This window comes from Thalassophryne amazonica, chromosome 19, assembly GCF_902500255.1.
Source record: "Thalassophryne amazonica chromosome 19, fThaAma1.1, whole genome shotgun sequence".
NCBI classification, from domain to species: domain Eukaryota; kingdom Metazoa; phylum Chordata; class Actinopteri; order Batrachoidiformes; family Batrachoididae; genus Thalassophryne; species Thalassophryne amazonica.
In genome coordinates, this window is record NC_047121.1 from 72,469,355 (window position 1) to 72,529,536 (window position 60,182).

A 60,182-nucleotide genomic window follows, 5' to 3' on the forward strand; every position below is an offset into this window, starting at 1 on the left:
TGCACGGATACAATGAACCGCTCAGAGGAAGTAGAAGGTACGGCAGCGTATGTCTTTTGGGAACTGATGTTTTTTTTTCTTTTGTGTTGAAAAGGAACGGTAGTTTGATCAAATGCTTTTCTTTAGAGACTGTTTATCCACACTTTATTTTCCTCCCATGCCTCCTTTTCTTTGCCTGGAGAGGAAAAGGCCCAGTTGTAGACCCTGAGGACAACCAAAGCTGACAGCTGTGGATACGCTGCCTTGATCTGTCGAGGCAAATGAGAGAGGATTTCAGCCAGCCCAGACTGAAACCGGGGAAAAAAAAAAAAACAAACAAAATGGCAAGAGATCCATCTTGGATTTCATGATGAAGACACTGTGATAAAATGATGAACACAACAACAACAAGAAAACTTTATGTTATCTACACCTAGGGCCTGTACTACGAAGCGGGGTTAACTTCCTCAGATGTAACCCAGGGTCAACCTCTTAAACCGGGGTTGACAAAACCTGGTTTCCTCAAGTGGTGTTAATCGGTACTACGACACTGAATAAGATGTTGATTTGTTGAACCTGTGTTAACCTAATTGGAGTTTGTGCGCGTTCACATAAAAGGGGCACGTTGCAGCACACGTCACCATTTTTCAATGATGGCGCGGTCACCTTACTTTACCGGAGAAGAATGCACGATTATTATGCGGCGCTACGAGGAATTTAAGTTAACGTTAAGGGGGAAATTGAACACATCGTCTGCCAATAAAGCAAAACAGGCTTGTTGGCAACGTATTGCTGATCGGGTAAATGCGTACGTACAATTCAATTGTTCTCCAAATGTTACAGATGATTAACCTGTAGAATGTCTAATATGTGTAAAATAATGAACCTCTTTCATTAATTATGGCCAGATGAAACACGATTCAGAAGTGGGCATAGGCCTACTAATAAATGTTAGGTTAATCTAATGTTTCCTAAATAGGCTACCTTGACTGTATGATTGCTATTCCTAATCCTGTCAATATTTCAGATGTAATAGCAGTGCCAAACGCACCTGGCGGCAGGTGAAGATGAAATATAAAAGCATCCTTCAGAACGGTAGGTTTATATTCATAGCTTGATAAGCCCCACTTCACCTAATTAATGGACATGCATTAGACCTATTTTGATATTAGTAATTACCCGCGATTGCATAAAACCCTTCTCTGATTTGCATTGCGGATAAATGACCAGGGAAAACGACAAATGCAGCCAACAGTTTAGACAGAGCAAGTACTACCTTGCGAATCTCAGATGTTCAGCATCACCGATGGAATACATAAATTGTCCACTGGCAAAATAGGCACAAGGCACATTATCTGCTCGATCATCGGGGCATTGCTACACTGTAAAAAATGACTTGTTTTTACAGGAAAACATTGGCAGCTGTGGTTACCAGGGAATTCCTGTAAAACATACAGCAGCACAGTAGATAACATTACAGACATAATATGTATATGGATTTACAGTGAATGAACCACGGCTGACTCACATTAAAGAACTGTTAAATCTACAAACAAGAGCTCTCTTTTTTTGTACATTTAACTCCTGTATTTTTTACAGGAATTCCCTGGTAACCACAGCTGCCAGTGTTTTCCTGTAAAAACAAGTCTTTTTTTTACAGTGTACGATGGGTGATGTTACAGACGTCTGGCCCGATCAGCTGACAAAGATAACGAATTCCCTCGGCTGAGAATCTATATCTTTCATAGAGAATATCGTCCGGGTATGTCAGCAGATTCTGGCGATCTTTAAAAACCTTCGCCCTGCGAAGAGTGCCCCTCACAATTTGTGCCCCAATATCAAACGGATCATCCAGGTAGGCCGGCATTGTCTTCGGAGTGATTGAAGGTGGATGGGCGGTACTTATAAAGGGAGTGGTTAAGCGAAAACATCAAGCTAACCGAGAACATAACCTGCTCGGAGCAGGTTTGCCGCATGGCGTAAGTTGCTGTGGCAGCATGCCTCGGTGGAAACCTATCCACCTTTCATAGTACGGGTTAGCCAGGAAGTTACTCCACACATCATCAATTTACTCCCGAAGTTACCCTGTTAAGCCAGTAACCCCGCTTCGTAGTACAGGCCCCTGATCAGGCAGAGTTTGGCTTTCAGCTTGTATACTGAAAACAAATTAAACGTGTCAGTCTGTAGCAAAGCATTGACTATTTGATACCTTAATAAATGTACTTTGGTTCAAGATACAAATATCAGGTTTTGTGTTTATATTAATGAAGACAGACTCTTTTTAGTGGAATACTTACAGTAGTGTTCAGAATAATAGTAGTGCTATGTGACTAAAAAGATTAATCCAGGTTTTGAGTATATTTCTTATTGTTACATGGGAAACAAGGTACCAGTAGATTCAGTAGATTCTCCCAAATCCAACAAGACCAAGCATTCATGATATGCACACTCTTAAGGCTATGAAATTGGGCTATTAGTAAAAAAAAAAAAAAAGTAGAAAAGGGGGTGTTCACAATAATAGTAGCATCTGCTGTTGATGCTACAAACTCAAAACTATTATGTTCAAACTGCTTTTTTATCAATCCTGTGAATCACTAAACTAGTATTTAGTTGTATAACCACAGTTTTTCATGATTTCTTCACATCTGCAAGGTATTAATTTTGTTGTTTTGGAACCAAGATTTTGCTGGTTTACTAGTGTGCTTGGGGTCATTGTCTTGTTGAAACACCCATTTCAAGGGCATGTCCTCTTCAGTATGAGGCAACATGACCTCTTCAAGTATTTTGACATATCCAAACTGATCCATGATACCTGGTATGTGATATATAGGCCCAACACCATAGTAGGAGAAACATGCCCATATCATGATGCTTGCACCACCATGCTTCACTGTCTTCACTGTGAACTGTGGCTTGAATTCAGAGTTTGGGGGTCGTGTCACAAACTGTCTACAGCCCTTGGACCCAAAAAGAACAATTTTACTCTCATCAGCAAAATATTCCTCCATTTCTCTTTAGGCCAGTTGATGCTTTCTTTGGCAAATTGTAACCTCTTCTGCACATGTCTTTTATTTAACAGAGGGACTTTGTGGGGGATTCTTGTAAATAAATTAGCTTCACACAGGCGTCTTCTAACTGTCACAGCACTTACAGGTAACTCCAGACTATCTTTGATCATCCTGGAGCTGATCAATGGGTGAGCCTTTGCCATTCTGGTTATTCTTCTATCCATTTTGATGGTTGTTTTCCATTTTCTTCCACGCGTCTCTGTTTTTTTTTTTTTTTTTTTTTTGTCCATTTTAAAGCATTGGAGATCATTGTAGATGAACAACCTATAATTTTTTGCACCTGTGTATAATTTTTCCCCTCTCCAATCAACTTTTTAATCAAACTACGCTGTTCTTCTGAACAATGTCTTGAACGTCCCATTTTCCTCAGGCTTTCAAAGAGAAAAGCATGTTCAACAGGTGCTGGCTTCATCCTTAAATAGGGGACACCTGATTCACACCTGTTTGTTCCACAAAATTGACAAACTCACTGACTGAATGCCACACTACTATTATTGTGAACACCCCCTTTTCTACTTATTTTTTTTTACTAATAGCCCAATTTCATAGCCTTAAGAGTGTGCATATCATGAATGCTTGGTGTTGTTGGATTTGTGAGAATCTACTGAATCTACTGGTACCTTGTTCCTCATGTAACAATAAGAAATATACTCAAAACCTGGATTAATCTTTTTAGTCACATAGCACTACTATTATTCTGAACACTACTGTATTTTATGATTGACCATATTATACATGATAATATACAACCCCTGGCAAAAATTATGGAATCACCAGCCTCGGAGGATGTTCATTCAGTTGTTTAATTTTGTAGAAAAAAAAGCAGATCACAGACATGACACAAAACTAAAGTCGTTTCAAATGGCAACTTTCTGGCTTTAAGAAACACTATAAGAAATCAGGAAAAAAAATTGTGGCAGTCAGTAACGGTTACTTTTTTAGACCAAGCAGAGGGAAAATAAATATGGAATCACTCAGTTCTGAGGAATAAATGATGGAATCATGAAAAACAAAAGAACGCTCCAACACATCACTAGTATTTTGTTGCACCACCTCTGGATTTTATAACAGCTTGCAGTCTCTGAGGCATGGACTTAATGAGTGACAAACAGTACTCTTCATCAATCTGGCTCCAACTTTCTCTGATTGCTGTTGCCAGATCAGCTTTGCAGACCAAACGGTCCGCCCCTAAAAATCGGTCCGACATTTTGCGTCATTTTGGACCACAGCAGCACGTCTGAGACGGAGTCTCTTTGCCCAAAGCAATTAAACGGATTATTGGGATAATTAACCATCAGATAATAAAGGTAAACCCTCTTAAATCATTCTAAAGTCAGTTTTAAGTGAAACGAAATTGTTTTAAGCAGAAACTCGGCAAAATTCCGTGACCCTTTGAAATGACCAACACGCAGTGCTGAATTTATACGGAAATGATTGTTGTACAAAAGCTTCAGACATCTGTTGCTGAGATAGATGATCACTAGAGTGCAGTTTGAAGCAGAAATGAGGTGTTAATCCGTGAACCACATCATCGGGGAGGGACAGATTTTTAGGGGGACTGTTTGGCCTGCTGGAGGTCATTTGTCATTTTTTATTGCTCTGGCAGGACTCATCCTGTTCCTCTTTGCACAAAGGAGCAGATACCGTCCTGCTGATGAGTTAAGAACTTTCTACGACCCTGCCCAGCTCTCCCAGAGTAAGACAGTGCCTGTCTCCTGGAATCTCCAGTGTCACTGACCCTAGTCAAATGCAAAATGAGTGAAAAATCAGTCAAACAATGAGGACAGAAAAAGTGTCAGTGGCCTCCACCTGCAAAACCATTCCTGCTTTGGGTGTCATCTCATTGGTGCTCCTCTAGTGCATCTGTTGTGAATTTTATTACCACCAAAGCAGCTGAAACGGATCCCCCCCACTACTTATCTGACCAGATCAATATCCCAGATGTTGAACTATCTTAATGCTATACTCTGATTAAAAAGTGTTCCTTTAATTATTTTTGAGCAGGGTGTGTATATATATATATATATATAGAGAGAGAGAGAGAGAGAGAGAGAGAGAGAGAGAGAGAGAGAGAGAGAGAGAGAGAGAGAGAGAGAGAGAGAGAGAGAGAAGTTTCATCAAGCTATAAATGTGAAAATATGCAGCTGTAACTCTTTTATAGTCACTGAACAACTCTTGAAAATGTGATGCTTCCAGTGTGAATAATCATCAAATCATTCAGTAAAACCCTCGTGTTCTGTCCATGTGGGCATCGCCGTCATTACAAAGACACCAGTAACTCTTCTCCCCTAACCCACTGGTCCTCCTCACTGTAGGGGGGTCACGATTTCAGGTTTTTCCTTTAATTTGTTACCATACATATTATGTAGTCATGTGTACACACAGATTGGATTTTCTATGACTGATCATCAGAACAGTGCCTGAGAGATGTTGGTAGGAATCCAGGATCTATAATAACTGTTTCCTCCTGTAGCCTGTTCAGATATACTGAATAGACAGAGAGAGAGAGGAAAATAGAATTAACAAAAAAATTGTGACCAAGAACTGAATGGTTTCACCACTAAAATTTCACTGTGACACTCAGTCTGTATTCACAGATTTCTTTTCTGTACTTTTAGCTGGTCTTCACAATTTCTGCAAATCAAATCAAATCAAATCAATCAATCAGTCAATCAAAAGCAACAACATACATAAAATTTTTTTAAAGTAAATGTAATACATGTATAGAAGTAACAAATGTACGTACGAGGGCTGTCAATAAAGTATAGGTCCTTTAGGTCCTGAGAGACTGGCGCTTTGTTTGATCAAAATTTTTTCTAAACCTGTGAGACACATCAAAGTGGACACGGTTCGAAAAATTAAGCTGGTTTTCGGTGAAAATTTTAACGGCTGATGAGAGATTTTGAGGTGATACTGTCGCTTTAAGGACTTCCCACGGTGCGAGACATCGCGCAGCGCTCTCAGGCGCCGTCGTCAGCCTGTTTCAAGCTGAAAACCTCCACATTTCAGACTCTATTGATCCAGGACGTCGTGAGAGAACAGATAAGTTTCAGAAGAAGTCGGTTTCAGCATTTTATCTGGATATTCCACTGTTAAAGGAGATTTTTTTAATGAAAGACGTGCAGACGGGTCCGCGCGCCGGGACGCAGCCGGTGCGGTGCGGCGGCACAGGAAAAACACCTCCGTGTTGATAACCATTTGTAAAATCCAGGCGGCTTTTGATGGCTTTCAGTGGAGTGAGTATAGGAGAAATTGTTTAACAGCTGGACATGTTCCAACTTGTCCTTAAGGCTTCCAACGGAGGTGTTTTTCCTGTGGCGGAGCGTCGCGGCAACTCACAGGTCGTAGTGAACCCCAAAGCCTCACAACACCACATGAGTGCTTGGAATGAACTTTTTTTTAGCATTTGTACTAATGGTATGTTCACAGTGCTGTGCAAATATTTTAGGCACATTAAATGTTCTTAAAACCTTTTTTAAAATATTGTAATGCTAAGTATTTATAAACAAATAAATTGCAAGACCACTTTTCACCTTTAAAACTAACAATTTGTACAATTTGCACATTTGATTTATTTATAAGCAAATATAAAAAAAAGGTAAAATGCTAGTGTAAGTTGTAAGTAAGATTCCTTGTGCAATTTATAAGAAAAACAGGATGTATATAATCAGGCTTTCTATATATATATATATATGTGTGTGTGTGTGTGTGTGTGTGTGTGTAACAGACTTTCTGATGTCTTTCCTTTATCTTTATTTCCTTTATTTACTGTGAAGCTGCACAGGGTTAATTTTGGCACTGTTGTGTTGCCGTACACGGGAGGTGAGGAGCGATGGGCTCCCATTTGTGTGTATATGTGCGTGCGTACGGGAACGCGCAATAATAAGAGCCACGCTGGTGCTGTGCTCGAACGGTCCACAGTCGTCCCGTCTCCTTTTTTAAATATTTCACGCCTGTCAAGAACCCACAGAGAAGCCGCTACGATGGTGGCAGCGGTGGCCGCTTGTGCAGGTTGTTGCATGTTTTGGCGTTTGTGCTGAATGGTTATTTTGAGTTGTGACCGTGTTAGCTTAGCTGCTTCAGTTTAGCTACCCTGTTAATGAGCGTGGTGCTTCTGTGACATGTGTTGTGGGGACGAGGACCCGTCAAAGCCTTATATGGCGTGGACCACCAGGAGCTCACTGGGTGGAGAAGTTAGAGTGGACCTGCCTGCTCCATTTGCTGGTGATGGGAGCCAGAGCTTTCACAGCTGGGTGCGGCAGCTCGAGCTTGCCGTCGGGGCGACATCTGTCGGCAGAGACTGTAATGATGAATTGGCGCGCATTCTGCCTACTCGCCTCAGTAAGTCGGCCTTTCTGCTGTGGGACAGTTTTCCTGACGTGGTGAAGAGAGATTATTCTGCTGTTAAAGATAAGCTCAGCACAGCGTTTGGGCTGAGACAGCTCTTGGACCGCTTCAGAGACAGCCTTTCTGCTCAAGTGCGTGCTCCGGGGGAGAGCCTGGAGGTGTATGCAGCTGACGTGAGCCGGCTGGTGGTGGAGGCGTTCCCAAACTACTGCAGCAATGCACAGCGAGAAGAGAAGTTTCGACGTTTCTTGGCCTGCCTAGATCCAGCGTTGAAAGCTAAGTGTCTGGAACAGGGCGCGACATACGTTGATGAGGCCCTGGCTGTGGCTGAGCGCTGTGAGAATGCCAGGGTGACCCTACAGAGAGACAGTGGGAGTTCATTCACAGGTGTTTACCTGGGTCAGAGAGCAGCTGTCCAGTCTGTGTCTGTTACGGATGGCCTTCAGAGGGCCGTGGAGAAATTAAATGAGGACATGTGTGCAATGAGAATGGAGATGAGGGAGTTGTATGGGGAAAATCAGAGACTGAGAGCCAGAGATGCCGACAGGAGAGATCGTGGCCTTCGCTCTCCATCTGGAGGGTGCTGTAGCTGTGCCTGCGGGGAGTCCGGATGTCAATCCAGAGGGTCTGAGGACAGATGCTTGGGATGCTTTCCCAGCCACCCGCTTCATGACTATCCTCATGACAGAGGCTTTTCTCCAATAGCCAGGCCATCCTGGGGCAGGAGTCCCAGTCCTGGTTGGAGGTCCCGCAGAGAGGAGGAGATGCGGTGTGCGTTTCTTCCCACAACAATCTGTGAAAGGCGGTCACCAGGGAAACGGACAGCAGCTGGGGTTGAGGCCCGGACGCCAGCCGCTCAGACTGAGGGCCCTGTACGGCATGACATGACTGAGGACGTGACTGAGGGCGCCACTACTGTGGACGGTTGTGATCGTCCCACATCCTACATCAGGAGTGTGGTGGAAAGTTGCGAGGTTCCTATTTTAGTCGACTCGGGAACTAATGTCTCATTGATCAGTGCAGATTTTCGAATGTCGGTCCCCGCTTTGAGGAACCAGCCTTTGAAAAAGAACTATGTTAGTTCTCATGCAGTTAATGGGCAAATATTGGATACGCTGGGCTCTATTGAAGTGACATTACGATTGGGCCCGACCTGCTGCCAGCATAACTTTTATGTACTGAGGGAGTCGACTCAGAGTGTTCTACTTGGGCTTGATTTTTTGACTAGGAAACGTGCATTGCTGGACATGGGGGGGGTAATGCAATTATGGGATGTCACGGTGCCCCTGCTGCGAGGTGGGGCGCTCACCCCCGACTGTTGTAACGTGACGGTGGCGAATGTTGTGACTATACCCCCCAAAAGTGAGGCCCTGGTGCCAGTGACGATTGGTTCTCTCGGTGGTGCTATGTCGCCTGCTAAGGATTTTGAAGGGTATCTGGAACCCAGTGCCCCGGAGTCGACAGGGCTAGTGGTAGCTCTCTCTGTGAATAGTGTGAAAGATGGGGTCACATTAGCACGTGTTCTCAATCCACCTGGGGGAGCTGTAGAAGTTAAGCGGGGGCTGCACCTCGGTCAGTTCCACTCGGTGGGGAGAGACGACCTGGTAGCCCTCCCCAGTATTGCTAATGTTGAGGGCGCCTCACCACCGCCAACGAGGAGCACATTCATCTTAGATGGGTCACCCATCACAATGCAGCAGAGGGAGGAGCTCTCAGAGCTCCTTCTGAGGTTTTCAGAGGTGATGCCGATGGGTCTGTCAAACTCTCCTGCCACCTTCCAGCGGATGATGGAACTTGTTCTGAGGGGTTTGCCCTGGCACATTTGCATGGTATATCTGGACGATATACTGATTTACAGCCACTCCTTCGGCGAGCATCTCCTCCACATCGAGGAGGTTCTGTCCAGGATACAGCAGGCTGGGCTGAAATTGAATCCAAGCAAATGCCATTTCACGAGGGACCATGTGGTTTTTCTGAGCCACGTGGTTTCTCGGCAGGGTCTCCAACCGGATCCCCGTAATATGGACAAGGTGAGGGCCTGGCCCACTCCACGTACCTTGACGGAAGTGAGAACATTTGTGGGCCTATGTTCGTATTACAGGAGGTTCGTGAAGGACTTCTCAAGACATGCGACTCCACTGAGTTACCTGGTGGGTAAGAATGTGCCTTTTGAGTGGACAACAGAGTGTGAGGAGGCCTTTTCCTACCTTAAGCGGGTCCTTACCTCCTCTCCAGTGGTAACACTGCCAAATTTTGCACTCCCCTTTAAAGTTTATACCGATGCCTCCAATGAGGCAGTGGGTGTGGTGTTGGCACAGGATGGGGGGGGGGGGGGGGGGGTCGAGAGGGTAGTGGCATATGCCAGTCAGGCTCTCACAAAAATGCAGAAGAGGTGGTCCACTTCTGATAGAGAACTGTGGGCGGTCGTGTGGGCCGTGCGTGAGTTCAAACACTGTGTGGGACTTTCCACTTTCTCTATCATAACTGACTATCGTTCGCTGTTGGGCATCAGGAACATGTTATGGACAGTGACCCTACGGGTCGTAGGAGTAGGTGGATTTTAGAACTGAACCCGTTTAACTGGGTCATGATTCACAAGGCTGGGGTCCGGCACAACAGCGCAGATGCACTATCACGCCGACCGGCTTCTGCCCCCCCCGAGGGGACCCAGATAAGTCAGCTGGGGAGCTCACATTGCCTCTGTGGGAGAGTCGGGCTGCTCATCACCTCCCAGGGTGTCCCATTCAGGTCTGGAGGCTGCCTGCTCCCTGTCGGGGAGCGACTCTGAGCTCCGGGCCCGGCAACAGGATGACCCAGATATTAGCACCATAGTGGGGTTGTTGGAATGGAACGCGGCAGGACTACCTCGTCGGCTACTCAGGGGGTCCTCTGCCAAACTGAAGAAACTTGGGACAGAGTTCAGCCGCCTATCGATGGTAGGTGGACTGTTGTGTCAGACTGTGCGGCCGACAGCTTCTGGGGAGGACCAAATTCAGGTGGTGGTCCTCTCATCTATGGTGCCTGAGCTCCTGCGACAGTTAGATGGGGAGCCTACTGCGGCACACTTCTCGGCGGAGCGAGTGTGGGAGACAGCCAGCCAGTCTTACTATTGGCCCTTCATGTTGAGAGACATTAAACGCTGGTGCTAGCAGTGTGAGGCCTGCCAGACCCGCCGGTGCCCTGTTCCCAGACCGAGAGCACCTATGGGGGGGTCTCAGGCGGCCTGTCCACTACAGAGGGTGGCGGCAGACATTTTGGAGTTGCCTTTGACCTCCAGGGGGAACAGATATGTTCTAGTGGTGGAGGATTACTTCTCCAAATTTGTTAATCTGTACGCCCTGCCAAATCAGACAGCGCAGACAGTGGCTCACTGCCTGTTTGAGGATTATGTGTTGGTGCATGGGGTCCCTGAAGTCCTTCACAGTGATCAGGGCCGACAGTTTGAGGCAGAGGTGATTCAGAGCCTGTGTCAGTGATTGGGCATGAAGAAAACACACACCACCGCATATAACCCCAAATCTGATGGCATGGTGGAGTGTCATAACAGGACTCTGATTGATCAGCTGGCTAAAATGCTTCTGTCGCATGGGGGTGAATGGGACTCATATGTGAAGCAAGTGGCTTTTGCCTACAACACCTCTAAGCATTCCAGTACCCAGTTCACCCCCTACTTCCTCATGCACGGGTGTGAAGCACAGGTTCCAGCTGACGTGCATGTACCATTGGGTATTCGAGACCACTGGGGTGCGGGGACGCAGGCGGAGTATGTGTCGTCTATGGCAGAGAGGTTGAAGTCCGCATTCAGCATGGCCCGGCTCAGTTTGGCAGAATCTCATGATCGGCAGAAACTGTACTATGACGAAAGTGGCTGTCACCGCGCCTATGGTGTGGGTGCACTGGTGTGGCTGAATAATCCCACTGAAAACCGAACCAAATTGGCGCCACACTGGAAAGGCCCCTATCAGATCGCTCAGGTGTTAGCTTCAGGTGGGGAAGATGCCCTGACATACCGCATTGTTAACCCTCTGGACTCGATGGAACGAGCCCAGGTTGTTCACCATGACAGACTCACGCCATACACTCTGCCGTTGCCGACGCATACGCCTCCTGCTGCTCCTCTGGCCTGCAGTCCCTTAAGGCCAGTCGCCCAGGCCCCGGATGTGAAGGGTCAGCCTCAGGCTGCGAGCGGAGATTACGAACTCTGGGGGAATTCGAGGGCATCGGTGCCCACTCAATCTCGTGGGGGGAGAGTGGTACGACCTCCGGTGCACCTCAAAGACTTCATTAGGTTTTGAGTCCAGTGCAGCGCGTTTGTTATGATTTTACGGTGATTGGTGGATGCTAATTAAATCCGACTATTCGGGAGTCTGTGATACTGTTTTGTTTTTTTTTTATTTGTTGATGTTGTTGTTTGGTTGTTATGATATATGTGCTTTGTTTACGATGCCACCAGAAACAAGGACGTTTCATGTTGGGGGGGGGCATGTGTAGCAGACTTTCTGATGTCTTTGCTTTATCTTTATTTATTTCCTTTATTTACTGTGAAGCTGCATAGGGTTAATTTTGGCACTGTTGTGTTGCCGTAGACGGGAGGTGAGGAGGATATTATATATATATATATATATATATATATATATATATATATATATATATGATAGATTGGGTATGTAAGGAGATAATTTGTTCAATTTTTCTTGAATTATTTTATTTATTTAAAAAAAAAATAGTAGGAAACATACTGTAATTTGTTCCTCTACTCTTCCAAACTTTGGCTTATTTCCACCAAGCTCTATATGTGGAGGACAGTCAACCTCAGAATAGTCCTTCAAAAGTTTGTTCTGGCAGGGGTCAAGGACATTGTTATCAAAGATGAAATTATAGATTTAAAAAAAAAAATTTAACACTGATTTGCCTCAGATTTGACACACATGGAGGTGGTTTCTGGAATTGCCCAGCAAGATCAGATTTGCCAAATCACTGGTGGCAAGATCATGTCTGTTGCATGCCAGCCTGATATTCTTGGGTTACTTTGTTGATTTCTACCAGACTTGGTGTCATTGGAGGTTGACCCAAAATGGCTCTTTAAAAAATTCATTTTCAATCTGATTTAGACCAAATGTGGCACACACTTAGGCAGATTCCAGAAATGCCCTGGCAAGAGGCAAAAAGTCAGTCACTTCGGTGAAAATCCACATCACTGGGTTCAAATGTCAGATTGACTAAAGTGATGCCTGCAGGTGTTATTAGCTAATGTTTTGAAACGTATTATTCTGCTGACTCACTGCTGAGTGGGGGAAAACATTAAAAAAGCCTCCTTTCACATTCTTGGATATCAAAAACGTTTGCACAGCACTTTTTTTTGTTTATACTGACCATTGTCAAATCACATTGTCAGTGCAAAATAATTGCACTGATACAGGATTACATCTAACACATATATAATCACACACTTGCGCTGAAAAGGAAAAATCCTCTTGAAGATGAAAAGCAGTCAGACTATCAGGTTTGTCCAATTTTTTGTACATCACAGAGTCATGTAGTTCATATTCAGGAGACAGGGATGAATTTCAACACATGCAACATTCACAATGCTTGTGAAAGTACGCAGCATTTCTTTTCGGAATGCTGCTCGAGAAAGAAAAAGTAGCAGACGTGGACTGTGTCATTCATCTGCATTGTAGTTGCAACATGAAACCGTAAAAGAGTCAATCGTTCTTTTAAAACTGAGTTTTAAGTGGCTGGGTCAAGAAGGCAATGGTCCCATCCAGCAGTGGTCCCCGCATTCTCAAGTGAAATGGGTAATGTAGTCTCTTTCGCTCCCTACAAATGAGTCTAAAGTATCTTTGCGGACGTGTTCTTTGACTCAAGGTTACGAGTAGACGGACCAGTAGATGACATTAAAAAGGATGTACGCTCCAGGAAAGACGACTCTCGAGTACTTGTCTATGGCGTGGGTGTCTATCCAGATGTTCACGTAGCTTCTGGATGCCTTCACCTGGCTTGTGATCTGCGGGTCATTCAGTGCCACCTGGGCTAACATTCTCTCCTGACGGCTGTCATTGTCCGGCAAACCACAAGTCCCCGTAGTGTTGACATCCATCGACCCATACCCGGTGATTTGGGAGTCGATTATCATCTCATCTGGGTTTCCAATACCACATGTACATGGTAACTAGGTGGGCACAGCAGATGGGAAAAAATATATATACATATATATATTAGAAATGTACACTCAAAAAACTGATGCACTGGATGAATTCAATTCAGTTATAAGCAGGATTTCCATCTAATAAATATATGCAGCCCCAACTCAAATAAAGCACATCCATGTAAGATAATTTAATTGAATTTAGTTGGGACTACATATATTTATTAGATGGAAATCCTGACCATAATTGACGTAAATTCATCCAATGAGTCATTTGTTTGTGTGATACATTAAAAAAAACAACAACAAAAAAAAACCTGACTCATTGCATTGTATTTCCATCTAATAAATATATGCAGTCCCAGCTAAATTAAATTTCATTGTCTTGCATGAATGTGCTTTATTTAAGTTGGGGCTACATATATTTATTAGATGGAAATCCCGCACATAATTGAATTGAATTCATCCAATGAGTCATTTGTTTGTGTGATACACTAAAAAAAAACTGACTCATTGCATTGGATTTTCATCTAATAAATATATGCAGTCCCAGCTAAATTAAATTACATTGTCTTACATGAATGTGCTTTATTTGACTTGGGGCTACATATATTTATTAGATGGAAATCCGCACATAACTGAATTGAATTCATCCAATGAGTCATTTGTTTGTGTGATACACTAAAAAAAAAACCTGACTCATTGGATTAGATTTCCCTCTAATAAATATACGTAGTCCCAACTAAATTAAATTACATTGTCTTGCATGAATGTGCTTTATGAATTGGGGTTATGTATATTTATTAGATGGAAGGCCTGCACATAATTGAATTGAGTTCATCCAATGAGGCATTTTACGAGTGTAGCCAAGAACCATAAACAGCAATAAATGTGTTTGCATTGTTTTAAAATCTGCTATAATTTGCCATTAAACTCTAAAATGCAGTATTTAAATATTTATCTTTTCTTTTCTTGCTCTAACTTTGGCATCAAACATTTCTGGACGGATGTTTGTGGTGGAAATGTTCCTCAGGGTACGTGAGCAAACTGGCTCCATATGCCACAGCATTTGGCAGATGAAGAATAGCAACATACAAGCTGCAGTCCCAAAAATAAATCATCATAGCCTTAGAGAGAGCCAAATTACAAAATATTTATCTGGTGTAGAAAATATAGATTAAATATTTTTATGTGAAATGAACTAAACTGTGTCTTCTATTTGAGTTGTCAATGCCTCTGTTTGCTCATATTTTGGCTGTTTGTGAGATTCTACTATTGTTTGAATTGAAATGTGCCTTTTTATATACAGTAGTTAAAATGCAATTGCAGGGTGCAATAAGAATAACACTGAACTATTGTGCATAACATCTTTGCAACACCTTTAAAACACATCTCCTTGGTAAATGTGGCCAATTTTATTTTTTGACCCTGTGCAGATTTGGCCACCTTCAAATTAAAAATAAGTAGAACTAAAATCCCTGAAATGGACGTGCTTCTGCACAGTTCAGTTTGTGAGGTATTCGTTGAAGTCAGAAAACATCCAGGAAGCAACAGGTGGTTTTTGCATATTAAACCTGACTACAGAAGATTTTTTTTTAGATGCAAATAATTAATTGTGTGCTTCTTGAGCTCTCAGTAAAGCTTAAAAATAGCAGCTTTAGATTAGATGTAAAGCCAGAATCATGTAGATATTGCTGTATGTGTGTAGCGGTGAACATTTTCAGGGATTTACCAGATTTGTACATGTGATGGATATTGTGCTAAATATCGGGCATTCTGTGTTTTGTCAATCGTAATACAGCATATTGCTACACAACAGTGTGCACAACATTGTTGGATGAGTTCTGGTGTGGTGCAAGTTATTTGTTATTCCTTTGAGTATTTGAACAAAAAGTCACTGAACAAAAGTATGTTGTTGATAATAGCCTGAGCTTTGGTGATTATGGATTAACTGTACTGCTAAAAGATCTCAAATATTAGCACTGAAAATGTGAATCCAGTTGCATCAGTGGAAAGAAACGCAAAGTAGAACTTGTCCAATTATTTTTCTGTGCATTCCTCATAACACTGTGCCACATTGCATTATGGGTAATGACAAAACACAGAATTGTTACACGGACATGGTGCATTTGACTCTTAACCGTGTTTAGCATTTTCCTGAGTTACGACCATCAGTACTCAAGTGCACCATGTCAGCATTACAATGTCCAATATAAATAGTGACACATTCAGAAATCTGGTAATCTAGAAAAACTTTTGTGACTGTGTTTTGAAGAACATATCAGCCAAAACAGATTTATTGTGGTGTTATGGGAAACCTTTGGGAGACTCTTACTTTCAGACTTTGTACTATGATAATGAACAAGCAGTAATTACCTTGGTGGCCACCAGACCTATAGGCTTCGGAAATAAAAGGGACTCAAAAAAAACAAAAAAAACAAAACCCTGAATTAAAGCTACATGTAACTTCAAAACTATTGTGTAAGAGAAGAAAGACATGCCATACAAAATTCTTCCTGAAGGACTGTGTGTGACCATGTTATTTGAGTTTTACCACATAACTGCTGTTAAAACAACCAGAAAATAGTAGTTAATGTCTCTGATTTCTTAAATTACTTTGTAGAAACAGTTTATCATATTGCCATTCACAGCATATCTCGCTTGCCCATCTTCCTTGCTTTTTTTTTTTCTTTCATGGCTAAATTCATACCAAATCCTTTCAAGAGGGTGGTGTGGAGGCATGCCTGTATTATTTGAGTTTTAACACACAATTGTGGTTAAATAATCAGAAAGTTGGTTTCCTTATTTGATTCAGTACATGTCTGTCCCTCTATCTGTGAACCACACCTGTTCCTAATCCATCAATATTTGCTAAAGATCCAGCAGGGGGCAACAACAAAGTTGCTTTTTGGATTGATCTATCCTAGTACGTTAAAGTTCACCAGATTTTAATAGTTTGTTGAACTTGAAGTCCAAGATAATAGGATTCATTGTTTTTTTTAATTATCATTTGAACTTACTGAAAAGGGTGGACACCTTCACCTGTCTACATCTCTTCACTCACTACACTTTACATGCCAAGGCTTTTCCAAAGCATCGGAATAATTTTTCATTTATTTCGGCTGTTTGTGTTTGAAACATTTTCTTTCTCAGTTGAGAGCACTGATGCAGATAACTACATCTTCCTACAAAAATGAACTTGCCTGAGATCATTTCACTGGTTCGGAAAATGTAAAAGTACCCAAGCGGAAAATAACCCATCTTATTTGTCAGAGTGAATTATAAGACACATCAAAATGACATAAAAAAAAACCTTTTTTAAGAAATGTAACTACAGACCACACAGATGGAATCTCTATGAAACAGCACTTACTCTCTCTCTCAGTTTTCTCTCCTTCCTCTCCTGCACGGTGGAGAGGTAGTTGACCGCCGCATACTCTATCACTGACAAAAAGACAAAGACAAAACTGACCCAGAGGTAAATGTCCACCGCCTTAATGTAGGAGACGCGAGGCATTGAGGCATTTACCCCGGTGATGATGGTGGACATGGTCAGCACTGTGGTGATGCCTGGAGTGGAGGACACAGCTTTTTATATACCAGTATCACAATGATAAAGACTAACACTTAAAACACACACACACATCAAAAACAGTTCTTCAGAAAACCCATGGGCGGCATCACGGAGACTTTGTCCAGTGTATATATACAGTGTGAGTAATTTATCATCGAGATATGTTTCTTTGCAAAGATTCCGGTGTTTATTTTCATTCAAAGCAGTAGTGTCTGCAAAGAAAGTTGTGTTCTTCAGACTATCCAGGGTGTCAGCAAAAGAAATAATACTGCATTCTGAAAGCGGGAAAATATGACTAAGTGTGAAAACAAGACACATTTTTGGGGCTCCTGGTGGGATTCAAACACCAGACTCCCCAGTCACAAGTCCAACACTCTACTCTACTCTCGGAAACTTATGTCCCAATTTGTCCATCTTGACACCAAAGCAACAACAATCATGGCATACTCTATCATGACTACTAAGACGATCCATACTGTTTTCCAAGCTGATCATGTGAATGCATACTTTTCGGAACTCAAACTTTTATTTGATCTTGAAGACAGCAAAAGACACAATATATAAACTAGAAGAGCAATCATCAAGTGTAAATTCCACCAAGGTAAAAAAGTCCTGGATATTTCCATTGGGATAATACTCTACTAATATAGTAACCTGTTTATTAATATCCTAATGCTGTAACAAATCCAGATCTTTATCCAGACCTGCATCAATATTCACTTGTTGGTTGCCATCAGTTTTGTATAACTGATGTGTTTCATCACCATTAGTGTTCTACTTTTTGGATAAGTGCATAAAATACCAGAAAACACCAAATCTCACTATATTAAAAAATAAATAAATAAAATTCCAGATTCCTGATCGACATAAAAAATTTAACAGGTTTTTCCGACTCAAAGTTTTGTTTTGATCATCTGAAAATATTTTTCAAATAATAATAAAGCTTAACTAAATCGAAACATATCAAAGCATCAGCCATGTAGCACAACTGTTACATGGAATTTTAAACAGGTGGATTCTCAAACAATAAAATATCTGAACTCATTTAATTAACCATGTTTTATATATTGGCATGGGTTGGGCAACTTGACCTTGACCTGTGACCATAATTGTTGGCCAATCTTAAACAAAATTATATCAGGTCTTCCCAAAATTTGGAAAAATTCAACAAAATTAAGCAAAACTGAATTGAATTGATGCACGCTAACGACTGCATAATATTACTGAATAGGTCAAGTTCAATACACTCACAGTAAATGGCTGCTTGTTGCCACTAAACAGGTGAAAATGTTATTAGAAGTATATGGTAGCATGGAGAGGATACCTAAAATTGGAAAAATGGGTGTTGACCTCAATAAATATAATTTTAATTTTTTTAAAGATTATTATTATATATAGTTAGCTGCTTACCTTGGCCTCCAGTCCATTCGGCAGGCGCTACTCCAAACTGAATCATTCGATTGCCAATGAGGTCTTACAGAATGCATTCCTATTGCCTCAGTGGCAACAAGAAGCAGGTTACTGCACCATGCAATGCAGATCAACTGCACACCGAACCTTTTTCAAGAAGACCAACTGCTTTTCTTTCACCTTCCCCACCCACATTCTTCATGTCCCGTTAGGAGATCAAATCTATCTTCTAGTTACATGGCCCTATTGAAACTATACATGGCCCCTATGAAAAGTAATAATGACAAGGATATAAAGTCACACCCACATGAGAAGACACTGTGTTACCTAGAGGAACCCTGGCGGGTACAGCTCTGCGGTCGATCCAGAATGACACCCAGGACAGCATGACCATCAGAGTGGCCGGGAAGTATGTCTGCAGCAGGAAGAAGAAGATGTGGCGCCGGAGGGTGAAGTGAATATACAAACGATTGTACCAGCCTGAGAAGGAGAAATATGTTAGTTCCTGATACACACATAGAAACGCTGAAAGTTGAAGCTCTCAGTCATTCTGGCAAGAAAAGATACAACACAAAATCCTTTTTTATGCTTCAGGAAATATGGCAGCTGCAAAAATGTGCTTAAATACAGGAGCTCCCAAACATTTTCATTCATATCTGCCTTTAAAATTTGGAATTGTAATATCATATAATCACTGCTGGTCTGCTCTGTGTCAGCCTGATCCCACCAGATCTCAGAAGCTAAGCAGTGCCACATCTAGATAGTAGTTGGATGGGAGACCACTTCGGAAAACCAGCGGCTGTGTGTGTTTCTCCAGGTGAAACTAGCGTTGCATCAGGAAGGACATCCAGCGTAAAACGTGCCAAATATCAATGTGGATCTCGCTGTATCCGCGGCTGTGGCAACCCCAAACATTAACGGGAGCAACCAAACTGACAACAACAACTGTATGTTCCCTTCTGACAAAGAATTATTGGCACAAGAGCGGTACAAATCATGTTGTGTCATTATTCTCTGACAATGCAAATATCATGAATATCGGCAGTGTTTCTGTGCAGCCTATTGTGATTTTTGCAAAAAGTTTGATTAATTTGATCAGGAGGATCTCTGGGTCATCCTGAGAATATGTGAGATCATAGTCAGCCTATACACAGGTACTGTGAGTGCTCTGTGGAGCTGGAGCAGCTGCAAAACCCCTCAATTTTTCCAAGTGAAAACTGGCATTCCTCAGGGATGTGTTATGGCTCCTACACTGATTAATGCTTGCATGGTTTGGGTGTTGGGTACGGTTGTGGAAACCAGTGGCTTAGGTGCCTTTGGTGCTGAAGAAATGTTTGCAGACCTTCACTTCACAGACAATACTATCATTTTTGTGGCGTTGATAGATACCCCGATTGTAGCATTTGAGAAGCCAACCAAGGAAATCAAAGTATCTGGGTTTGAGATTGTTCTGGATCAAGACGAAGACCCAGGCTTTCAATGACTTCTTGGACTCGGCCATAAGACATGTCTGCTTGTGATGAACGTGACAAACTATAGGAATTCACTTAATTTGGCTTTAACATCAAGAGACGTCTGGGAAGAGCTTATGGAGTCATGCGGTCACCGGACAGAGGTGTGTGGGGATGCCAGTACCTTTGTAGGACAGCAAACGTCCAAGTCTTTAGGGTCCTGGTGCTTCCTGTATTAATATGTGGTTGTGATACTTGGACACTAACCAGTGCTTTAAGGAGATGAATAGATGTCTTTGGTACTAGGTCTCTTTGGAGGATCACTGATTTCTTGCTTGATTGACTTTGCGACTTTGCGGTTAATTAGGGAGATTCACATGAGGAGTATTACTTGCATGGTGAGGGAGTGTCATCTATGACATTTTGGCCATGTGACGCATTTCTCAGTGTATGATCCCTCACATAGGTGACTCAGTATTGAGGTCCCCAGTGGCTGGAGAAGTCCAAGGGGATGCCCACATTTCACCTGGTGGTGGTAGATAGGTGGTTAGCTACTTTAGGGAGTTGGCGATGAGCTAGTTTGTGTCAGGACCCAAGATGGATCCATAGTGGTGTGCAAGTTTGCAGACCTGACCCGTTTTTCTGAGAGACTGCTTTACAGTAGTTTAAGTTGTGTCTCTTTTGTGAATTATTTGCATGCATAGGAGTGTGTAAACTTTAGTTTATGTGTTCGACGTGCTTGTTGCTGTGGGACACCTGTACTGCTGTAGAAAGCCAATTTGGTCGTAGTGTGGAACTTCTGGATGAGGAACTGTGACAGAGATATCCTGTCATCTGTGTTCAGGGACTCATTGCCTTTCTTCCAGTACAGCATCAAGTCGTCATCAGTATACGCATCTATAATGAAAATACATGAATGTACAAGCACCGTAAATGTGCAACACAACTAACCAAGACAACGGGAAGTTTGCCTGAGCTGTGCGGAATGTGTTAGTTAGTGACGCATCTGAACAAAAACAATAAAACTTGCAGTTCCTGAGAGTTTATTATGAAAGTGTCACCTTCACAGTGACTCTCTGGCCCTGTGACTCAGCAAATAATCATGGCAGGAAACATCTGAGATTATATATCAACTGTGCAAAGATGACATTTTGATATTTGAGAAGGTCGCTCAGGAGTTAAGCTTACACACAGTCCAAAATTGAAATGGTTTATGTATCAGCTCAGTAATTTGCCCTTTAGATTTCAATCATTTTTGACTTAGCCTTTCCTGTAGCAACATCTTGACAGAGGTGATACAAAAACCTTTATTTCATCACTTATAACATTAGATTTTATTCTCTACTGAGCATTTCATTAAAATCAAGACACAATCTTTTTTTTTTAGATATCTCACCGTGGCCAGTGGTGGGCACAATTTAGCTAACAGCTAACTAGCAAAGCTAACTGGTTCCTTAGCAGATTAGCTTTTCAGCTTTTAGCAGGCCAAATAGCTTCCACTAAATTACTGTGGATATGCTGTAGCAACATCTTGACAGAGGTGCTAGAAAAAAATTAATTTCATTACTTATAGCATTAGATTTTAGATTTTATTCTCTACTGAGTATTTCATTAAAATCAAGATGCAATAGTTTTGTTTATATATATATATATATATATATATATATATATATATATATATATATATATATATATATATATATATCACCGTGGCCAGTGGTGGGCACAGTTTAGCTAATCAGCTAAGTAGCAAATGGATTTATATAGCACTTTTCCATCTGCATCAGACACTCAAGGTGCTTTACAAATTAATCCCACACATTCACCCCGATGTGAGGGTGCTGCCATGCAAGGCGCCCACTACACACCGGGAGCAACTAGGGGATTAAGGACCTTGCCCAAGGGCCTTTAGTGATTTTACGGTCAGTGTGGGATTTGAACTGAGGATCCTCTAGTCTCAAGCCCAACTCTTAAGCCCCGTTTACACATAGACGGTAAGAGCTCCCGGAAGCATCCCGGAAGAGTTTTTGGCCATCTTAAGGATCACACACCGTTGTTAATGCCGGCACTAGGGGGCGTGACTTAGTTCTGGCTTTACCGGGAATCGTCGAAAAAATTATTCAACATGTTGAATAATTCCGGGAGCGCTCCAGGAGAATTCGCGTGACGACATAGACAACTCGAACAACGGCGTTTGATACTTTTTAATCGCCGTTTCATCCTGCCCCTTCCTGTAGTGCCACAGTTTATACCGCCGTAATTGGCGGCCGGCGTTGTATCCCTAATCAACGGCGTGTAAAACAGCGATAGAGCCCACATCGGCATCCTCAAGGGCGTTTTAATCGGCGACAGAGGCAGACAAAACGGCGGCGCTAGCAGACAGTACGCCGTTCTAAACGCCACCTCCCGGTTAAAATGGCATTCCAAACGGCCGATAGGCGGCGGTCAATATAAAAACGCTAGCGTGCTGCATGCAGGCCTCTCACTTGCGGGCAGCTCCAGATATTTTTGCAGAGAAGCTCTAGTATACCTCCTAAAAGAAAACTGGCAGCGGCAACGACTTACCAAGAAGTCTGGTTCAGAAGCAGAGGGTAGCCCTGTGGTGGAGACGGAGCAACACGTTGAGGAGGGGAAAAGGAAGGAGAAGAAAAGGCTGATGATCTCCCTCCCCCTGCAGTGACAGAGGCATGTATTCCTGCTGCTTCAGCCTATTATACTCTGGGGGCGGTGCCTATATGCAAAAGTTCCTGGAGTAACGCAGGATTTGCCTGGATAAATCCAGCGGTACACAGGGCATTATCAGCGGCAGCAGAACACCGCCGTTCTCACGCGCGTCTTAACCTGCAATTGTAAAGGATAGAACTGGGTATTAACCCCCGTTGCCTGATGTGTGCCGGATGCTACGGCTTCAAAATGCCACTTTATTCGGCGGATTTAGCGGCGTTTTATCTGCGTATTTGCGGTTAGTACGGTGGTCAAAACGCCGGTGAAATGCTCTGCCCCTTTCCACCACGAAAACAGCCGGAACTACCGCGAACTTCGGTCTACATACTACCCGCCGACAAAACCGTCTATGTGTAAACGGGGTTTAAACCACTAGACCATCACCTCCCCCTAAAGCTAACTGTTTCCTTAGCAGATTAGCTTTTCAGCATACTTTAAAACTATTAGCGGGCCAAATAGCTTCCACTAAATTACTGTGCTGTATGTTGAATGGAAACTACAGTTTAATTTCATTTGTTTGTTTAACTATTAATGTACATCTTGACCATGATCTGACCTTGGTATGCTAAACCTTTTTGTGAACATCTATGTTTATGCTTCAGCATATTAAAATTTCAGCTCTTTGGGTCTGTTTTCCAAAGTTTTAGAGCCTAAAAACAAAGCAAAGTTATTTTTTATTGTTTTTCTTAATGGTTAAAGGGTTATTTATGAGTTTTGTTTCTGCCTACATCCTTTCGGCTGTATAAAACTGTGAAATTGTTTGAGTTTTTTGTTTTACAAGATGTTTTTGTTAAGTGTGTGTGTGTGTGTGTGTGTGTGTGTGTGTGTGTGTGTGTGTGTGTGTGTGTGTGTGTGTGTGTGTGTGTGTGTCAAATAAACTCATTCATCATTACTAAAGTAAAAATTTGCAGCTATGTGACTATCAGTAGCTTCATCTTAATATTTTAGAGGTTTATCTTTTTAGTGTTATCACATTTATCTTTTCAGGTTGACTGATTAGCGGTTATGGAAGCTAACTGTAAGGTTAGCTGTGCCCACCCCTGATCATGGCTCACAGTGTCCATCCTTCAAAAACACCAAGTGTCATCCTCTGGAGACCTTGAATATTAGATCATACAGTGTGTTATGGTTGGTGATCCCAGAGATGGTTGACTGACTGTTTTGTAGACATAAACATTCTGTTTGTCGACTCACAACTCTCAATCTCCAGCGAGCAGGTTTGGGTGTCCAGAGGGAAGCGGCTGAGGTCCATGTTGCACATGGCGGTGACAGTGACTCTACAGGGAAAACAGCAGTGAAACCAGAAGGATTGACTACATGGTGAGAAAAATCTAAATAAGGTCAGGGTGGATTAGGGATTGGAGCTCTGTGCATCTTTGCTGTTGGTGTGATGTGACTATGTAAAGCCGATTGTTGTCTTTTGACTTGTTCCTACAGGTTATTTGGAGGCACACGGCAACTATTCGTTGCACAGTGTTTACATCAATTTTGTGTTCCTGTGTGTCTTCATTTGACCAAAAATGCTTAAATATGGATTGTTCAACATGTAACTCTGTGGCTTTAATAAAGTTTTAAAATGTGTTCTTCTTTTGTCAGTTCATATTATTGTTACTTTTTAAAAATTTTGCTCCACTTATGAAACAAGTGACGTCATGCTACATCATTTTCACAAGAACCAGTGCACAAATGGACTACCCCCCACCCCATCCATTGATTTTTAGCTTTTATCAAATTCAGAAACAGTGCAATCCTACAGTAGTTAATTCACTTATGTGTTCATGCATTTTAACACCAGAGGGGGCAACTGGAATGTTTTGAAACATTTGTTTGGACACCAAAACAAGTATTACTAATTTGCAATACTGATGCAAAGTTTTGGCACTGTCTTGAACAACATCTTCTATCTATTGTTTAATTCCAGTTTTACTTTCCTATTTTATTGTATATTTTGTCCTTAATTAATTAGTTTAATCATGTTTTTCCCTGTGGATGCTAGCTTGTTAGCTTTGTATGGGAGAAGCACTGAGCACATGATGTGTTCAGGCTGTAGACAAATGACATACGACTCCAGCCACAGCTGCAATTTTTGATAATTTATCCAGTATCCATTAATCATCCAGCAGATGGCAGACATATCTATGAGATATTGAATAAGCAAAATAAAGTTACTTTTTTGAGTTAGCTGGTGCATCAAAGTTCACTAAATGTGATGGGGTTTGTCCTCATTATATGTTGTTTCGATTTGGTGAGTTACAAGATGGCAGCATTTATTGTTTTTGAGATAACATCTACACAAGATGGCTGGGATGGACTAACTCACTCACTCACCCGCTCATAGAACTTAGACAAGCCTCAAAATCATTTTAGTCAGTCGTTCTGCATATGCCATCAAAATAGGGTCCAAGGTGTCACTTAGCAAAGCATTTCACAGTTCATTCAATATAATATTGTTTAAATGGTTCATATATATATATATATATATATATATAGTGGTATGTAAAAGTTTGGGCACCCCTGATCCGATGATTTCAATGATTTTCATTGGTTGTTTGGATCAGCAATTGCAGAAACTTCAATTCACTTCTCAGATATCAGTGTGTTCATCTGCTATATGATATATTTAACTGAAATTGCAGATCCAAACAACCAGTGATTTATAAAGGAAAATCATGGAACTCATCAGGGGTTCCCAAACTTTTACATGCAATTGTACAAATTGCAACTGACAAAATTTTATTTTTATTTTTAGTTTAGTTAGTGGTTTTTATTGAGTGGTCTAGCTTCTTTTATTTATTTAATCTTATTTGTGTGTCTTGTCTAATGTGTAAGCTGCTGGATGCCTTGCATTTCCCTCTGGAATCAATAAAGTATCTATCCATCCATCCATCCATCCATCCATCCATCCATCCATCCATCCATCCATCCATCCATCCATCCATCCATCCATCCATCCATCCATCCATCCATCCATCCATCCATCCATCCATCCATCCATCCATCCATCCATCCATCCATCCATCCATCCATCCATCCATCCATCCATCCATCCATCCATCCATCCATCCATCCATCCATCCATCCATCCATCCATCCATCCATCCATCCATCCATCCATCCATCCATCCATCCATCCATCCATCCATCCATCCATCCATCCATCCATCCATCCATCCATCCATCCATCCATCCATCCATCCATCCATCCATCCATCCATCCATCCATCCATCCATCCATCCATCCATCCATCCATCCATCCATCCATCCATCCATCCATCCATCCATCCATCCATCCATCCATCCATCCATCCATCCATCCATCCATCCATCCATCCATCCATCCATCCATCCATCCATCCATCCATCCATCCATCCATCCATCCATCTATCTATCTATCTATCTATCTATCTATCTATCTATCTATCTATCTATCTATCTATCTATCTATCTATCTATCTATCTATCTATCCATCTATCCATCCATCTATCTATCCATCTATCTATCCATCTATCCATCTATCCATCTATCTATCTATTGTATACAAAATTATATAAAATACACCAATACTAATTCTTCACCTGAGACTGTAGAGGACGTTACCATCAGGATAAACCCTCAGCATGACATTGTCAGTTGTGGTGTCGTGGATAAAGGAGCGTTTGGAGTGGACAAAGAACATGTCAGGAACCCAAATCTTCTTCACCAGGCGGCTGTCAAAGGTCATGCTCTGGTTGTTAGTGCTGGGAAATGCCAGCCGCTCATCCTTCCAGTAGTGACGCAGATAGAGTGTCATTGTAAAGTCCTGTAGAGGAACAAAACAAACTCGAGATCCGTGTCAACACCATTTAAAAGTACAATTACAATCAGATTGCTTGATGTATGTGTTACATTCATCATCATCATCATGAGCACTGAGAAATGGTTGGGCTTCTCCTGTGTTGTTTTTCTCATATCTCGTTAAAGCTGCAGTGTATCTGATTTAATGCCATCTAGTGGTGAAGCTGCTAGTTACATTATACCATCAGCAGTCATGATTTTGTTTCTCTTCACACTTTTGTTCTTTGGCTTATTACAATACATTAATTCATTGTTGCAATCTACAATTTGTACTTCATAAAAATTTTGTTTTGTTAAAGTTAAAACATTCACCACATTACTTTAAACATAATTAGTGGGAAGAGTGATGTAATTGTGTAGCTTGATGTGTATTGTTTCGTGTATAGCTAATGCGTTGTTGCACCCCTATTTTATTGTAAATTCACTGTTTCATTGAACTAACCAAAAATAAGTAAGTAATTAAGTTAATTAATTAATTAATTAATTAATAAGGCTCTTTCTGTCAGATAAAGGTCTTGAAATGCCAACCCATGGTATCCTTTTATTTTGGTGTGATTTCTGGAACACATCACGCCAATTTTATCTAAAACCCACTGGCTTCTGCTTCCCTTTTAGGATTCTTTTTTAAAACTTTAACAATTACTTAGGCTGGCATCGGATTAGGTCCTAATTATCTTGCAGATCTGGTGCCTTGTGTACAACATAACTGGCCTCCTACTGCCTGGTAAATATTGGTATATTTTGTTCACAACTGTAAATTGTGCTTGTTCAGAGAAATTCCATCTTTCCGTATGTCCTTCCTGCAAACTTTCATATCTTAACTCAAGAACTCAAAATTTCCATTTTTATACATTAATACTGGGAGATCACAGATCGGTGTGCCAAACAAATCATGCATTTTTTGGCATTTATAAATGCATTTTGTATTGAATTTTGGGTTTCAAGTATGAAATGTACCAGAAGACCTGAAATGCTCACATCGCCCACTAGATGGTGACAAAAGCTGCTCAATGTGTGGCAAACTCTTGACTGTTTATTATTTATTTGAGAAGATAACTTTTGGCGAAAATCAGATGTGCTGACAGCCAAAATCAATTTACAGTTGTCTCCCTTGCCCTTAGGGGCAATTTAAATCTAAATTAAAAATGTAGTTTCTTGCTTAAAAAAGTGTTGTGAATGCTTTTGCTGGAGCATATGTGGTGGAGATTTACAATTTTTTGTGTCATTTGTTTTGTTATTTTGTAAATGTCTTTTGAAATGTACAATATAAATGAAGATGTAGGATTTGGGATACCAATCTGTAGACCAGGGTTTGATTCCCAGTCATGCTACTACCCATCTTTGTCATTGGGCAAGACACTTTATCATCGTCTTGGTCCACCTGTTAGATATATCTCTGTGTTAATTCCCTATTTTACTATTTTGCTTTTGGTATCAAGTATTTGATACTATTTAATACGTTCCGGTTATCTGTCTAAAAGTGCACGCAAATTGGTTCTAACTAGTTAATGTTGTAGCACGCAGAGAACTGAGTTGGGTTTGCTCATGAGCTGATCACGCGCAGGCTGCATGGCATGCGAAGGGCCTTCCCCTCTGTCTACAAAAGGCAATAAGACGAGGTGTTTTGAGAATAAGGCCCACCTATTGTACCGCCTACGATCACTTCTCTAAAAATTTCTGTCTTTTCCTTTGTTCTTGGCACAATCGCACTCCTGTGCGAATGAGGTTGGTAAGAACCCAGATCTGTACATCTTGCCTTAACTTTGAATAAATCTAACCTGAGAAATAGTTTGTTTCAGGACTCTACTTGGGACTGCATGATCAAAGAATCAGGAGACGTTAACACACCTATCTGTAAATTTGTACCAGCCTTGGCTGGGTAAGTAACCAGCAATGGACTGGTGTCCTGTCCAGGGTGAATCCTAGACTGTCAACCACCAATGTCCCGGTTGGTCTTAGGGCTATAATTAAACTTACCATATCCACTTCTGAGATGGTATCCAAACTTTCAACCTGAACATCTACTCCAACTGGAATCGGAGGACCTGAAATCAGATGGACTTACATCAATAAAGCATCCCCAATAAGGAAAACTGAATAAAATCTTGGTGAACGTTTGTGCAGAACTGCTTTATTTTTAGATGTTACAGATGGTCAAACGGTCAACATAACCATCACAGCAACTGGGACGTCATGTTTCCTGGAACAATGCGTCACACAGATACAGAGCGGCTGCTTATTTTGACCTATTTCAGCTTTTCTGTGCTTCATCAGCATGTGATTGCGTAAAAATACAATTAGGTCACAATAACAGATCAACGACGCGCTGGTCGGCCAAACTCGGATCCTGCACAGGGAAGGTGTTTGGATTTCCGACTGTGTTTGAAGAGCACATTGTGATTTGATTAAAAACAGCACGTGTCTCTGCCTTCAGTTTGTCGGTGAAAGCCCTCATGGTAGAATCTATTTAGCTCATGTTTATTTGCCTTAAAGCATAAATAAAAGCAAATAAATGAGACAATACACCAAGGGTGGCCAAGTTCGGTCCTCGAGAGCCACCTTCCTGACACTCTTAGTTGTCTCCCTGCTCCAACACACCTGAATCCAATGAAAGACTCGTTAGCAGACTTTTAATGAGCCTTTCATTGGATTCAGGTGTGTTGGAGCAGGGAGACAACTAAGAGTGTCAGGAATGTGGCTCTCAAGGACCGAACTTGGCCACCCCTGCAATATACCAATATTCTGCTCCAGTAAAAACAAAAGCCTTTATCTTTAGTTAATCCTACGAGCCAAAAACCTGACATCAAATCCGTCTTACACACAGCAGTGCATAAGGACTATATTAACACTCAGCAAGTAAAGAACTAAGCTCTGCCTGCTCTAACTGGAAACTCACAGATTACATGGATATTGTCAATAAGACTTCCAAGAGCTCAGATTATATGTCTGTTTGGCTAAAACCAACAACCACTGGATGATCTTATCCAGCTGCACTTCATCACCAATCACACTTCATTCTTTACAGCATAAATTGTTAATCGTGTCAAATCAGTGCAAAGTGAGACTTTAGTGATAATAATAAAATGTATTTCTATAACATTTTCAATCAGAAATTATAAATCTGATGCCTATACTGAAAATACTGAAATATCTTAATAGAAAGACTCCAAAAGCAGCATAAAAGCCAAAACTTCAAACAACACAGTTAAAACAATATGACACAAATCACTATGTACTAGTGTGTTGCCCATTGGAATCCATGGGATCTAGATTGGGTAATGTTTATAAAATAGGTAGCTGACATTTTTCAAGGGTGGTCATAAATTTTGCAACGTTTCTACAATGATTTTAACTGAAAGTGCTGGGAGTTAAAATGAGAAAGTTTTGTGAACTGTATTTATTATTTGGCACATTTAGTTGATGTCATGTTTTACAACTGGCAAGGTTGAGATATTTCCTTTGTTCAGAGCGTCTGTAGTTACCAGGAACTGATTAATGATGATATCAGCATCCATTGTTCACTGTTGTTACCTAATATCCCTAATTTATCCAAAAACATTAGACCTATCAACTTTCCGTTTTTGTGATCATTGAGCCAAAATACACAAGCATACCAAATGGTAAATGTCAGCTCTCCCCAGTTTTTCCATGATGGAAGTTTCACACACATACACAGAGGCCACTTGGCTTTTAATATACAGATGATTTGCCGCCCCCTGCTGGAATGGCGTATGAGTACAGAATCTAATTATCAACATCCATTGTTCATATTTGTTACCTAATATCCCTAATTTCTCCAAAAATATTAGTCTTATCAACTTTCTGTTTATAAAAGCATTCATCCTTGACCCAAAATACATAAACATACCCTATGGCAAATGTCATCTCTCCCCAGTTTCTCTGTGATCGAAGCCATACACATGCACACATGCATACATGTACACAGAGGCCGCTGTGTACATGTGATCAAATCTTGTGAATGGTGCGGACATCTCAAACTCTTATGTAGGAAACCAGAAAAATAAAACCTTACAGGAATCAATTCTGAAAGGCACAAAAGTATGAATCACATTTGTGCTGCTCATTTTTTTTTTGCATTCTGACCTCCAAACGCTGGTCTCATTGTAAAATCGTGGTCTTCGATTCTCAGGAGCTGCTCAGATTTTGTCACTGGCGATTTTGTCATGTCAGAGCTTCGTTTGTAAATCGGGCTGTAAAGTAGAGAGTGGGGGTGACTATTCAGGGATATGTAGTATATTGATTTTTATCAAAAAAAATTAAGAAGTCATCCATTTTTTTATGAAAGTAAAAAAAAACAAAAACAAAATATAAACACGTAAAAAGCTTTAATATTGATTGTATTTTATTTTTTTAAGTTTTTTTGTTAATCACCTTCCAGACTTCTGACCTGCACCTCCACCACCTCCTCCATCCACTCTGGTATCTCTGCGTGACCTGTTGCAAAAACAAAAGATCAATTAATCAATAACAAAATTAATCTCTAGAATTACAAGCAAAAATTACAGCTGAGGCACCAAATCAATACAAAAAACAAATTTGCCTGTCTGCCATCTGCCACATGTTTGGGCTTGTTGCAGGAAATAATCTTGTAATTATAGGAATAATGGAAATTAGGAGCAGGTGCAGTTGAAGTTTCGCTTTGCTTTTTTTAATTATTATTTCCAAAGACAAGGTCTGGTGGCCAACCAGCAGACAGTGCAGAGGAACGACCTCTTTGCATTCCTCTTTTTTCCTTAGTCTTTCAGTTACAGTGCAAAATGCGACAGACGGAGTAAATATGACCCTTTTGGGATACCGTATCAACATGGCGGTGCAATATGGTGGCCGTGGCTGGTTCCTGCTTCGCCCTCTAGTGTGTAAAAGGAAGCAGACACACACTGGTAAATTACCTGCTAAATTACCTCCACCACCGAAGTTGGCCGGAGGCTATGTTGTCGCCCCTGTTTGTTTGTGAACAGCCAGGAACCCACAATTTTCCACATGTTGTTATGAAATATTTTACAGAGTATTCATATCCTGATAGTCAAGAACTGATTCAATTTTCAAGGTCAAAAGTCAAAGTCAGGAAAAAATTTTGAAAATCTCTATCCTTTAATATTGAATAAAATTTCAAAAACTCATAACTGTGTTAAAAAAGATCCAATTTCTTTCATATTTGGCAGCGTTATGTAGGATGGTATCCTTTATCGAATGACAAAGTTTGATCCGGATCTGATCTGGATTACAGATTTTGTGGCCATTGAAATCTCCATTTAATGTATATTTTACATTATAGCCCAATCACTCTCATATTTGAAGTGAGGTGCAGACTGACACTCAATATCACCTGACAAAGTTTGATCCAGATCTGACCCGGACTGTGAATTTTGTGGACATTTGAATTTAATATTGAAAACCCCTTTGAATGTATATTTTACATTATATCTTAATCAAGCATGCCCCAATCACTTTCATATTTCAAACCGTGGTGCAGGCTGGCACTCACTGTCACGTGACAAAGTTTGATCCAGATCTGATCAGGATTGTGGATTTTGTGGATATTTGGATTTAATATTGAAAAGCCCATTTGGTGTACATTTTGCATTATATCTCAATCAAAAGTACCTCAGTCACTCTCATTTTTCTGTTATGGATTTACCTACACCACCAAAATTGGATGGGGTTCCAATTTTATGCCTGCTTGTCTGTCTTCCAGTTATCAGTGGGAAACCAAAGTGGCCAAAAGCAATTACAAATTGTAAGTAGCAGAGATAACCAATGTTCTGTGAAAATGATCTGAAAAAAGAATTCAGAAATGAAAGAAGTTGACAAAAAACTTGACAGCACCACAAAAAATCAGCTGCCAAATTGAAGCTGAAGTATTTTCCAGTGCCGGTCACGCTTTTTGCATAGCAAATAAGGTTGTTTCCATGTCAATGAAAAACCATTTAACACTGGGCTAAAAATGATTTATAAACACAATTTTATGAGGCAAAAAATAAACACACATAAAAATGGGGAGACGAAATGCATCTGTTTACATCACACACATTTTTTTCCTTAAAGGGCACGTGGGCAAGACCACTTCCTCATCATGTGTTGTGAAAGTGACGTGACACGGACCCACAACAGGGGGCGTTAATGAACGGACAATGGATAAGCCAAAAAGTAACAATTTAATGTTGTGAATCGCACAACGATGTACAGACAATAACAATATAGTGACTGTCAATCATACACCAGGTGACGTGTGGGCAGGCTCGACGATAGAAGACGCCTGGCGAGAGAGAGGCCGGATCCACACAGCTTCCACCACCAACGGAGCTGAAGAACACCGGAGCCGCCAAGCCCTGCGCCCCAGGTGGCCGCTGTCTTCAGCAGTCAGACCCGGTACTGCTGGCAGAGAACAAAGACAGTCCAGATGAGTGTGAGGACGCACACTCAGTAATCCCACAGTCTGTATGCAGTAAGGAGGGAGCACCTCCACCTCCAATCTCACACTCGTGCAGCTCCTGATTAACCACTTATCTGGTCTGGGGTGTGAGGCGAAGCCGTCGCTGTCACACCAAACGCCAATCCCACAGATAAGGTAAACACCAGGAAAACGGCTGCAAAAGAAGTTCAGATTATTATTCGACGTTCGAGTCAGCAGAGAAAATTACCTGATTGGTAGTTGATTTCTCGGCAGGGAGGTGGAGTTGCAGTCCGGTCTTTATGGTGGTGGTGATGAGTAGTGGATGAGTGACAGCTGGTACGGATGATGAGTGACAGCTGTCACTCCTGGTCGCTCCGACGCCCTCGTCGTGCTGAAGGCCGCACTTCAAGCAGGGCGCCATCTTGTGGTGGTGGGCCAGCAGTACCTCCTCTTCAGCGGCCCACACAACAGGACCCCCCCCTCAACGGGCGCCTCCTGGCGCCCGACCAGGCTTGTCCGGGTGACGGGTGTAGAAGTCGGCCAGGAGGGCCGGGTTCAGGATGAAGCTCCTCTTCACCCAGGAGCACTCTTCGGGGCCATAACCCTCCCAGTCCACCAGATACTGGAACCCCCGGCCCTTTCGACGGACGTCCAGGAGCTGGCGTACCGTCCACGCGGGCTCCCCATCAATGATCCGGGCAGGAGGCGGCGCTGGTCCCGGGGCACACAGTGGGGAGGTATGGCAGGGCTTGAGTCTTGACACATGAAACACGGGGTGTATCCGCAGTGAAGCTGGCAACTTCAGCTTCACTGCGGCCGGACTGAGGACTTTGAGTATTGGAAATGGTCCGATGTACCTGTCCTTAAGTTTCTGGGATTCCACCTGCAGGGGGATGTCCTTAGTGGATAGCCAAACCTCCTGCCCGGGCTGGTATGCAGGGGCCGGGGAACGCCGGCGGTCTGCATGGGCCTTAGCCCTCGTCCGGGCTCTGAGCAGGGCAGAGTTGGCGGTACGCCACACCCGACGGCACTTCCTCAGATGGGCCTGGACCGAGGGCACCCCGACCTCTCCCTCCACCAGTGGAAACAATGGGGGCTGGTACCCCAAACACACCTCAAACGGGGAGAGGCCGGTGGCAGATGAGACTTGGCTATTATGAGCGTACTCGATCCAGGCCAGATGGTCACTCCAGGCCGTCGGGTGCGTGGAGGTCATGCAGCGGAGGGCCAGTTCCTGGTTAGTCTGCTCTGACGAGAGACTGACGGTGGCCCCCAGTTCCCTGCAGAAACTCCTCCAGACCTGGGAGGAGAACTGAGGACCACGATCCGAGACAATGTCTGATGGAATCCCATGCAGACGCACGACATGGTGGACCAGGAGGTCTGCAGTCTCCTGTGCCGTCGGGAGCTTCGGGAGGGCCACAAAGTGGGCCACCTTGGAGAACCGGTCCACTATCGTTAAGATGATGGTGTTGCCCTGGGACGACGGGAGGCCCGTGACAAAGTCCTGGCCGATATGAGACCAGGGGCGACGAGGCACAGGCAGAGGCTGGAGGAGGCCTTGGGCCTTGTGATGGTCAGCTTTGCCCCTGGCACAGGTGGTGCAGGCCTGGACATACTCCCGGACGTCAGCTTCCATAGACGCCCACCAGAAGCGCTGCCGGACCACTGCCACGGTCCTTCGCACCCCTGGGTGACAGGAGAGCTTGGAACCGTGACAGAAGTCAAGGACCGCAGCCCTGGCCTCTGGTGGGACGTACAGTTTGTTCTTCGGACCTGTCCCCGGGTCCGGGCTCCGTGTCAGGGCCTCCCGGACGGTCTTCTCCACGTCCCAGGTAAGGGCGGCCACGACAGTGGACTCGGGGATGATGGTTTCAGGGGGTCTGACAGCTCGGTCTTGACCTCCTCTTCGTGCACCCGGGACAGGGCGTCAGATTGTTGGTTCTTTGTCCCGGGGCGGTAGGTGATCCGGAAGTCAAAACGCCTGAAGAACAGCGACCAGCGGGCTTGCCTGGGGTTCAGACGCTTCGCGGTCCGGATGTACTCCAGGTTCCGATGGTCCGTGAAAACCGTAAATGGCACCGATGCTCCCTCCAACAGGTGTCTCCACTCCTCAAGAGCCTCCTTCACCGCAAGAGTTCCCGATTGCCGACGTCATAGTTCCGTTCAGCTGGGGTCAACCTGCGGGAAAAGTAGGCACATGGATGGAGAACCTTGTCGGACTCCCCGCTCTGGGACAGCACGGCTCCTATCCCTGAGTCAGAGGCATCCACTTCAACAACAAACTGGCACTTGGATCGGGCTGCACCAGAACCGGTGCAGTCGAGAACCGGCGTTTCAACTCCCTGAATGCGGCTTTGCACCGATCCGACCAGGTGAAGGGGACTTTTGTGGAGGTCAGGGCTGTCAGGGGGCTAACTACCTGAATGTAGCCCTTGATGAACCTCCGGTAGAAATTTGCAAAACTGAGGAACTGTTGTAGTTTCCTACGGTTCGTTGGTTGGGGCCAATCTCTCACCGCCGCAACCTTGGCCAGATCAGGGGTGACGGAGTTGGAGGAGATGATGAACCCCAAGAAGGACAAAGAAGTGCGGTGGAACTCACACTTCTCGCCCTTCACAAACAGCCGGTTCTCCAACAACCACTGTAGGACCTGACGTACATGCTTGACATGGGTCTCAGGATCCGGAGAAAAGATGAGTATATCGTCTAGATATACGAAGACAAACCGATGCAGGAAGTCCCGCAAGACGTCATTAACCAATGCTTGGAACGTCGCGGGCGCATTAGTGAGGCCGAACGGCATGACTAGGTACTCAAAGTGACCTAACGGGGTGTTAAATGCCGTCTTCCACTCGTCTCCCTCCCGGATCCGAACCAGGTGATAAGCATTCCTAAGATCCAATTTCGTGAAAATTTGGGCTCCATGCAGGGCGTGAACACTGAATCCAACAGAGGTAACGGGTATCGGTTGCGAACTGTGATCTCGTTCAGCCCTCTGTAATCAATGCATGGATGGAGTCCGCCGTCCTTCTTGCCCACAAAAAAGAAACCAGCACCCATCGGGGAGGTGGAGTTCTGGATCAACCCGGCAGCTAACGAGTCCCGGATGTAGGTCTCCATTGATTCGCGTTCCGGACGTGAGAGGTTGTACAGCCTGCTGGACGGGTACTCAGCGCCCGGTATCAAATCAATGGCACAATCGTACGGACGGTGCGGGGGCAGCGTGAGTGCCAGATCCTTGCTGAAGACGTCAGCAAGGTCGTGGTACTCGGCTGGCACTGCTGCCACATTGGGGGGGGACAAAAACCTCCTCCTTAGCTGTCACACCGGGTGGAACCGAGGATCCTAAACACTCCCGGTGGCAGGTTTCGCTCCACTGAACCACAACCCCAGACGGCCAATCAATCCGGGGATTGTGTTTTAACACCCATGGAAAACCAAAATCACTCGGGAGGTAGAAGGTGTTACATAAAACACATCTCCTCCCCTGTGATTCCACAGACACACCCAATGTCACTGGCTGTGTCTGGTGTGTGATTATGGAAGAAGGGTGCCATCTAGCGCTCGCACCGGACAATGGTGACGGTAAGGCCACTAGAGGGAGCCCAACCTCCTTTGCCCATCTGCTATCCAGCAGATTCCCCTCGACCCCGTGTCCACCAGTGCTGGGGCGTGAAGGGTTAGATCCCCACTCAGATCGTGACTGGGATTCGTGCAGATCGTCGGGGTTTCCCCACGTGGGTGTTGTGACCCACCCTTAGCCCAGTCTCTAAGGATGAGTGCTGTTGTTGTGACCGTTTGGGGCATTCTCTCTGTATGTGCTCGGGACAGCTGCAGAGAATACACTCTCCACGGATCAGCCTCCTTTGTCTCTGATCTGATCGTTTTTTGGCCCTGCTCGTTTCCATAGCAACGTCAGCAGGGGGAGCTGTTGTCACGTGGAGAGCCCTGGCAGTGGAGCGTGGGGAAGTCGGCTTCCTTTCGGACCCGGGAGGAAGAGGGATGGCTTGAGCCGGGCCACGCCCCTCGTCTCGTTCCCGTCGGTGTTCCGTTAATCGGTTGTCTAACCGTATAACCAGGTCGATAAGCCCATCTAAATCCCGCGGCTCGTCCTTTACCACCAGGTGCTCCTTAAGGACCAGAGACAGTCCGTTACAAAGGCGGCGCGGAGCGCAACAGCATTCCAGCCGGCTCGCGCTGGCGCGATGCGGAAGTCGACTGCATACTTCGCTGCGCTCCAACGCCCCTGCTGTATCGACAGCAGCACACTTGAAGCGGTCTCGCCTCTATGAGGGTGGTCGAACACCTGTCGGAACTCCCTCACAAACTCAGTATAAACCGTTAGGAGCTGTGAATTCTGCTCCCAAAGCGCCGTAGCCCAGGCGCGTGCCTCTCCTCGAAGCAAATTGATCACATAAGCCACCCGGCTGGCGTCTGCTGCGTACATGACGGGACGCTGTGAAAAGACGAGCGAGCACTGCATCAAGAAGTCCGCACACGTCTCCACACAGCCTCCGTACGGCTCCGGAGGGCTTATGTATGCTTCAGGGGAAGGTGGGGGGGTTCGTTGAACGACCAGCGGAATGTCTGTTTCTGGCACACGGTCAGCAGGAGGAGGTGCTGCAGCAGTGCCCTGAGAATGCGCTTCCACCTGGGCGGTGAGAGCCTCCATCCTACGATTGAGAACACTGCTCTGCTCGGTAATTAAGTCCAACCGAGCAGTAAAGGCGGTTAAGATGTGCTGCAGCTCACCCAACATGCCTCCTGCCTGTGCACCTCGCTCTCCCATTGGCTGTTCAAGCGATGGTTGACGCCCCTCGGGATCCATGACGCTGGCCGAGAAATCCTGTTGTGAAAGTGACGTGACACGGACCCACAACAGGGGGCATTAATGAACGGACAATGGATAAGCCAAAAAGTAACAATTTAATGTTGTGAATCGCACAACGATGTACAGACAATAACAATATAGTGACTGTCAACCATACACCAGGTGACGTGTGGGCAGGCTCGACGATAGAAGACACCTGGCGAGAGAGAGGCCGGATCCACACAGCTTCCACCACCAACGGAGCTGAAGAACACCGGAGCCGCCAAGCCCTGCGCCCCAGGTGGCCGCTGTCTTCAGCAGTCAGACCCGGTACTGCTGGCAGAGAACAAAGACAGTCCAGATGAGGTGAGGACGCACACTCAGTAATCCCACAGTCTGTATGCAGTAAGGAGGGGAGCACCTCCACCTCCAATCACACACTCGTGCAGCTCTTGATTAACACTATCTGGTCTGGGGTGTGAGGCGAAGCCGTCGCTGTCACACTAAACGCCAATCCCACAGATAAGGTAAACACCAGGAAAACGGCTGCAAAAGAAGTTCAGATTATTATTCGACGTTCGAGTCAGCAGAGAAAATTACCTGATTGGTAGTTGATTTCTCGGCAGGGAGGTGGAGTTGCAGTCCGGTCTTTATGGTGGTGGTGATGAGTAGTGGATGAGTGACAGCTGGTACGGATGATGAGTGACAGCTGTCACTCCTGGTCGCTCCGACGCCCTCTCGTGCTTGAAGGCCGCACTTCAAGCAGGGCGCCATCTTGTGGTGGTGGGCCAGCCAGTACCTCCTCTTCAGCGGCCCACACACATCATGTTCAATTTGGAGGAAGAGAACACCTCTCTGGTGTCACTTTTCAAGAGGGATATCTGTGTATATACTTGTCATTCAGCCTTCCAGGCCACGGGGGTGGGGGGGGGATGAATTCCAAACACCCTAAAATGGATTAATAGAGTAGAGCACGCTGTGACAGACGGGACAAAATCCCTGTGACAACCAGAGACATGCATTAAGGAAATACCTTGGAGAAGTTGGGGATTTGCACATACAGATAAAGGTGGCGGCACCAACAGAGCAAAAAGAGATGGCAAGGAGAGTTTTTCGTGGGTGCTAACTGATGCCGTTCTGTGTTCTGATGGGCAATGGGTGCCAGTCGCTCCATCCATCCATCCGGCAGCTGGTTCCTAATCCGCTTGGCAGAAATGCCTCGAAAATCCCCTCACTACCTCCCAACACAGTACAGTTCCGTTCTTGCATGCTGTGCCTTCCATTCAGCTCTGCACGGATGGCTGCGTGGAGCAGAGGTCATTCTGGTCACAGTAATATATGCATGTGTAATTTATGCCAGTCATGATATTGGGCGTGCAAAATGAGGTTTGTGTTTCAGTTTGTACTAATTTTTTTTTGGTTTTCTGCAACAGAATAAAAGAGAAACCTGGAGCAGTTCACATCTGCATAAACTTGTTGTTGTTTGTCTTTCAGCTGCCCCTGGTTGTTCAGGGTCACCACAGTCAATTGAGTACAGATCCACATTGGGATTTGACGCAACTCCAGTTTTCCGTGGAGAAACACAAACACACACACAGCCCCTGGTGTTCTTAAACACCCTTCCATCCAAGTACTAATCAGGTCCTAGTCTGCTTTACTCCTGAGATCTGATGGGATCAGGTGTCCACAAAGCAGAATGGCTATTTTTTTGAAATCCTGTGAATTGTGGAATTATTAATTATTTTCCCCCTGCACATTGGTAAAGTGGTGACAGGATCAAGGATTTTTTTTATTATTATTTCCATCTAAAAATGCCCTATCTCACAATGTTAAAGAAAGAGGGGGGGGGGGGAGTCCAAGATTCACCCTTTAATCAGATACACTCCAAAAGTTAATGGTTTCCTCCTTGACCACACCCCAAACTTCCATCAAGTTTCAAGAAAACTGATTTAGTAATTTTTGTGTAATCCTACTAACAAACAAACAGCATTTAAACCATAACATCCTTGGTGGATGAGATATAGTTTTCTTTATTGGAGGTGTGTGTTCTCCAAGTGCCATTCTAGTGTACTGATGTCATCACAGATGATCACCTCTCAAACCCTATTGGTTCTAGAGAATTCCCTGAAATGTATATTTTGGACAATTACATCATCCTTTCACAATGTTTTTGTGATGGTATCATAACATCACTAATACCATTTGATTCCACATGGTTATTAATATAAGCTTAAAACCAGCTCTCTGTGCCTGTTGGTTCTGGTGATATATTGGAAAATGCATTTTTCTGGCGATATGATTGATTAACGTGACCTTGACCTTTGACCGATCTGCTCCTGAAGTTAATCATCTGGAGACATTCACCTCAGGAGTATTCCCAGCAAGTTTGGTGAAAATTTGTTCACCTTTTTTTGCGTTATGTGACACAGTCACACACAACGGTAATGCCAATACCCTGTGCTGTCACTGGACTGCAGAGGAATTAATGGATAACACATACATTTTGATGCACTTACATGCAGCCCTCCCAGCTCTCAGCAGCACGCTGACAGAAGATGATTGGTTGAATTTACTACTGCAGGTTAATATGGATACTGGAGGTTATTTATATCAATCAATCAAATCAATCAATCAATTTTTTTATATAGCGCCAAATCACAACAAACAGTTGCCCCAAGGCGCTTTATATTGTAAGGCAAGGCCATACAATAATTATGTAAAACCCCAACGGTCAAAACGACCCCCTGTGAGCAAGCACTTGGCTACAGTGGGAAGGAAAAACTCCCTTTTAACAGGAAGAAACCTCCAGCAGAACCAGGCTCAGGGAGGGGCAGTCTTCTGCTGGGACTGGTGGGGCTGAGGGTAGAGAACAGGAAAAGACATGCTGTGGAGGGGAGCAGAGATCATCACTAATGATTAAATGCAGAGTGGTGCATACAGAGCAAAAGAGAAGAAACAGTGCATCATGGGAACCCCCCAGCAGTCTACGTCTATAGCAGCATAACTAAGGGATGGTTCAGGGTCACCTGATCCAGCCCTAACTATAAGCTTTAGCAAAAAGGAAAGTTTTAAGCCTAATCTTAAAAGTAGAGAGGTTGTCTGTCTCCCTGATCTGAATTGGGAGCTGGTTCCACAGGAGAGGAGCCTGAAAGCTGAAGGCTCTGCCTCCCATTCTACTCTTACAAACCCTAGGAACTACAAGTAAGCCTGCAGTCTGAGAGCGAAGCGCTCTATTGGGGTGATATGGTACTACGAGGTCCCTAAGATAAGATGGGACCTGATTATTCAAAACCTTATAAGTAAGAAGAAGAATTTTAAATTCTATTCTAGAATTAACAGGAAGCCAATGAAGAGAGGCCAATATGGGTGAGATATGCTCTCTCCTTCTAGTCCCCGTCAGTACTGTAGCTGCAGCATTTTGAATTAACTGAAGGCTTTTTAGGGAACTTTTAGGACAACCTGATAATAATGAATTACAATAGTCCAGCCTAGAGGAAATAAATGCATGAATTAGTTTTTCAGCATCACTCTGAGACAAGACCTTTCTGATTTTAGAGATATTGTGTAAATGCAAAAAAGCAGTCCTACATATTTGTTTAATATGCGCTTTGAATGACATATCCTGATCAAAAATGACTCCAAGATTTCTCACAGTATTACTAGAGGTCAGGGTAATGCCATCCAGAGTAAGGATCTGGTTAGACACCATGTTTCTAAGATTTGTGGGGCCAAGTACAATAACTTCAGTTTTATCTGAGTTTAAAAGCAGGAAATTAGAGGTCATCCATGTCTTTATGTCTGTAAGACAATCCTGCAGTTTAGCTAATTGGTGTGTGTCCTCTGGCTTCATGGATAGATAAAGCTGGGTATCATCTGCGTAACAATGAAAATTTAAGCAATACCGTCTAATAATACTGCCTAAGGGAAGCATGTATAAAGTGAATAAAATTGGTCCTAGCACAGAACCTTGTGGAACTCCATAATTAACTTTAGTCTGTGAAGAAGATTCCCCATTTACATGAACAAATTGTAATCTATTAGACAATATGTGTATATGTAATAAACATCAAGAAATGTAGATGAATTTCCATATACAGAGGGCAAAAGTAGCAAAAGCTTTCCTTTGAGAGATTCCATACTAGGCCAGGGCGGCATGGAGGTTTCGTGGTTAGCACCCCCTGACCCTTGATTGGAATGAGCGGGTATAGAAAATGAATGAATGAATGAATGCTATGCTAGGCTGCGCTACAGTAATGGGGTGAAAACTGTTTCCACTCTGAGCGATGTAGCAGCATGTAGCTGTGCCTCCGGTGGCAACACAGAAGTCTAAGGGAAAACAGCCCCACAGCTATCTCCAAATACTGACGGATAGATGTAAAAGCCACCTTTAATAAACAACTTGTTTCTGCGCCGTCTCTTTAAATGGAAAGGAGCTGCTGCTTGCTACACTCTCACGCCCACAGAGAAGGAACATGTAGGTGTGTCAGACCAAGCTGGGCATGTTTTATCAGCAATAAATAAAATAAGTTCAAATATGGATTTCAGTTACATATATCACAGAAGTTTAAAACGAGATGTGTCAGATATAAAGTTTGCTGAGTGCAGAAGAATTCTTCAGGCTCATTTATAAAATTGTGGGGCTTTTTAAGATGATAAACATCAAAGCCCAAATGTACATAATTGTAAAAGTTACATTAAAAATGAGTTTTGTGCAATATTGCCCTTTAAACGCTAGTCATGGGTGCAATGTACAGGCCTGCTTAATGAAAAATCTAATTTGGAGGCTTTTGATGTTGGACTGTGCATAAATCCTTCCCCTTAAGAGGAGGAAGAAAAAACATCTTAAGAAACATAGCAAAAACAGCTCCAGCCCACGCCAACAGCACCCACTCCCTTCTGCAATTTCACACTAAGAGGAGGACTGAGCAAGTGGTACTGAGAAATAAATTAGATTTTCCCTCATCGAGGAGGAATCAGCTTTGCTTCTGTATTTTCAGACCATCAACAGAAACACTTTATGGGGGACAGTGAGTTGAAATTGTGCCTTACAAATTTGTTAACAAGACATCAAATAAGACACGGCTAACACACAGCTATGTATAATCACATTTAAAGCTATAGTGTGTAGGATTTAGTGCCATCCCTTAGGGCCCCTTCACACAGTGCGAATACGTACAACTCAGGGCGATTCATGGCGGTAGAGCTCGTATGAGTGCACCATGAAACATCGCACCGTCGGAGAGGTGTCTTTCGAGCAGGAACACAGTGCGAGCAGCTGCAGCAGCTCGCACTGTGTTCCATGGGATGACGTGCACCACATCGCACCGCTGATGTGGAAGAAAATAAAATAAAAACCAGCTGTATAATTAGTGAATATCACTGGGTTGATATAAATAATACATAAAAGGGGACACAATACAGAAGCCCGTGGTTAAATAAAATAAAAAAAATGCCACTCACAGGATTTGAACCCACATGCTCTGATTACCAGAAAAAACTTTACCACTGCACTACAATCACTGTCTTGTAGCAGGAGCGTGAAATGGCTAAAATCAAAAAGCAGATAAACATATTTTCTAAAAAAAGGAAAAAAGTGCTGTGATAACTGAGCAAAACGGCATTTGGTACGGTGTATTTCTGCTGATACGTGACTGAAAGTGGTGTATTGCACTGTTGGGTTGTCCTCGTCCTGTGGAGCGCCACTCACAGCCCTCACGGCCCCACATGCGTGTCCTGTCAGATGTGACATTCACATGAACTGACGGTCTGTTTTCATGTATTGCCACACAAGCACACACATGCGCATGTCCGTCAAAACACGGGACATGTGCTGCAGCTGTGATGTCCAGAACCGGAGATGTTTCAACAGCTGTGGGCAGCCAGCCACGTCCCCTGTCCTGTCAGCACACAGACCAAGATGTCACTCTGTGATCAGATGAGAGATGCCTCGCCTGCCGGGGGGTGCACGAACCACACGTACAAATGTGTTGTGGGGGGGAGCGCTCTGGCACGCCACATGTGCACTCGGCAACTTCACAGTCGTGGGGCACGTCACACTTTCGCATCCAGCTCGACAATGATTGTCTTCTGACTGTTGTTGTGTTAATAGTGTGAATGGCCACACATTTTCTAAGTGCCAGACGAGCGGTGTTAGATGTTTGTGTGTCACCTGGAATTTGGCCGACACCTGCTGTGAGAGGGTTCCATGGGCTCTCACAATGCACACTCTTTCAGCCGCTGGTGTGCGCAAATAGTTGTAGCAACAGGTGTACGAGGCAGCTACAATTTTACACGTTTTGCACATGATTCCTGCTTCATGCACACTTTATGCACAAATCGACCAAATTTGCACTGTGTGTGAAGGGGCCCTTAGTGTTTCCCTGCATGTTTTTGCTTCTTTGGTGACTGGGTTCAGGCTTCTCTTGTGATAAACAACATGTCCGATCCTACATTTCACAAAAATGAGGTTTCTCAAAGTTATTGCCCTGCACTAACAAGAAGTAGACTGTGTACAGAAGAGCAACCCTGATTCCTATTCTGTTTTTCCCATCTTCTTTGTCTTCTCTCTTCAACACATTGTAAATATATCACAATGCTAAAATATCTTTGGCCGTATGAGCATGTAGTCAATGAAAGAGTGTGTAGAATGAATGTGACCTTTTGACCCCTTAGAAAGGTCAAGGTTGCCCATCTTTGAACTTGTCCAAGGTCTGTGTATCAAGAATGCTCCTTGTGAATTTGAAGACCCTGGCAGTAAGAGGACTGGAGTTATGCTGAGCACAGACAGACAGACAGACGGTGCAAAGTCTTCGCAATGCCTGATGGCCATATTTTTGCCTTGTGTAAAAAGCAAAAAGTAATGAGTTTTCACAAGAGTTTTCTCTTCACTTTCATATTTTGCTTGTGTCTGATGTTTGTGCTGTTCTTTCCTCAGACTCAGAGTTCCATGACCAGAGCCATGTTAGCTGTAGCTGCTAGTTGTTGTGCAGCTAGTTGTTCTGAGCACTTCATTCCAAATATCTGTAATAATATGGTTTGCTGTGCTACTAACTGTCCTAGTGTATCAAAGAAGTCTGTGCTCCAGTATTTCCGCAGAGTGAAATCTTCATGCTATTTGATATATTAGCAAAGTTAGCACAAGTTACCACTTTTAGCAGCTGTCGGTAGCTTGATGACTTTATGTCAAGTTAATCTGAGATTGCTGAGGAAATAAGATGGTCAGAATTTTTTTCATACACATACTCAAGCAAACCGTTATGAAAACTACTGCCCAGTCTCCAAAAATATGCTTTAATAAAACAACTAAACCAAGAGGTTAGCCTGTTAGCTGTAAATTCCGTATCTCTAAGATGGGGGTGTTTGGGTTTCATTCGTCCTGCCCAGTGCTCTGCCTCTTTGTCCATTTATGGGTTAGTCAAGATGTGATGGACATTCTATTGGGCACCGCGTCTCATTTGAGGGCGGGCGCTAAAGAGGTAAAATATGATGCATTTCATGTAATTTCTCTACTTCCGGGAGGAAACCACGGCATTTTCAATGGTTTTTTTTTGGCAAATTACACGCAAACAAACTGAAAATGCAAAGAAAAAGTGACGATGCGGTGGGAAAGTGGACGTGTGTTTGACCTGGAGCACAAACATGTCGAGGCGGTTTTGCAGGCGAGCGAACGGAGCTACTCTGGTTAGCTGTGTAGGCTAACACTTACTGACACGACGTCTCCCACTCGCTTTGTCTTCCCTTCTCCACTGAAAACCAGAAAAAAAAAACACTTTTCAGGACTGTGTATATACTGTGTATATATTGCACAACGGGACTGGCGGTCCCCAAGTGGTCAAATCCTGCGATATAGTGCAGAGTTCAAACAAGACTGCGCTGTCCTATTGAATATAATATTGACTTTGCACTCAGGAATCCACCACCCACCTTTTTAGTCATATTTATAAGCAGACCACCCTGCGCATTCCCACCCGCAAGTATGTTATAAATATAAAAAATATCATTATGAATGCCATATTCCAAACACGTCTAAATCTTTTAAGCACAATTTGTCTTGTGCTATGCAAGAATTAAGGAGCATCTGAGAAGGTTTGCTTCAAAAACTTCCATCTGGATCAGACTCAACAGTTATGCTGTTTGATGATCTTCTCTGATCTATAAATAAACAGTTATGGCATGAAAAATGAGAACTGTATCTACAGGCAGAATAATTCTGATTTCACTGGGTCTGTTGAATGTATTAAGTGGAAGCAAACCAATCGAAACTACAGTGCAGACAGAAAGTACACAGATTAATAGTTGCAGCCCGACAATTGTGGAAAAATCAGATTTTAAATATAAATATATAAATGCTGTAAAAAATCCTGCAATCCAATACCCCCATGAGTATTGTTTTTTTAATAAGGCTTATTGATTAGTCAGAACAAAGTGTGGGAATGTGTGCATGCATGCAACATGCCATTGCAATTGATGGCATGAATTCAATAAGATCTGTGATCTATTAAAGCTGTAAGAGTTAATGGGAACTGTGCAGTGTCATGCAAAACACATAAATAACAGCCAGTTTAGATACATCATACAGTGCATCCAGAAACTATTCAGTGCGTCACGTTTTACACAATTTATGTTTCAGCCTAATTCCAAAATGGATGAAATTCTTTTTTTTTTTCCTCAAAATTCTACACACAATACCCCATAATGACAATGTGAAAAAAGGTTGTTTTTTCCCCAGATTTTTGCAAATTTATTAAAAATAAAATAATGAAGAAATCACATGTACATAAGTACTCACAGCCTTTGCCATGAAGTGCAAATTTTAACTCAGGTGCATCCTGTTTCCATTGTTCATCCTTGAGATGTTTCTACAGCTTAACTGGAGTCCACCTGGGGTAAATTCAGTTGATGAGACATGATTTGGAAAGGCACACACCTGTCTACATATAAGATCCCGCAGCTTACAGTGCATGTCAGAGCACAAACCAAGCATGAAGTCAAAGGAATTGTCTGTAGACCTCAGAGACAGGATTGTCTCGAGGCAAAAATCCGAGGAAGGGTGGTCCAGCAAGAGCCCAGACCTGAATCTGATTGAACATCTCTGGAGAGATCTGAAAATGGCTGTGCACCGACACTCCCCATCCAACCTGATGGAGCGTGAGAAGTGCTGCAAAGAGGAATGGGCAAAACTGTCCAAAGATAGGTGCACCAAGCTTGTGGCATCATATTAAAGAAGACTTGAAGCTGCAATTGCTGCCAAAGGTGTATCAACTTATTGAACAAAGGGTGTGAATACTTATGTATTCACACTATACTTACATGTGGCAATAGCCACTTGGTAGAGCGAGCTGTCTTGTGACTGAAGGGTCAGAGGTTTGAATCCGTTGTTCTGTCGAGATGAGGTTCCTCGCGTAACTGCATATGTGTGCACTGAAAAAATTACCTGATGAAGTTCGCTTATTTTGATGGGCAAGTAAATGTCTAAATTGTTCATCCGAACGTAGTTGTTGTGAAGGTGTCGTAGCACGGACCCACAACAGGGGGCGCAAATGAACGGCCAATGAATAAACCAAAAGGTAACAATTTAATGTTGTGACACTACACAACGAAAAGATACAGAAAATATGCACAGTCAATTAGCACCAGGTGACGTGTGGCAGGCTCGAAGATAGGAGACCCCCCCGACGAGAAAGAAGCCATACTCCACACGGCTTCCACCACCAACGGCCTGAAGAACACCGGAGCCGCCAAGTCCCGAATCCCCAGGTGGCCTCTGTCCCCGGCTGTCGACCCTGGTACTGCTGGCAGAGAGCAAAAACAGGATGTGTGAGTGTGAGTCCGCACACTCAGTAATACACAGTCCAACACTGATGGGAGGGAGCACCTCCACCTCCAAATCACACACACTCGTGCAGCTCCTGGTCAACCACTTATCTGAGATGGGGTGTGAGGCGAAGCCGTCGCTGTCACACCAAACGCCAATCCTCCAGATAAGGCAACACTCCAGGAAAACGGCTGCAATAGAAGTTCAAGTTATTACACACACAGTGTTAGTCAGCAGAGAAATTACCTCAGGAATGGTAGTCGATTTCTCGGCGAGGAGGTGGAGTTGCAGTCCGGCTTTTATGGTGGTGATGATGATGAACGAGTGACAGCTGGTGCAGGGGATGAATGACAGCTGTCACTTCTTCTAGGTCTGGCGCCCTTTCGTGCTTGGAGCCCGCACTCCAAGCAGGGCGCCCTCTGGTGGTGGTGGGCCAGCAGTACCTCCTCTTCAGCGGCCCACACAACAGGACCCCCCCCTCAACGGGCGCCTCCTGGCGTCCGCACAGGCTTGTCCTGATGCCGTGCGTAGAATTCGGCCAGGAGGGCCGGGTCCAGGATGAAGCTCCTCTTCACCCAGGAGCGTTCCTCAGGTCCATACCCCTCCCAGTCCACCAGATATTGGAAACCCCGGCCCTTACGACGGACGTCCAGGAGCCTGCGGACCATCCAGGCAGGCTCCCCGTCGATGAGCCGGGCAGGAGGCGGCGTTGGTCCCGGAGTACAGAGGGGCGAGGTGTGGTGCGGCTTGAGACGGGAAACTGAAAGAGGGTGACTCCGCAGTGAAGCCGGGAGTCGAAGCTTACTGCGGCCGGGTTGATGAATCTGAGGATCTTAAATGGTCCGATGAATCTGTCTTTCAATTTAGGGGAGTCGACACACAGAGGATGTCCTTGGTCGAAAGCCACACCTCCTGCCCAGGCTGGAATGTGGGGGCCGGGAACGCCGGCGGTCCGCATGGGCCCTTAGCTCGTCCGGGCCTTTACCAACGCAGAGCGGGGAGGCCCGCCACACACCGGCGGCACCTCCTGAGGTGGGCCTGGACCGAGGGCACACCGACTCTAGCAGGCCGGTAGCAGATGAAACTTGGCTGTTGTGGCATACTCGATCCAGGCCAGATGTGACTCCAGGCCGCCGGATGCGCGGAGGTGGGACACATCGGAGGGCTTGCTCTAACTCCTGGTTAGCCCGCTCTGCCTGGCGTTGGTCTGGGGGTGGTACCCGGACGAGGAGACTCACGGTGGCCCCCAGACTCCTTACAGAAACTCTTCCACACCTGTGAAGAGAACTGGGGGCCCCGATCCGAGACGACGTCCGACGGTATCCCATGCAGCCGCATGACGGGGTGGACCAGGAGGTCTGCCATCTCCTGGGCCGTCGGGAGCTTCGGGAGGGCCACGAAGTGGGCCGCCTTAGAGAACCGGTCCACTATCGTGGAATCACGGTGTTGCCCATGGACGGCCGGGAGGCAAGTGACGAAGTCCAGGCCGATGTGATGACCAGGGGCGATGAGGCACTGGCAGAGGATGGAGGAGTCCGTCGTCCTCCGGTGGTCCGCCTTACCCCTGGCTGAAGAATGGTACAGGCCTGGACGTAGTCCCGGACGTCGGTTTCCAGGGACGTCCCACCAGAAGCGCTGCTGGACCTACTGCCACAGGTCCCCCTGCGCACTCCGGGATGACAGGACAGCTTGGGACCCGTGACAGAAGTCCAAGACGCAGCTCTGCCTCTGGTGGGACGTATAGTCTGTTCTTGGGGCCAGTCCCCGGGTCCGGGCTCCTTGTCAGGGCCTCCCGGCGAGTCTCCTCCAGTCCAGGTGAGGGTGGCCACGACAGGTGGACTCGGGGAGACTGGTCTCGGTGGGTTCGACAGCTCCGCTTTGGCTTCTTCTTCATGCACACGGGACAATGCATCTGGTTTTGGTTCTTGGTCCCGGGGGCGGTACGTGATCCGGAAGTCAAAGCGCACGAAGAACAAGAGATCCAGCGGGCTTGGCCTGGGGTTCAGCCGCTGGCGGTCCGGATGTACTCCAGGTTCCGGGAAAACCGTGAAGGGCAACGACGCCCCTTCCAGCAGGTGGTCTCCACTCTTTCAAGAGCCTCCTTCACCGCGATGAGTTCCCGATTGCCGACGTCATAGTTCCATTCAGCTGGGGTCAACCTGCGGGAATAAAAGGCACAAGGATGGAGAACTTTATCAGCCTCCACGCTCTGGGACAGCACGGCTCCTATCCCTGAGTCAGAGGCGTCCACTTCAACTACGTAGTGGCGATCAGGATCAGGCTGCACCAGAACTGGTGCAGTCGAGAACCGGCGTTTCAACTCCTGGAACGCGGCTTCGCACCGATCCGACCAGGTGAAGGGGACTTTGGTGGAGGTCAGGGCAGTCAGGGGGCTAACTACCTGACTGTAACCCTTGATGAACCTCCTATAGAAATTTGCAAAGCCGAGGAACTGCTGTAGTTTCCTGCGGCTTATCGGTTGGGGCCAATCTCTCACCGCCGCAACCTTGGCCGGATCAGGGGCGACGGAGTTGGAGGAGATTATGAACCCCAGGAAGGACAAAGAAGTGCGGTGGAACTCGCACTTCTCGCCCTTCACAAACAGCCGATTCTCCAACAACCGCTGTAGGACCTGATGTACATGCTGGACATGGGTCTCAGGGTCCGGGGAGAAGATGAGTATATCGTCCAGATATACGAAGACGAACCAATGCAGGAAGTCCCGCAAGACGTCGTTTACCAAAGCTTGGAACGTCGCGGGGGCGTTGGTGAGGCCAAACGGCATGACCAGGTACTCAAAGTGACCTAACGGGGTGTTAAACGCCGTCTTCCATTCGTCTCCCTCCCGGATCCGAACCAGGTGGTACGCGTTTCTAAGATCCAATTTAGTGAAAATTTGGGATCCATGCAGGGGCGTAAACACAGAATCCAACAGGGGCAACGGGTATCGGTTGCGAACCGTGATCTCGTTCAGCCCTCTGTAATCAATGCATGGACGGAGTCCGCCGTCTTTCTTGCCCACAAAAAGAAATCAGCACCCATCGGGGAGGTGGAGTTTCGGATCAGCCCGGCAGCTAAGGAGTCCCGGTATGTAGGTCTGAATTGATTCGCGTTCGGACGTGAGAGGTTGTACAGTCTACTGGACGGGTACTCAGCGCCCGGGACCAAATCGATGGCACAATCATATGGTCGGTGCGGGGGAAGAGTGAGCGCCAGATCTTTGCTGAAAACGTCAGCAAGATCATGGTACTCCTTTGGCACCGCCGATAGATTGGGGGGGACTTTGACCTCCTCATTAGCCGTAGTGCCGGGAGGAACCGAGGATCCTAAGCACTCCCGGTGGCAGGTTTCGCTCCACTGCGTCACAACCCCAGACGGCCAATCAATCCGGGGATTGTGCTTCACCATCCATGGAAAGCCCAAAATCACTCGGGAGGTAGATGGTGTGACATGGAACACTATCTCCTCCCTGTGATTCCCAGACACAACCAAAGTCACTGGTTGTGTCTGATGTGTGATTAATGGAAGCAGGGTGCCATCTAGTGCTCGCACCTGCAATGGTGCCGGCAGAGCCACCAGAGGGAGCCCTACTTCCTTTACCCATCTGCTGTCCAGCAGATTCCCTTCAGACCCCGTGTCTACCAGTGCTGGGGCGTGAAGGTTAAATCCCCACAAAGGATTGTTACTGGGATTCGTGCAGATTTGTGGGGTTTTTCCCGCGTGCGTGTTATGGCCCACCCTTAGCCCAGTTTCTAAGGACGGGCGTTGTAGTTTGACCGTTTTAGGGCAGTCCTTCTGCATGTGCTCGCAAGAGCCGCAGACAAAACACTCCCCGTGGGCCAGCCTCCTTTGTCTGATATTTGATTTTAATTTGGCCCTGCTCGTGTCCATAGCCTCCTCAGCAGGGGGAGCTGTAGCCACACAGAGCTCTCTGGCAGTGAAGCGTGGGGACGACGTCACCTTGTCGGAACCGGAAGGGGGAGGGACGGCTCGTGCCCGGTCACGCCCCCCGGCCTGCTCCCGACGATGCTCGTTTAAACGGTTGTCTAAGCGTATAACTAAATCGACAAGCCCGTCAAAATCCCGCGGTTCCTCCTTGGCCAGTAGGTGCTCCTTAAGAACCGGGGACAGTCCATTTACAAAGGTGGCGCGGAGCGCAACGTTATTCCAGCCGGACCTCGCTGCCGCGATGCGGAAGTCAACTGCATACTCGGCTGCGCTACGGCGCCCCTGTCTCATTGACAGCAGCACGTTCGAAGCGGTCTCGCCTCTGTTGGGATGATCAAACACCTGTTTGAACTCCCGTACAAACCCAGTATAAGACGTTAGGAGCCGTGAATTCTGCTCCCAAAGCGCCGTAGCCCATGCGCGTGCCTTTCCTCGAAGCAAATTAATAACATAAGCCAACCGGCTAGCGTCCGATGCGTACATGACAGGGCGCTGTGAAAAGACGAGCGAACACTGCATGAGGAAGTCCGCGCACGTCTCGACACAGCCCCCGTACGGTTCCGGAGGGCTTATGTATGCTTCAGGGGACGGTGGGGGGGGTTTGTTGAACGACCAGTGGAACGTCTGATACAGGCCCAGGACCAGCCAGAGGAGTGGCTGCAGCAGCGCCCTGATCGCGCGCTTCCACCCTGGCGGTGAGAGCCTCCACCATCCGATCAAGGAGGACACTCTGCTCGGTCACAGAAACTAACCGAGCCGTGAAGGCGGTTAAGATCTGCTGCAGCTCACTCAACACGCCTCCCCTGATGCCTGCGCTCCTGGCTCTTCCATTGGCCGTTCAAACTCGGGTTGACGCCCCTCGGAGTCCATGACGATGGCCGAGAAATCCTGTTGTGAAGGTGTCGTAGCACGGACCCACAACAGGGGGCGCAAATGAACGGACAATGAATAAACCAAAAGGTAACAATTTAATGTTGTGACACTACACAACGAAAAGATACAGAAAATATGCACAGTCAATTAGCACCAGGTGACGTGTGGCAGGCTCGAAGATAGGAGACCCCCCCGACGAGAGAGAAGCCGTACTCCACACGGCTTCCACCACCAACGGCCTGAAGAACACCGGAGCCGCCAAGTCCCGAATCCCCAGGTGGCCTCTGTCCCCGGCTGTCGACCCTGGTACTGCTGGCAGAGAGCAAAAACAGGATGTGTGAGTGTGAGTCCGCACACTCAGTAATATACAGTCCAACACTGATGGGAGGGAGCACCTCCACCTCCAAATCACACACACTCGTGCAGCTCCTGGTCAACCACTTATCTGAGATGGGGTGTGAGGTGAAGCCGTCGCTGTCACACCAAACGCCAATCCTCCAGATAAGGCAACACTCCAGGAAAACGGCTGCAATAGAAGTTCAAGTTATTACACACACAGTGTTAGTCAGCAGAGAAATTACCTCAGGAATGGTAGTCGATTTCTCGGCGAGGAGGTGGAGTTGCAGTCCGGCTTTTATGGTGGTGATGATGATGAACGAGTGACAGCTGGTGCAGGGGATGAATGACAGCTGTCACTTCTTCTAGGTCTGGCACCCTTTCGTGCTTGGAGCCCGCACTCCAAGCAGGGCGCCCTCTGGTGGTGGTGGGCCAGCAGTACCTCCTCTTCAGCGGCCCACACAACAGTAGTAGTATAAAATCTAGTCATTATAAAACGATAAGTATTTTTAACCTGGAGTTAGCTTATTTCGACAGGCAAAATATACATATACATACATTTACGCTCCTAACGTAAAATACAGAAAATGTTTTACTTGCTAGGCTGTAAATACACTGAATACAATTAATAAAAAAAACTTTGACAAAAAAAAACAAAATGCGCATGCACAGTTGCACGTCGAGCGAGTTACATCATCTCCACATGTGCAGTAGCGCAGTGCACCTCATCTCGACGTTCACCTCATCTCGACGGGACACCGGCTCCCAAGCAGTCAAAAATCTGCATGTTGCCTTTGGCAAGACACTTAACCCACCTTGCCTGTGTTTGAATTAGGCAGTGGTTGGAGGGGCTGAAGGCGCAGAATGGCAGCCATGCTTCCCTCAGTTTGCCCCAGGGCAGCTGTGGCTACACTAGTAGTTTACCATTGTGAATGTGCGAGTGAATGAATAATGCATCTTGTAAAGTGCCTTGAAAAGCACTCTATAGATCCAGGTCAATATGTGATATATGTGATAAATTTCCAACAATTTCAAAAAACATTTTCATGTTGTCATTATGGGGTGTTGTGAGCGGAATTTTGAAGGGAAAAATGAATTTACTCCATTTTGGAATGAGGCTGTAACATAAAATGTGTAACAAGTGAAGCGTGTTGAATACTTTCTGGATGCACTGTATTTGACCTTGATGGTATGGCGTGTGCTGAATATTTAATGGCATTACATTCAAATATTTATTTAATGGCATGTTATATTGTAAAACAACAGCTGTTTTCCACAATATGAATGGCACCTCTGAGGTGCTGCACTATTTTATTTTTTTTTTTTTTTTAGGCCGCAGGCTACAGTTACTCAATGGTGATGTCCCATTGAAACGGTGTTCATCTTGGACCCCCCCCCACACACACACACACTTTTTTTTTTTTTTTTTAAGAAACTGAAAAACAGTCAGACCCTCCACTAAAAATAAGAAATTCATCTTCAGGCAGGGGCAGTGACCAAGTGGTTAGTGCACTTGGTTTTCAGTGCAGTATGTTCCTGGTTCGAACCCACTCCTGCCACATGTAATGTGGAGTTGCCTCAGGAAAGGCATCCGGTGTAAAATTCTGCCAATTCAACATGCAGATCCACTTTGGATTTGCTGTGGTAACCCCAAGTGCAAACAAGGGAGCAGCCGAAGGGACTTACTGTTTTGGAAAATGGTCACAGAAACTGCACATTTTAATTAATTTATATTGAAATAACATGATCAAACTCATTAAGTGCTTCGTTTACTTTATACTTCCACACCAGAAATCAGCTGGAAGAAATCAACATTTAATCATGTAGGGGAACAATAAGTGCCTCGAATTTTCCTTCCTAATAAGAAAAGTGGAATTGTCTCATTGCGAGCATGTTTGGATTGTTCAGAAGTGTTTCTTTGCTCACAGGTGTTAAATTAATTCACTTCAGAAGACTCCATTAAATTTTGCAGGTGATCTAGATCCGGATCCAGATTCTGGAACAGGATTTCACTTTGTAGACTTAAGGATTATGTCAAAACTACTGCACAGATATTTACAAAATTTTCACCACAGATAGATATTAGGCTATGGAAGACTCCTTAAAATTTTAGAAGTGATTCGGATACAGATCCGGATTCTGGATCAAGATTTCACTTTGTATTGATAATTTTAGAGTATCCCAGAATCCTTTGCACGCTGGGGAGGGAGGCTTGATAATGGCTCAGCTTAATGCTAACTTTAACACTGAAAATGCCATAGACATGCTAACGCATTAGCATCGGTCCTGTTTTTAAGTTATAAAATACATCTATCATCTGTTTCAGAGGACCATAACAGGTTGGTTTAACATAAAAAAGGTAAATGTTACTCACAGACATATGCTCTTTAGGGTTTTAGCGGGGAAAAAATTAAGATAAAGCGAAATAAAACAAAGAACCAATGAAGCAGCAGATCAAAGATTGAAGCACTGCTTCATTGGTTCAAGGTTCAAAGCAAAGCCGCGCTGCAGAAACGCTTGATTACAGACTCGCTGCAGGGTCTGTAATCAGTGTAGAGAAATGATCATTTTCCTGACAAACAGCCCCAAAAACAACGGCCACCCTGAAGGACCGATAAGGGAATCATTAAGCAAAAAGATTATTGATGTTGATGGATCGAATCATTTCTTAAGGATACCCAAAAAGAACTGGTTCCCAACACACAACCCTAACAGCAACACGCTTTTTTAAAAAATAAAACTCACATTAAAGACTCACGATTATCTCAGTTAAACAGCTAAATACATATTTTGGTTGAACTCACCTCCATAACGATGCAATGTTCCAAACAAGAAGCCACAAACGCTTGTTTGCACTGACAACGAAATCTCGGCCTCCCCAGCGAGAACTTGATTACGCGCGAGATTTGACCCCGTAAAGGCTTCAATAGGCTTTGAAGGATTATGTCAAAACTTCTTCACGGATTTTCACCAAATTTTCACCACACATTGGTGTTAGGCCTTGGAAGAGTCCATTCAATTTTGGAGGTGATCTGGAACCAGATCTTTATTCTGGATCAGGATTTCACTTTGTAGACTTTTAAGGATTACATCAAAACTACTGCACAGATTTTTACGAAATTTTCACCACTGATAGACATTAAGCCATGGAAAAGTCCATTAATTTTTGGAGGTGATTTGGATCCAGATCCAGATTCTGGATCAAGATTTCACTTTATATAGGCTTTGACGGATTATGTCAAAACTACTTCACGGATTTTCACCAAATCTTCACCACACATTGGTGTTAAGCCTTGGAAGAGTCCATTAAATTTTGGAGGTGATCTGGAACCAGATCCTGATTCTAGATCAGGATTTTACTTTGCATACTTTTAAGGATTATGTCAAAACTACTGCACAGATTTTTACGAAAGTTTCACCACAGATAAATATTAGGCCATGGAAGAGTCCATTAATTTTTTGAAGGTGATTTGGATCCAGATCCAGATTCTGGATCCAGATTTTCCTTTATATAGGCTTTGAAGGATTATGTCAAAACTACTTCACAGATTTTCACCAAATTTTCATCACACATTGGTGTAAGGCCTTGGAAGAGTCCATTAAATTTTGGAGATGATCTGGATCCAGAACCAGATTGTAGATCAGGATTTCACTTTGTAGACTTTTAAGGATTACATCAAAACTACTGCACGGATTTTTACAAAATTGGTGGAGGTGATCCGGATCCTGGATCAAGATTTCACTTCATAGAAGTTTTGAAGGATTACGTCAAAACTATTTCACAGATTCTCACCACATTTGCAACACAGATAGATATTAGGGTATGGAATACGCCACTGAATTTTAGAGGTGATCCAGATCAGAATCCAGATTCTGGCTCAGGATTTGTTGAGAGTGATCCAGCTCAATATGCAGGTTCTGCAGCAGAAAGATATGACATGATGTAAAACCAAGATCATGAAGACACTATTTTGTTTCAGCTTGTGAATTAAATATCAGATTGCAGCATCTGGATCAGTATGCATTGTGTTGTGGAATCCACATCCAGGTAAAGTCCAGGTTATGATGTGAAACATGTATCTTTTATTTTGATTCCTCATTAACCCTTGGCGGATGTCAGAAATCTTGGATTGCTATGGTTATTGTTGTTATTGTTATTCAACATTTTACATCTAATAAATGTGCCTAAAGCTTCTGCACATCACTGTATATAACAAGCTTGACTCATAATAATAACAGTGAGTAAAAGTCTTTCTTCAGCTGAGATGAAAACTTTTCGTACATTTTTGCAGACCAAAGACGTGTGCAACTCCTTACATCACTAACTGCACTCCAAAATCTACATAAACTCCTTTTCTTTTTAAATGCACGCAATTCTTTTGCCTCAGTCGTGTCTAAAAGCACAGCATCAATAATGCATCAATGTGAAGATGCTTTCAGGATCCCTGCATCCAGCTGAGCCCTGCAACAGCAGTTAAACCCAACAATGCATTAACAAAGCAGCAATTACAATTACCTCCAATAATCAGCTGAAATTGACAGGAAAACATTTATTAAGTGATCTACAGCAGCTGTGGGGCGACACGGCATGCAGTGGTAGGACATAAATAGATATGAGGATTTAGATCTCCCGCTCACAGATCTCTGTGCTGGACCAAAAAGGGGAGGAGGGATGAGCGGCACAGGTGCCACACTGGGCAACATGGTGCAAGCGCGACAACAAAACACACATAAGAATCTCATACTGATCTTCAGGGTATAAATAAATCCGTCTCTGCAGAGTCACAGATTCTGCATTCAAACTTAAGCAAATATAAAATCCCATTTTTCAAAAAGTCCATTTTCCAGCATTCCCGACTCCCTTTGGAATTACCTGCTTTGTTTGTAGGTGTCCAGTTTGTGACCCCGCGACTGGGCAGCCACACCCACCACGAGGCAAACGCAGCACAGCACAAGGACAGCATCCACCTGCATGGTTCACATTCCCCAGAGGACGCACCTCTCCTGTCAGTCAGAATCCAGACCCCTGCAGGGCTCCGAGCACACCGCCTTCCTGAGACATTCCCGTTTCCGGCACCTCAGCTGATAAGGGGAAGAAGAAAACAGCAGCTACACACACTCATCTATTCTGCGGCCCGAGTGGAAAACATCCTACGGTGCTTAATCTCCACAGTGGGAAAAGCAATTTTGACTAAACCCATAAATCCTTGAGCGTCAGATGGCACAGATTTGATCCCTCCAGCAGCGGATGTTCCTGCCACTCTCTGCTCTGCTGTGCACTCTGATGTGTTCTGCTCTGTTTCGCACCGCCCAGAAACAACAGTTCTCACACTGATGCAGCATTTCTAAGGTCACGGTTTTAGAAATATACACACAAGCTGGGAGAACGCAGTCTGGCTCTCTTTCATCTCACACTTCAGAATGATTCGTTTCGACATGCAGCCAAAAGACTGACAATACTGTACTTCTGTTTGGATCTTTTTAAATTTTTGCTGGCAACTGATTTCTTAGATCTGCATAGTCAGTCCAGGTTTAATGCATTTTTTCTTTTTTTGCTGGTGCTTATTGTCATGCGATACTTGACCTAATTTCATAAATATTTTAGGAAGCTCTATAAATGTCGTGCAGACAACCCAAGAAGAAACGACACCTTATATTATTGCTAAATATACGGCACAAGCTGTAGAAGATGTTTGAAGAAGTCATTCAACACTTCAGCCTTCCAGGTGTCTTAAAAACACATACTGGAGGATAAATTTGCACTTTTGCAACTTGAGTCAAATTAAAATCAGAGACTGTATATAGATTGAACAGACTGCGATGTCAACCATAGGTTTTCTGAAGATCGAGTGCTACATTGGCAGTGCGACACTGCCTAACTCCCTACCAATCATAACCTGGTGAAGAGGTGGAGCATGGGCAAAACTACCTTCACTTTACCAACCAAGATAAGTCCACCAGGCTAACTTTAGTTAATCAGTTTGATTAGATTTGTTGCAGTCTAGGCAGTGGTTTTCATAACTAATGGCTTGGGTACGATTATTAAACTATAACTGGCATATTGGCAACATCATTGGACCCTAGGTCACCAAGCTATTGATACCTGGTTATAAGTGCAAACGGTGCTAACATAAATATTCATTAATACTAAAATTACACTCAACAGAAATACTGGAGCACAGACTTCTTAATGTAAGGACACAACTGAGGACCCCTGAGCACAGAACAGCACCAGTTTGCAGTAACAGGTGGTTTTACTCACCACATATATTTCAGGAACAGTTTATATATATATACAAATACTTAAAGCCAATTACATGGCAGCAACTCAGTTCATTTAGGCATCTAGATGTGGTGAAGATGACTTGCTGAAGTTCAAACTGAGCATCAGAATGGGGATGAATGAGAATTTAAAGGCCTTGTCCAAGGGCCCTTACTGCTTTTCTGGACTGGTGGGGGGAAAATGAATGAAAATATATATGCTATTAACCATTTGTTGAAAAAGGGAATTCTCTCTTTTGACACAATCATCAAATGTAACACCACTGGGAGGCTTGATTGTTAAGGGTAATGCTAATAGATTATATCTGTGTAGGCTCTCAGTTGTCCAGGTGGTTTCCATAGTGGAGAAGCTTGAATCTTCGACTGGACTGGGTTGCTTGACGTGAGGACGTTTCGCTTCAAATCACAGAAGCTTCCTCAGCTAAAATTCTTGCTCTGGTAGTCTGACTTCTGTCTTGACTCTTGTAGAGTCCAGTCGAAGATTCAAGCTTCTCTACTATTAATAGATTATATTGAATTGAATTGAATAAGCTTTATTGTCATTGTATAAAAAACACAGTGAAATGTCGTTCGGCAACACCCCTGTGCAGCAGCTCCCTCACAGATAAATTACAATATACAATAGACTATCACATATAAAATATATAGTCTGTTAAAAACTCAGTATAAATAAGATAATGAATATTAAATACATATTTTAAAGAATAAAACAGTGGAGGGAATATCCGGTGCAATAATAAAAACAGTGCAGTGTGATCCCCAGTGCGATACAAGCAGTCAATATTCTTCTAAAAGTCTTTTCACAGCCATTGGGAAAAAGCTGTCCTTCAGTCTGTTTGTGCGGGCTTGGATAACCCGGAGCCTGCCAGACGGGAGGATGGAGAAGAGGGAGTGTCCCGGATGGTAGGGATCATTCGTGATCTTTGTGGCCCGTCCGAGAAGGCGTTTTGAGTAAATCTCAGCCATAATAGAGCTAAGGATGTAACATATGTCACAGAAGTGTAAAATGAGCTGTTTTAGTCTTAAAGTTTGTTTGCAACAGAATTTCAACATGTGCAGCCATGGAACTGTGGAACTTTTGAAATATTAAACATAAAAGGCTAGCCATATGGAACTGGAACTGTTGCCAGACATAGATTTTGCACTATATGACCCCTTTAATG

The 60,182-nt window shown here is 44.3% G+C and overlaps 1 protein-coding gene across 2 annotated transcripts; it reads right to left on the reverse strand.

Moving 5' to 3' along the window:
• Positions 1–12,774: 12,774 nt before the first annotated feature.
• LOC117500649 (gamma-aminobutyric acid receptor subunit rho-1-like) lies at positions 12,775–58,189 on the reverse strand. Of its 2 annotated transcripts, none has more exons than XM_034159397.1 (10): positions 57,611–58,189; positions 30,931–30,993; positions 30,643–30,749; positions 28,516–28,583; positions 26,280–26,503; positions 23,896–23,978; positions 20,734–20,874; positions 18,854–19,006; positions 16,916–17,112; positions 12,775–13,566 (listed from the first exon to the last, which is right to left on the reverse strand). In XM_034159397.1, the coding sequence occupies exons 1-10, from the start codon at positions 57,709–57,711 to the stop codon at positions 13,264–13,266; spliced, it is 1,440 nt and encodes a 479-aa protein (XP_034015288.1). In that variant the 5' UTR covers positions 57,712–58,189; the 3' UTR covers positions 12,775–13,263. The 2 variants fall into 2 exon arrangements, with proteins under 2 accessions (XP_034015288.1, XP_034015289.1); XM_034159398.1 differs by lacking the exon at positions 57,611–58,189 and adding an exon at positions 38,894–38,955.
• Between the last annotated feature and the right edge of the window lie 1,993 nt (positions 58,190–60,182).

What these genes read in the sequence shown, in the direction of transcription:
- LOC117500649 (XM_034159397.1), bottom strand. Translation starts at nt 57,711, where the DNA reads ATGCAGGTGGATGCTGTCCTTGTGCTGTGCTGCGTTTGCCTCGTGGTG. An exon ending in AACGTCCTCTACAGTCTCAG is followed by an intron (nt 23,979 to 26,279) that starts GTGAAGAATTAG and finishes TTTTCCCTGTAG; the next exon opens with AGTCACTGTCACCGCCATGT. An exon ending in ACCCGCCAGGGTTCCTCTAG is followed by an intron (nt 17,113 to 18,853) that starts GTAACACAGTGT and finishes CCTCCACTCCAG; the next exon opens with GCATCACCACAGTGCTGACC.